The sequence below is a fragment of the Tachypleus tridentatus genome, chromosome 12 (assembly GCF_004210375.1).
Source record: "Tachypleus tridentatus isolate NWPU-2018 chromosome 12, ASM421037v1, whole genome shotgun sequence".
Lineage (NCBI taxonomy): Eukaryota > Metazoa > Arthropoda > Merostomata > Xiphosura > Limulidae > Tachypleus > Tachypleus tridentatus.
The window spans coordinates 27,715,255-27,767,255 of NC_134836.1; the positions used below are offsets into that span (position 1 = coordinate 27,715,255).

Consider the following 52,001-nt stretch of genomic DNA (forward strand, 5'->3'; position numbering starts at 1 on the left):
AGATAGTATCAGTTAATAGGTTCATTAAATAATATTCACAACATTTACACAGAGAAAAACAAAGGAATATCTTCGTTTAACACAACAGAACTCAAAGAGAAATTAAATAAACCTAAAATAAATGTAAATATACAAATATTGACTAAAATTAGTACATAATCCACATAAATAATACCAGATAAAATAATTCATTAAATAGTCTCGAAATCCCAGATATTTAATGAAAATGTGTAATTGTTTGAAAGTTCAAACGCATGTAATATAATTTAAAATAAAGGTATTACCTAAGTGACACACTGCACAAATTGTATATAAGTAGAGAACACAAGAAAAATGATTTAAATAATATAGCACAATTCGAAAGTAAGAAATTAATTAGGTTTTGTTTGAAGTTAAGCACAAAGCTACACGGTGGGCTATCTGTGCTTCGCCCACCACGGGATATCGAAATCTGCATTCTTGCTTTACAAGTAAACGTACATACTTCTGTGCCACCGGAAAGTGAAACTAACTAAGAAACAACATAAACTTGAAATATTATTAAATACAACATTTAATTAAAATGAACAAAGTATAAAACGAATAATACCTGCAAAAGATAAAATTGAACGTTAAGTTGAAATTTTAACACATATGGCTATTTATAAAAGTAACAAAGAGAAGAAATAGCCAACTAAAATTTTTATTCTAAAGTGTAAGTCAAGTTACTTACACTTGATATAGCACAAAAAATAAATTCAAACAAACACCATTGCATGATACATGGCATAATTTTAACCCAAAATAAGGGTTAAAAGTAATTACAAGGAAACTCAAAACAAGTACTCAAAATAACTAGGCAAAGCAAGAAATAAACATGGTTTCAAAATATCGTTTAAGTTATGATAATAGAGGATTAACTGAGAATGGAAGAGAACATAACAGATGAAAAAAAAATGAAACTGGTAAAGAAATGGTTATAAACAAGTTATTTTTCTCTAATTACTCAAGTATTTATCAAACGTATATATCTCATTATCTTGTTCGTTACGATACGTATACATTCACCCTTAAATCTATGCAACAAACCAACAACTGAGTAACATGAAAAAGTAATATCGCCATCTAACGACATCCTGATCGTTTTGCCAACCAATGCTGGAGTATAGTACTTTCCTGCATATTCAAACATACTTTGGGCTTTTAGGCGTCATTTGGGTGTCATAGTAGATCCAAATTGAACAATCTAACCAAAATTTATGTCAGCAGAAATGGTTATTCTTTCACAATTCATTACCAGTTCCAATTTTATGTTGTCAACTGCAAGACGTATGAATGTACTTATTAAGAATGTTAGAAATATTTCTGTGATAATTAACTAGCTCAGTTGTTTTGCTTTTTATGATAGTGCTGTCATTTAGCGATAAGAAAATGTAATATATCAAATACACACAAGAACTAATTTGAGTCCTCTGGTTGGACAACGGTAAGTCTACGGAATTACGATGCTTGAAATCAGAGGTTCAGTTACTGTCAGTGGATACAACAAATAGTCTGGTGTAGCTTTGTTATAAGAAAAAAACACAAACAAATTTGACAAAGAATCAAGTAGAATAATACACATTTTGCCTCGCTTCGTGCAGTCTTTTCTGGGAGAGCTTGGCTTGCCAAACCTACAAGTGTATGCTCACATTGCGATACAACCTAAAATCTTGTTAGTAACATGCAAACGTGCCTTGGATATTTATGCAGGCAAAAAACTGCCAAAACTCGCCATTGAATTTGACCTTGAGTTCAGAAAGCAAAAATTACAAATTTATTTCTACTGGCATATCAGCCATTATTAACAGACAAAATCAGTCAACAGTGTTCTAGGATTTTATCCGTTGACCTTCCATTGCTTATCTAGTGAGTATCATGCGATCTGCACATCAGCAATTCTGCTTCGCTCATTAAATAAATCAAATGCATGTTAAAGGCAGCGCATCAGTGTCTTACAATTAAACATAACTCGATGGCTCAGAAAGTGATGGTCAAACTTCTTTCAACTGTTGGTTTACTGGTCAAGCACTTGTCTGACATTATGGTGTGGCTACCTTATGATATCCTAGATACAGTCTATTGGGAACCAACTTGGAAAACAAAAACATTAGTTCCTTCCAGTCATTAATTTTCCCAACCAAATTAATATTATATAACTACTGGCCAAGCAGTTAACTCCAGTGATAACAACTAAAAACAACATATCTCGACTGACCAGTAGAGCAGTCAAACTGTATATCTACTGACACTACTTCGTATTATTTTTCACAGACTACTACATTTCATAATCACAAATGATGTGATAACACTGATGACAAGCTGCTCAACCACTTCTCAGGAGGCTTTTCACTGAAATAGAACGTCACCTTGTCGATGTAGTATACAATGGGCATCACATATCAACTACAATCCATGGTCCACTTCACTGAAGTGTCAAAATATGACCATTCTAGTCAAAACAGATTCTTTAAATAATGCAGTTACATAGTATAACCACACTCATTTACTAGGTGTAAGCTTTCATTGTGCTAATGTTTTACGTAAATCTCTTTTAATGGATACTTGATTTACCAAATAGTTGACAGGCGGATTCATGTGCATTAAGTACTGGGGAACACTGGTGCTTTATATATTTCTGTGAATACTGCAGTGCACGTGTACTTGGTAGAAGGCAGTGGTAGCTGTACTGCTTATCTGAACATCAGGAAATTCGGATAATAATCAGGTGATTCTTGCTTAAATGTGTTATATATGAGAGGTGCCAATCCTAGTCAATGCAATACCATTATATATATGGCAGATGCTAAACGTGGTCAGTATGACAACATAGTATAAATGAGAGATGCTCATCATGATCAGTGTAAAACGATGATATATGACAGGTGTTCATCCTGGTCAGCATAACATCATAATATATATATGTGTGTGTGTGACAAGTACTTATACTATTCAGTATGACACACACTCATCTTAGTCAAGGGTTAAGAAATGTAGCAAGACTCCATTTTACAGTGTGTGTCATCTGTTCAGACAAGCTACCAAAGCCTGCAGACAACTGAGTATCAAATTTCGCATCTTGATCTATATATGTTAAGATCATTCCAGGTGTCTGGAGTCCTTCCATTATGCCCCTCGAGGTAGATTTCTGTAAGTGGTGAGGGGAACTTCCAGAGAAGATTCTCTATTTACAGTTTACCTCCTCTGGGATCTGAACATCTACCCACATGTTTCCCATACGTGGCGACACGTGAAGGGGAGAGAGGATCCTCGTAGTTGAGGGTCCAACCCCAACATACCACTTTGACCTTGAATTACTCTGGATGGGCGACCTTGGTTCGTTCTCAACAGATGTTGTGAGCACTGTGTCTGATGCTGGTGTTTGTGTATAATACTCACGAAACCCTGGCATTGCTGTAGTGTCTTTGTTTGGCATTGCAGTGCGTCCCCTTGTAGAGCTCCATCGTGGGTGGGGACAGTGGGCACTGAAATGTATACCATTTACTATGGATACCCCTATCCATGAAAAAAAGTATAAAAAGCAGCTTATCGGAAAACGAAAATGCATGTACGACTCTATTGTACAGTTACCATCACAGTCAGATTATGTACCTTGATTTCTAATTATGTATTCCTTATCTAAGAAATACTTGGGACACATGTCTCCCTATTTTATTAAAAAGGATTAGAGGGTCGTGCTGGCTCCCCCAAATTCAGTTGAAAAGTTGCACTCTGAAGACATTTTGTTGAAAACATCAACCCCACAACATACCAAACTTCTCCTGAATTCAAAGACCACTGGGGATATACCAATCAAGGTTACTCCCTATGCCACTTTGAAATATTCTAGAGGAGTTATACTTGAGAGAGATTTAAAGAACATTCCCTAGTCGGAGATTCTTGCTTTTTGCTTTCATAAGGATCGGAAGGAGGAAGTTGTCCCGACTAGGCTACACATTGGACACAGTTTTTAACTCATCGTTTTCTTTTATTTGGGACTGATGTAACAACGTGTGGTCTGTGTCACACTTAACTCACAATAACCCACTTTTTACTGTCGTGTCGTCGTTACGACTGTGAGCGACGGCACCATTTTAGATATGCTTTTGCCATGAGAGCAGTCATGACGTTGTACAGTATCATTAGCGATGGTGGCACTGCTCACCTCATTTGTGTTTTAAAATTTTTAAGGGCTATTGGCCTTTTTAATTCTATTTAAGTTTTTAATTCGAAACTTGGCCTTTGTTTTAACGTGACTCTTTTTACATGTTTTAATAATTTTATTCGTATTTATTATTTTTTTGACAATTGTTTTGTGCAAAAAGCTTAATTACTTTGCGCCAATAAACATCATCCAACCAACCAACCTGTACCTCATGATACATTTACTGGTGAATCCATAGTTGTAGATAAATTATGTTTTTGTGTAACCTACAGTTGTCTTGTTTTTCATCAGTTTTGTAGTTAGGGAGTTTTACAAAGTACTTATGATTTCAAATATCAATTGCATATGAAATTACAGTGTGAGTCACTGAGGAGAAGCAAGTAATCAAAACATTTCATTACCAGATGAAATTACATTAATAAGATGTATATGCCCTCGCTTTTGTACATTGTGAGTGTAAACTTGAACTGAATCCAGATGAGGACATGCAAGTCAATCTGTTATATTCTGATACGTAAAATTGTTAGGAACCTCGATTCACAACCTTTGAATTGCAAATGAATTCCATCACCGAACATGCATAACCTAAGAGTTGATGGTGGAAGGTGTAAACTAGTTGCCTTGTCTCTATTTCGTCACGTCAAAATTAAGGACGGTTAGCGCATTTAGCCCTCAAGCAGCTTTGCACAAACTTTAGCAAACAAACATTTTTTAGAACTTTTAACACAAGTTACTTTCCGAAATAATAGATGTAAAAAGCAAGTAATCACGTGCTGTAACCCCTCCGTCACGTAAGACTGTTCAAAGCCACAACAGTTTTGCATTTGAAAGTTTGGCCTGGTAATATTACTCTATTCGGTCTTTAATCTGACTTTTGTTAATAATAATGGTTGGAAGGCTTAAAATTCGACCGAAAATATCATTAATAACAAAGTTTTTCAACTGGGAAAACTACAGGTGTTTACAAATAAGAATATAAAAAACATTATACTCCTCCCCCAGTAGCACAACAGTATGTTTGTGGACTCACACCACTAGAAACCCGGTTCAATACCCATGATGGGCAAAGCACAACTAGCCCAATGTGTACCCTTATACTCAACTTTAAAAACCGAGAAATAAGAGTTCATATAAATAACTATGCTCATTAGTAGGTGTATTTTTATTTTTGATTTCAGTGAGCAATTTGCTCTGATCAGAAGTTGATATTAATCTTAAACACTAATAACCTATATTAGTTACTTTATCTGATTAAGATTTCATTGTATAGCGTTAAATTTAAAATGAGCGTCATAAGGGCAAGATATAACAGAAATCTGCCGTGATTGATTGCGACAAGTTGTGTGGTTGTTTTGAACTGATTTAAACAAAAACTGCAAAAGCTCTCAATGATCCGTTTCCTTATACTTCAACAATTTTATTTTTTTATCTCTCTGTGAAACTCTTTACCAAAATTCCAAGTGTAGTGGAAACGTGTAATGTTAAGTAAAACATTTTTTTGATAAGAATGAAATAGTATTTTAAAACAAAAACACTAAAGAAAAACTAACGGTATTTACAAACATATTCAATACGTCATGCCGAGATTGCGCACTGTAACTTTAGCCCTTTGAATGCTGCTGCTTCAACAGAGCGCGGAATATTTGCGATCTGTACAGTGTATACAGCATATTCCCTTTTAGCTACTGTAGACGGGGCGTACCGAATATGGCGAATCAGTAGTTTTTGTTTCGAAGTTCGCGCAAAGGAATCAGTAGTCAATGGGTCAAAATATTTCTTGTGATATACTGTTTTGATGCGTATGTCGTGGGTTTAAATAAACGTAAGTTTGGGTAGAGCGTGATCTAGAGATTAGCGTGGATCAGACAATAGACTGTTCGCATCTTATTAATTTCAGAATAAATAACGCATTTTGTTTTTGGTGAGTTATAAATTCATTGTTCGATTTAAATAGTCTAACAGCTGACAGTGGGTATTGTTAACTAGCTACCATTATTAGTAGCCCGGCATGACCAAGTGTGTTAAGGCGTTCGACTCATAATCCGAGGGTCGCGGGTTCGAATCCCGGTCGCACCAAACATGCTCGCCCTTTCAGTCCTGGGGGCGTTATAATGTTACGGTCAATCCCACTATTCGTTGGTAAAAGAGTAGCCCAAGAGTTGACAGTGGGTGGTGATGACTAACTGCCTTCCCTTTAGTCTTACACATAGCACTCGAGTAGCTTTGCGCGAAATTCAAAAACAAACAAACCATTATTAGTTCAAAATTTAACAACATCAATACCCAAATACCCACACAGTCAAACTTGGAACTTGGAACTTCAAAATTAGGAACAGCTAGTACATATATAGCTGATATACTTTTAGTGAATAACCAAAACTAAATATCGTATCTCATCGTTTAAAAATAATTTTTTTATTCTTTGAAGATATAACTTCATAATAAACTGCAATTTTGCATCAGACATCTGTGCGCCTCGTGTGTTCTTACTCTTAGCAGGTGTGTATAAATATAAGCTGATGCTATTGGTCAAATTGCAACTATGTTCATAGATGCTGTTACATGGATTATTTACATGCTTCAAGCCAAACGTTACGTTGAGAACTGTTAGTTATTTAATATTGATTTGTATTTTTCATTTACTTTTGGGTGAGTTATTCTAACTTTCATAAGATAATAGCTGCAGGGTTGTTTTACTTCAAGTCTGGCTCACACAAGTTCTGGTAAACAGGTTGCTTGTTGTTTTTTTTTATAACATTAGTTTTAAGACATAACAAATTTGATTTATCAAAAACAGAGTACAAGATTATGACCACTTTTTTCTGCAAATATTTGTGTGTAAAATCAGAAGTAATAAAAATACTTTTTCTCTCTTTTTCTTCCCGTAGAAATGAACGCCAAAAGTACAATAACAGAGGTCGAACTACTGACTGCGAATGGCGAAAGTACGTGTACCACAGGTACTGAAGAACTCTGGAAAAAGTAATGTATTAATAATGTAAAGTTCTGTACAAAATGACGTAGGATTCGCTCATAAAGAGGTTGAAATTCCCTATACTATATTATCATTGCGTTGTAGTTATAAGAATTGTCTTAGTTTTACACAGCCAAAATTCTCGCCTCAAAAAGTTTGTTTTAAATCAAACTTGGAGATCAAGTTTAAAACGTTGCGTAATCATAATGATTTTTATTTATGAATTTAAAAAACTAAACTATCCTACCTTTTTCGTTAGTTATATTAACAGACATTCATTTATATATTAACTTAAAATTAATTAAACTAATAATTATATGTGTTATTATCATAAAAATTATATACGTAGTCAACGAATTTTCTGTTCATAAATTTATGTATAGTAACTAAGCTAATTCAATCTAATTATACAATTAAGTAAACGATTATGCTTACTATTTTAATAATAATTTCAAATTAATGTACAGTAATAATGTATGTTGCATTTATCACGAAAACAAGTTCATAATTTAATTCTCTATTAATCATTTTAAAGTGCATTCATTAGAAAAAAATAGGTAAGGAGCTAAAGAGCGTTCAGTATGCAACTTGCATATAGTGATGTACAATTGTAATAAGTTTTTGCATTAAACTCAAACGTAAAGTATATTTTAGAAAATAATTCAGACAGAAATCAGAATTTTTAAGTATTACCTAGGCTTAAATATATTTAAAATATTGAGTTAATTATCATGATTTAGATAACTTTTGCACTGTACACTGTGTAAAACTGTTCTATTTGTACATTAGTTTAACTTTTAAATTTGTTCCTATAATCATAGTTGATAATTAATATTTTTAATAGAGATTATATAAAAAAAAAAGATTAATTAAGATGCTGTCAAACAGTTTGCTAATACCAAGAGCATCTCGAATACTACTTGGTGTGATATATCTCAGCCAGCCTGAAGAATCTTGGTATTAGACAAAAAGCTGTGTTGGCACTGGATACAGCTGATATAGTGTGGCTGACATAGTATTATTCATTACAGTGTAATCTGAAGTCCTTGTTGATAATTACAAATGTACTTTTCTTCTGTTAATGTTGTGGTCACTTAACTCTCTCTGGGATCAAGAAAACTACCTTGCTGGTTTACCAGTTCTTCTGTATAATGAGCAGGTTAAATCAGGAAAATTATACTAAGTAACACAAAATGTCAAAATAAGTAAATAGTATAGTCCTTATCTTCATTTTTCTATGTTGTGACAAGTAAGGGAATTAATAAAATGTTAGACTTTAGTAACTCAGTAGGATTCATACCATAACAGTGTTTACCAAACAGTTTAAGATAAATAGCATGTTAACCACTGTTTTGTTTGTCATATCCCAACAATAGAGCTTTGGTAATGGAAAATAGGCCTTGTTATCACTGGATATACAGGATACATAATTATACATTCTTTCTACTTTTTCCCAGAAGTTATATTAATATATTTCTTTCTTTGAATGTTTCAGAAAAGAAAAAACGATTTGGATGGCTACTTTTATTGTTGGAAATCTTTGTTTGTATGCTGCTCGTTCAGTTTTACCAATTTCAGTAGTATCCATCTCTAAACAATATAATTGGAGTAAGACAGATACTGTAAGTATTATATTTAGAAGCTCAGGACTTTAGTTGAAAATTTTCAGTTGTCTGAAATTTTATGTATATATACTTCTTTTTTAAGGTTTGTCTATTGTTATGCACAAAGTCACCCAATAGGCTATTTGTGCTGTGTCCACCTAGTATGAAAACCTTGTTTTTAATGTTATAAATCTTCAAACTTACCACTAAAGAAGTGGAAGTATTGTTATAAACATGAAGACAATGGTTAGTTAGTGTAAAGAGTTTTCATTATTAAAATAAAACATAATGTAAAGAGTGCTTATATAAGGAAATATTTTGAAGGAAAACTTCTGGATGAACTGAATAACACCATTCCAAAATAAGAATGACAAGTGACTGATACAACATCTGGGAAGTGTAGAAAATTGTACATTTTAACTTTATTTACTTATTAATGTTTACCTTTAATTTATTTTAATTTTCACAATTCATTGTTCCTGTTGATTTTTTTTTTAATTTGTAAAAGCATTTAATATCTTGAACCATTTTTATGTCAGTTTTTGCTGCCTTTCTTTCAGTAGAAATGTAGCATAAGATTGAATTCAGCTATAGCACAACATAGTTCCAGTCCACATACCTAACATTAACTCATATAAAACATTATATTCTTACAAAAGAAACTTGTGTAACTTGATAATGAGGAATACACTTTTAAGCAAATAAAAATTTTGAAACAGCTTAACTGGGAAACAAAAAACTTTATTCTATCAAGATTTTGTCATTCTCAGGTGCAAGTAGTTTATGGAGATACATGAGTACAGAACAAAGGCTGAATATTGTTTCACAGTGTAATTTAGGTTTCTTGACACTGGGGTGTTGATCGAGGGTGGAGCTGTTGTATTCAATTAAGGTAGCTTCCTTTATTTTGCATTTATTGGTCTTAGGTTTTAATTCAAAATTACAGTGTTTTGTGAAGATATGCTGTTTTTTTTTTTAGTTGCAATGATGGTAAACCTTGTGTAAGTTTAATCCTTTTTATTGATCCAAAATTAGATAAGTTCAAAGTTAGGGACGGCTAGCACAGATATTCCTCATATATCTTTGAGAAACTTTCTTAAAAATAAAAGCATCCTTTTAGCAAAAATACTTATTTTACTACTTCAAAATCAGTAACAACTAGCACAGATATCTCTTGTGTCTTTGAGAAATATTCTAAAAAAAGCAAAAGCCATATTACTTATACAAATTACCAATTAATTTCTTTCTGTAAAGGAAAATAAATATTTATTGAATGTGTTACAGTGAGACAAACCAATCAACTTAAGTCTTCAATACTTTTCAAAAACTATATTTTTTGTCCAGTTCATTTCATAAGTTCTCTGTTTTAAACTGAAATCATAAATAAATTACTAAAACATATCTTTTTGGGTAAATACTTGTGTATAGTTTGTCATCAATAACATGGTTATCTTCAATGTAGATATTGGTTATTACAGTATAAATAAAATAAATCTGACAGCATAGCATGTCCACAGAAGTAATCTGACATATTTGTTTCATTTTACGTTAAGTAGCAGTCTATTATTTTAATACTTTGTACTTTGTCATTATTTTAAATAGGGTATTGTTCTCTCCAGTTTTTTCTGGGGTTATGTCCTGACACAGGTGCCTGGGGGATATTTGAGTGACCACTATGGAGGAGAGACTTTACTACTTTTGGGAACAACTGCTTGGTCACTTCTGACATTTTGTTTGCCAGAAACTATATGGTTTAGCCATCATGATTCCAGGGGACCTGGAATTTTTGTCATTTTCTCTCGAATAGCTACTGGGGCCTTTCAAGGTTATATTTAATGTTCAAGTGTTGAACATTCTTATTAACGTTTATAAGGTATTTTTGTGCCTAGTAATACTTAGATTAGGGTAAAATGTTATAATCAACACCATTTGTGTAGCATGTTAATATGAAGACATAATTAGGATAAAATCATATTGTCAACACATCACTTGGGTTGTATATTAATATACTGAGATGTAATTAGGGGAAAATGATATGGTTAATACATCACTGATGTAGTATATACTGATGAGCCTTGAACAGGTGAAACTACAGTATACAGTAGAGGATACAGCCAATCAAAGAAAGTATTAGGCCACTACATCTAGGATAAAATTGAAAATTTTATCTTTGAAAAAAAGTAGTCTGTAACACACACACACACACACACACAATATTTGGAAGCTGTTGAGAAGTATGCAAAGACTATGGAAATCTATGTTTTTGATAGACCCACACATTATTCACAAAATATTTTCATTTTCTGATCAGTGTGGCGCAGATAGCCTCGCTGCTTTGTGCCATAAAACACTAAATCAATCAATCAATCAACTGATCAGTGTTTGAAACAAACTGCCATATATCTAAATTGCTTCATTTATTGTTCAAAGACATGTTTAGGAAAAACTTTCTACATTTTTTGTGTTTAAACATGCAAAAATAAATTAGGCAATTATTCAATCTTCACTGGTCACCTGTTATTTGCTGTATTCCTTTTTTTGAAAAAAATGGTCCTTAGCAAGTTGAAGTAATATGTTTCTGAGAAATTAACAAAGCAGATTTGAAATCTTGTGAAATTTAGATGAAGGAAAGTTTTATACCAAAGGAATATTTCTTCCATCTACTTGTTAAAGTCTGTTCAAATGAATTATTGTTAAGAGCTTTTGAAGCAACCAATAAAAATAGAAGAAATGATTAAATATATAGTGTAATATCTTTCAGTATAACTGAAAACTGTGTATCCTAGTAAATATAATAATAACAATTAGCCTCAATGTACAGTTAAACCAAATTCTAATTATTCCTGTAACATTTAATAATGACTTAAAATTATTCTTACTTGATAAAATTTTCCTTTTCACTAGGTTTTCATTATCCTGCTGTGACCAGTATAACTGCCAAATACTTACCTACATCTGAAACTACTTTTTTCATTAGTGCAACTAGTTCTGGGGCTACACTTGGGTAAGAATATTGTTTTTCTGTGTGTTTTTCAACTAATAATCCTTCAGTGTACAGTTATTTTAGGTACTCAAAATAGTAACCACCAACACATCACTAGATGTCAGTAGTAAATTAATATCAAAATGTTGATAGTTTAAAATTATTACCAACACATCATTAGTATAGAATGTTAACAAGGATGCATAATCAGGGTAAAATTTAACTGCCAACACATTATTGTGGTAATATATTAATACTAAAATATAATAATAATAAAATGTTCTGCTCAACAAGATTGTAAGGTCATTAAACATGTGCCGAAAACTATTATCAACTATATAGTAATGATGAATTATATGTTTAATAAGTAAATGGACTAGTTAAACTAAATGTGCTATAACTATGATCATATCAGCTGACTTAAGTGAGATAAATTGCATTGAAGTATTATCATACGAGGAAGAACAACGTGAAATAAATAGGGTAAAATGTGATGGTTAACATCTCATTAGGGTATTATAGTAATATCAAGACATAATCCCTATTCATAAAGGTTTTAAATTTTTTATGCTCTAATCTCAAACATTCTAAATCCATTTGAAGTTACATGCTGAATGAAACCTGAGGTTTTTTTCTGTACATTTTCTGATCAAGAAACATATATACTGTTTCTTAAGATAGATACAGTGTATTCTGCCTGGTCTTGTGCAGAGTATTATCTTGTATCTGTCACATAGATAGTTCTGCATTTTATAAAGTGCATATTGTGCTTTTAATTTTTGTTTTTAAAAGAAAGATTTTACTTCCTTTGAAAACAACATTTTGTTTTTGATATTTAAAGCACTAAGACTTGCTAACAATATTATGCCCTTATTTATCTACTAATTGCTACATGTTTATTTCATATTACTTTTACTTACTCTCCACTATTCTGATCAGCCACTCCTCTTTTTCTGCTGTTTCTTTTAAGGAGAGTGTTTTATATTTATTCACACTTCAAACGATATCTTGTCACTTTCACTTCATTTGTTACAAATCACCACACTTCTTTAAATGTATTAGATTTTCAAACCACTAATTATCGTGAAAATTAACTGCCTTGTTAACTATTGTATTTTGTTAGTTAAATATGTGAAAGGATTAATTGTCAACAAAATATTAGTGTTAAATTTGAATATAAAATTATAAATAACATTTAAAGTACTTCTTGTTTGTATTGGCTTATAATTATTAGAGCTGTTTCCTTCATATAAAATTTCATATTACTGGTGTTACAACATACACAGATATGTTATTTTAAGTAATACATTAACTTATATCAGATACATCAGGTTTTTCAAAATAGTTTCAATATGTATTGCCATATTTCATAAAGGTTACTAAAAATATATGAAATTCAGTTTATATTTCTGACATATTAATTCTGAACCTATAGAATAATAAGCTGAAAGTTAATGTGAAATGCAAGCAGAGTGAATAGTACATATGAGAGAGAGAAGGAAAGAGGTCAACTTATGTTATTTTCATAACTTTTCCAATAGATGCCTGCTAGTCGGAAGTCTTGGTTCTGTCATTATTGAACATTATGGTTGGGTGTATGTATTCAGGTTTTTTGGTATGTATATCTTAGATAATGTTTGGCCTTCTGAATAGAAGAGTGGAATATATATATATATATATATATATATATATATATATATATATATAAACTTGTTTTAGAGTAATTTCAAGTTGATCTTGTCATCATAAAAGTTTCTTTTTCAGAAAAGTAAAATATTGTGATTAACATGTTAATATGGTCATTGGATTTGAACATCTCAATCATATATCCTCTAACTCTCCTTTTTTCAAGAGAAAACAAGTTCAAAGATCTAAAACTATTGTTGTGTGAACCTCTTGATTCATCAATGCCCTTTCTATTATAAAAAAGCTCAAGACTGAACACAATACTCCAGATATGACCAAAAAATGACATTATAACCTTTTCAGACATGTATTAATTATTCCTCTAGACACAACCTAAGATTCTATTATCTTGTAACTAGCAACACCACGCTGCTTTGTTGACTTAAGAGACTAATCAACCATAAATTTAAGATATTTTGCTTCCATAACATTAAGCTATTACCATCAAAATTATGTCAATAATTCCAATTGTGATATCCAACATACATTACATTTTATTTGTTATAATTAAATCATTTGACATTTATTCGTCAAACTTGCCAAATAACTTTGATCCTTTTGTAAAGTAGCAGCGGGCTTCTCATGGCCAGCAACACCAAAGACCTTCATCATCAACACATTTCAAGTAATTTATTGACCATTCCTTTATCTATATTGTCCATGTATTTTCAATGAAAGAATTTGCAAACTATAAATATTGAACAGAGAAAATGTCATTAGTAGGTTATATGTGTTATTCAAGTCAGTTCCAGACTGTTTATACACGCACACACTCGCGCTCAACCACATGTTTAAATTTATTTAAATTCACTATATATATATAATCTTGACAAAATCCTTATTCCTGTAATTATACAATCCCACAAAAAATTTTTGTCTATAGTGATATTTATAATTCTGCCCAAGATGTAGAATAAACAAAAGGACACAACTTTCAAATAATATCATGTTCTTCATTGTATATGAGGGCAGATACTCTGAAACAACACCATTAGACAGTCTGAAGCATCATCCTCAACTGTAAATTGAAAGCAGTGCTTACATAAAGAGAATCCTCCAAGTTAAAAACCCTTTGCAAAAGTCAAAAAATGATGAGATACTGAACAAAGGTTTTAAGTTAAAGGTAAGGGACAGAGGTTTACAAGCATCCAGCAATACCTTGAAAACAACAGCCATCATCAGGAGACAGATGGTCAAAGAAAATTCTAGAATCACAACAATTCCATTTTATCACGTACCAATGAAGTACTTGATTAAGTTTCAATGGACTTTTGTCAACCGCTGGTACAGTGGTAAGTCTGTTGACTTACACTGCTAAAATCAGGGGTTCGATTCCCCTCAGCGGACTCAGCAGATGGCCCAACGTGGCTTTGCTATAAGAAGTCAAGCCAAACCAATGGACTGTCATGCCTGCTTAAATGTGGTTTTGGATATAGTGGAGGATCTATGGAATGTCTATCAAGATATGGAGTTTAAAAGTGATTTACAGTCACATGCAGATGTATTTTAGAACAAATATTATAGTGTCAGGCAGTAGTGATGCATAACTATTACAATATGATTGGTCACAATTAACAATAAAGAAAATGTTTCCAAGGACAACACAGGATTTGCAGTATAATTCTTATAAATGGTAATTAACTTCTACTTCAGATTTAAACTTTGCTTCAAGAACCTGAAGTATTTTATACATTTTGACCCTAATAAAGATTTTTAAAGACTTAATAGGTATAAGATTTTGGCCAGATATAATATTGAAGGTTTGATAAATTTGTTAATAATCACAGAAAATTTACCATTAATCAAGAATTTGAAAATTTGCTAGATATAATATCTTAAGTCTGAAGAATCATATGTGTAGTGTTGTGGGACTTGTTAGAAGTTCAAAAATAAAAACTTAGCATTTGGGGTATTAAAAATAGAACTATGAGTCAACTTTAGTATGTCTAGGTTTTATTGATTAGATGAGATTACACGTTAAAGTATTCATTACTGTAAAATGGATGGCTTCTGATATATTTCTTTTAAGGATCAAAGAACATAATAAGATTAGAAAAATAAAATTTATTTAGACTTATTTGTTGATTGCAGTACTTGGAATTATCATTTACTTTCACTAAATGTGTTTTAGGTATTTTAGGAATCACATGGGTTATCTTCTTAAGATACTTGTCAACAACAAAAATTTCAGATAAGTCAAGTTTTGTTAATCAGCAGTTGCAAAAAACTGTCATGTCTACTAATCTACCCTGGACTACTTTGTTAAAAAGTAAAGCATTTTGGTAAGTTTTTTGTGAGCTACATGATTTCTTTTTAGAAAGTAAACTTCTAACATATGTTTATAATATGTCTGACTGAATAGTTCATTTTCTTAATTATATAAAATTATTAAATGTGTTTTCAAGGCCCAGTTTTTTTTTACTTTCAGAGTGTTTTTTTCTTTAGGAGTACAGCTCCTGAGAAAACATTGAACCAGTAAAATAAGTTTAAATCTATCAGGACTTATTGGAAACTTTGTTTATGTAAAACAAAGCAATGTGTACATTGAAATACACTACAGTAGATGTACTCTTCTGAGTTACAGTATGCTGGAAAGCAACTTTTATATATTTTTATTTAGCATAATAAAGTTAAAGGGAAATGTTACAACTGTGCACTAGTAAGATCACGGAATAATGTCAATTGTGTTAAATTTATTCTCATTTGGAAATGGTGGAAGTTTTATGATTCAGTAGTGTAAAACACTAGTTTAACTGCTAGTTGTAAAAGAAGCCTATATATTGAAAAATCATATTCAAAATCAAATCAGAATCAATTAAATAAAACACTAATGGTATTTCAGACTTGTTAACTGAAACCTAAAAAAACATAATGAACTGAAATAAATTGAAATTTACAAATGTAGAATGTCTCGCTGAATATCACACACAACTACTGATCTGCAAGTTCCTGATCCTACATTTCGTGGTTATGGTTGTATTGTAAGGTTGATAGTCAAATCCCATAGTTTAGTCAGACAAGGGTATCCAAAGAGTTTGTTGTGGGTGTTGTTGACTAGCTGCAAAATCCTTTATATTGTCAGTTAAAAATTAAAGATGGCTAGTAGAAGAACAACTGTAGGTGTTTCTTTAGAAAAATAACTTTAAATACTAATGTGGAATACATACTTATTTTAACCATAATAAAGATATTTTAGTATCTTTCATAACATATAGAATTCTCTAATGTACATATGACGTGTTTACATACATACATACATACACATATATAAACGTTAAGAAGGTTTGCTCCTGCTGGTACAGCAGTAAGTCTATGGATTTACAATGCTAAAATCAGGGGTTCGGTTCCCCTCAGTGGGCTCAGCAGATAGCCCAATGTGGCTTTGCTATAAGAAAAACACACATTAAGGAGGTTTTTTTGCAAAATCCATTGCAAATCCCTTGAAGTCATAACGTGTAATATCTGTTGTAATAGTTTGCAAATGTGATGGGGATACACTATCTACCAGAAAACTCCAAAGATTCGTGTTAAGCTAGCCCGTAATCATGTAAAATCAGTTAAGGGTATGGAGTTAAGTGCTTACACCTACAAGGTCTCAACTCACACTGCATTCACCATCTACAGCCAGTTGTGGGAAAGCAAACCCTTAAAATGTATTCTAATTCCTAAAGTAGAAATGAAATGAAACCACCTTAATATTTCTACCATATATATGTTACTCCCAACCTTACAAAGAAAATGAAATAACAAAAAGATCTTAAATTGACTTGCAAGCTATACCTAAACATTTCTTATGTAGTTCATGCTTCCAACTCTGTTTCTTTCTCTTGAAAATTTGTTCAAGTATAATGTGGGAAAACTTAGACAAGCTCAGCTACTTGAAGTTAGTCTTGCTATCCTGGTATACTAAATAAACTTATTTTAACCTTAGCTACTTAAAAGTAGCTTACGTATGTTTAGTTATTTTTTTTACATATTAAAGTGCAGAATTTTTGTACTTTCACTAATTGAAATGCAGTATATATTATTTCATATCTGTAAGATACTTCTCTGAAAATGTAACTATGTTTGTTAAGCAGTCCTCAAACTTATTTTATGTTGATAATCTCTAGGAGAAGCTAATTAAGTTATTGGAGTCAACACTTTCATCACAGTAATTTATTCTGTTATTACCATATTATTAGGGCTATGTTGATTGCACAGATAACAGAAGACAACTGTTTTTATATCCTAATCTCATGGTTGCCAGTCTACTTTAGTGAAAATTTTCCACAAGGCAAGGTATTCAGTTAATTTTAACCTGGTTTCTTAATTCTCGCAATATTGGTGAAGTTATGTAAATATAATACTGTCTTTTGTCTGTTCGTGTAACTACTTTACAGGCTGTGGATGAATCTTTGCCAAACCTGGTATGGAGATTCAATAGGTCTGTGCAGAGGTATTTACAAATTTTAAATTTTGTGGGTTTTATAGGCACTTTTTACCACAACTTTGTCCCCTATTGTTGGATCCATGGGGATATATATATATATATGTGTGTGTGTGTGTGTGTGTGTGTGTGTACACACAATTTTTTAGTTTTTGTTTTGCATTTTTTACTGGTGTTTTTGCATTTTTACCATTACTTTGCCCCTGGTTGATGTATCTTTACCAAATTGTGAAAGGTCTGTGCAGAGATACAAACAAATTTGTAGTTGCACATCTCATGATTTGGAGTTTTTATGGGCATTTTTTACAATTGCATATAGAGGAAACAAGTTTTCATGCATCAGATAACCTTTCATTTAATCATAAATTTACATGTTTGTCCAGGGAATGGATACTCCAGGTAGTAAAGAAATAACTTATTTTACACAGTTCATGTTTAACTGTTAGTAACCATTACTTTTGTCGATGTTGTTTAATTTGTTCTACACACTAAGCTTCTGACTGCTAATCTGGATGTAGAAGAAATTTTGTCCTAACTACTTGGACAAGTATTTTTAATAACTTCTGGATACAGTAGATCTAATATGTCTTTAGGCATGCATTACTGTTTTGTTTTTAATTACAATATCATGGGGATCTAGCCTTACCTTTACAACAAAAGCTTTCTTGTAGAACTGTTACAGCCCCCAATACACCCGAGTCCTAATACAGAGTTGTGCTCTAAAAAAATTAAATTTCATTTACTTGACTATCACACATCATAATGAAATCTTTGCATTACTGTTGCTTAAGTCCAGTTACTCTTGGTATGAAACACACACACACACACACACACACACGACAGAAAGTGTTCATACCCCTGTGTTGTGAGTAGTTTTTTCCTCATAACTTAAAAAGTATCATGATTAGAATAATGAAAGTATAGTATATTATAAATATTATACTAACACACATCTACATAAATTTTTATATAAATTGAATGACAAATAAACTGTTTGTAAACAAATAACCAAACGTAGGAGGGGCAGAAAGTATTCGTGTATCTACTTTAATGGTCAGTTGTGTAGCCTTTTAGGTGAATTACTTGGTGCAATCTCTCCTCATAGCCCTCCATGATCGTTTGACAGTACTTGACCGGTATTTTCTTCCATTATTCTTTACAGAAAGCCTCTAACTCTTGCAAGTTTTTTTTGGATGATGCTGATGAACCATGATCTTTAACTCATGCCCAACATTTTCAATTGGGTTGAGATCGGATGACTGCGATGGCCAATCCAGAATGCTTATATGGTTCCTCTGCAATCAGGATTGCATATATTTTGATGTGTGCTTAGGGTCATTGTCGTGCTGAAAGATTCAACAACACCCAGACCTCAAGTTCCAAGCATCATTCTTGATATAAGTGCCTAATATATCAACATACTCTTCTTTTTTCATGATTCCGTTGATGTGGTGAAGGCTGCCTGCACCAGAAGAGCTACAGGAACCCCATAGCATGATCAAGTCACCTCCATGTTAAACTGTAGGGGCAGTGTTCTTTAGAAGATTTTGTTTCCCCTTGTACGGAAAATGTAGCGAACATCATTGGGGCCGAAAAGCTCAATTTTAGTCTCATCTGACCAAAGAATACTCTTCCAATAGGTAAAGGGTTTATCTACATGCTTTCTTGCATACCTCAATCATGCTTTTAAATGAACAGGTTTTAAATATCGAGTTCTACGAAGACGGCTTGCTTTGAACCCAGAAGAGCATAACATGTTTGTAACTGTAGAGGTGTTTACTTCAACCCCAGTTTCCCTTATCAGTTTTTGTATGTCATTACGTGTTAAACAAGGGTTTCTACTAACTTCTCTGAAAACCTTCCTCTTGGTTCTCTCTGGAATTTTGGTGGGGCGTCCAGAACGAGGGAGGTTAGCAGTTGATCCTGTAAGCTTAAACTTGGCAATTGTGCTTTGAACAGTAGATTTCGGCACATTAAGTTGTGTAGCAATACCGGAAAGAGACAAATGAGACTTTATTTTACAGTAATTTGGTTTTTTAAATCACTGGACAGTTGTTTTCTGTTTGCCATGATGACCAAGCAGATAATGACAGAGACTGTGCTAAATTGCCAAAAGTACATTTTTTGCTGGCTAAATTCCAATAATTATGAATCCAGTGTCTTGTTCTGGTATGGTATAATGTAGTTTATTTGCCAAACTAAACAAAAGTTTTAAGGGAATATCAGTTTTTTCACACGTTCTGAACTGTATGAACACTTTCTGCTCCTCCTATTTTTGGTTATTTGTTTATAAACAGTTTATTTATCGTTTAATTTACATAAAAATTTATGTAGATATGTGTTAGTATAATATTTATAATATGTTATACTTCTATTAGCCTAATCATGATACTTCTTAAGTTATGAGCAAAAAACCACTCAAGATGCAGTGGTACGAACGCTTTCTGTCGCAACTGTAGGTCTCTTAAGTTGAAATTGTCTTGTCTTTGTGAGTAGGCCTTGGATTTTTCAAGATCGTTTACTTGTATTATTGATTTTACTATTAAAAAAAAACAAAATTGTTAAGATATGTGATTTTAAATTGGCCTCCACTTACCTTGCCATTGTGTCTGTGACATATCTTGCATATATTTTGTTATACTGTAATGTATTTATATAATTATATTGCACAATATTATTTAAAATTGTTTCCTGTATTAGTCTGGTTGTTTTTCTATCATTTCTGCTAGTCGTATTTGTTTAATTTGGTGTTAATTCTTTTTCTATTATAGGGTTGGGAATTCAACTTTATACCATATATCATCACTCCTATATCATCTATCTTAATTGGCTGGTATATAGAGAGATTGATTCAGAAAGGTATTACACTTTTTTAAGGCTGAAAAGTCATTCATGTTTAATTATAATTATCATCCTTTATTCAACAGTATTTCTGATGAAACACAATTCTTTATAGAATAAACAAATTGGCATTCCAGACCCAGAACAAAATGTAGTTGTAAAATTAGAGTTCTGTTTTCTAGCTACTAAGCCATATTATGCATAATCCTCTTTCTTTTTTTTTTACATTTAACAATATATCTTATTAACACAATTTGTGCTAATATTAATAAGAACCACTGCAACTCATTTGCAAAATATTTTATTCTTCTAATTTACTTGTAGATTAGCTACAACAAGCAAAGGTACCCATCCCTAGTGATGGGAAAAGTTTCAGTTAATCTATCACTAAATTATTTCATGGATTTGAAAAAGTTAATTGTGTTGCACTCTTGATTTCACTTGGAGACAAAGTTCTGAACTACTTATACCACTGACCACAAAAAGTAATTGTTGAGAATTTCAGTTATGCTGTGAGTCACTCAACAATAACACAGAATAAGGCTACTTTTTTGTTATTTACATTACTTCACATTTCAAAATGTGAATTATATGGTTAATTCCTAAAAATTTAGTGTATAATATCCTGCTTGCAAATTAAAATTTGGGATTGGCATTACTCTTGGCTTTTCTCTCGTCATTTCATAATTGAATGTTGAGTTTATGGGCATGTGCACAAAAATGTATGAACAGACACCACAGTTCACAACATGTATAAGATAATTCTCTTTTAACTTAATATAGTATACTATTTCTTGATAAAACTTCATCATAGGTTTCTGTGTTTTCAAACATTAGATAGCAAAGTCAGTCCTTCACTACAGGATTTTACCAAAGGACCTTTCTAGAACTAGCACTATGCAAATTTTCAAAATTTTTATACTTCCTTCCTTGAGGTGGATTCCTGTACAAGGTTTGGGGACCTCCCAGAGAAGATTCTACCTTTTCAATTTATCTCCTCTGGGGTCTAAACATCCACCAATGTGTTTTCTGTGTGTGGCAACCTATGAAGGGGAGGAGAGGATTCTGGTGGTTGAGGGATCCAAGTCCAACACACCACTTTGGTCTTGAATTCCTGTAGATGGGCGACCTTGGGGTGCCCTCCCCAAGGTAAATTGGCTGGTCCACTTGAACTAAGGTCAACAGAGTACCAGTGTTGGATGTTCTGAGTGGGTGTTGTGGACATTATATCTGATACTGGTGTTCAGGTATAGTGCTCACAAAACTAGCATTGCTGCAGTGCCCTTGTTTGGCATTGTAGTGCGTCCTCTCATAGGACTCCATGGTGGGTGAGATTAGTGGGCACTGACATGTAGCATCTTTATTATGGGTACCGTCATTTATGAAAAAAACAAAAATGAAAGAAAAGCAATAGATTTATAGGAAAATGACCACGCATGGGTGACTGCTGCACAGTCAACATCACAGTCAGATTCTGTACTTTGATTTCTAATTATCTATTTCTTATCTGAGAAATCCCTAAGGCAGATAACCCCCTTTTTTATTCACAAGGGATTAGGGGGGCTTGCTGGATCCATTAAGTCAGCAAAGAAGTTGCGCTCTTGAGACATTTTAGTGGAAACATCTTCACCACAACATACCAAACCCCTCTTGAAGTCAAAGGACATTGGGGATATACTTATTAAAGTTACTTCCCATGCAACTTTAAATTCTTCCAGAGGAGTTATAGTTGAACAGGATTTAAAAAATAATCCTGAGTCAGAAATCCTTGCAGGTTTTTCCAACCAGGTGTTTCTTCAGTGCTCCAAATCTCCACTCGCAAAGACAGAATTATAGTGCCTACTAATGTTATGATATTAATGTTTATATCACCATGTCCTCCTGCCAAAGTCAAAGCAGGTTATCTAAGCTGTAAAGTACAGCCATACATTCCCAATCTCCTCAGATGTTTTTAGTGTCAACGGTTCAGTGACTCAAAAACAATGTGGTTCTTTAACATCTGCTTGTTGTGGTGGTGATCATGACACATGTGAGTGCATACTAGAACCACTCTGTGTTAACTGTAGTGGTCCACTCACCTCTTACTCTATTTCTTGCCCTAAATGGGTGGAGGAGAAAGAGTTGCAATGCTTGAAGACTATAGATAATATCTCCTACCTAGAGGCTTTGCAGTTATTGTCTCCAACTCCATCTTGAACATATACTGCTGCACTCCATTCCACTGCCACTGTGGGAGTGCAGACAGATTTTTCCATGCTTTCAGCAGAGTCACTTGCTAAACATCTGAAAAATTTTTTGTTCTTCATTATTAAAAGAGTTGACAAATCTACGTCTACTTTCATCTCTGTCCCTGCCACTCCTTCCAGTGACTGTCCGATTCCACCTCTCTTGGCTTCAGGTTCGGGTGTTTCCTCCAGTTCATTCTCTTCTGCAGCCCCAAGAAGTAAAATGACCATTCGTTCATGCCCTCAGTTGCTAGAATCTTTGTCTACAGACAGAGACCTCCCTACTCAACCCAGAGCAGCATCAAAGCAGCAAAGGTCTATCAAAGGTTGATAGACCTTTGTCCAATAAAGAAAAATATGTTTAAAACAGAAGGGCTCCCCATCACGTTTGCTCCATATAAATAAAAATGGCCATTCTAATCCAGTGGAACTGTTAGAGCTTTTGTTCAAATCTGGATGACTCTGAGGATTTGATTGATTTTTACCATACCATATTAAACCTGGCAATACAAAAAGCCTTTGGCAATTTTCTTTTTACAGAAATGACAGGTTGTGCAGTGGTTGAGTGCATGGTGGGGTGAAACTGCTGGTTGGTCAGCATGTGCCCATTCTTGTTTCCTTGAGTCATACCACCACTGTTTATTCTCTCTACCTGGCTCCTGATGAGACCTTGATGCTGTCATTGAGCATTGTTACCATCTTCCTTTTTAATCCTGGGGGATTTTAATGGGCATAATTCCCTTGGGGGTGGTGCTGATATTGATGGGAGGGCTCATTACATAGAGCATATGTTCTTGGATCACAACCTATTTCTCTTCAATACTGGTTCTTATACTTATTTTCATGCACCTAGTCAGTCTTTTACTGGTATTAATCTTTCTATCTGCTCCCCTTCACTTTTCTCTTACTTTTCTTAGAGGGGCTGACAGTAATCCATAAGACAGTGATCATTTATCTATCATTTTGAGAGAGATTGGACATAATGAATGCCACCTGACCTGCATGCTTTGATGGAAGTTGGACCAGGCCAACTTCCATCTTTCACTGCTCTTTCACAACTTGATCTTGCCATTGTCTGTAAACCATTGATGGACAACTGAGTGGCAGCAGTGACTGAATGTATTGTACAGGCAGCTAACTGCTCAGTGTATTCCTAAAACTTTGACACGTTTCCCACAGTTTCCTTGTCTTTGGTGGAATCCTGCCTGCCACATGGTTAGGAATCCTCAAAAAACAGGCTTGGGATAACTTTTAGTAATTATCCCATACTTTTAAACTATACTGCATTTCAGTGGGCCAATGAACATATTCAGCAAATCAGATGTAAAAGTCAGAAGGAATCTTGAATTAAATACACCTCTAGCATCTCTTCTGCCACTAGTTCCAAAGCTATATGGGAGAAGATTTGAAAGGTTTGTGAACAGTATACTTCTGCCTTCCTATCAATCTTGCTCTCTGATGACCATGAAGTTGCTCATGATCAGAACATTGCCAATACTCTCAGCAAAAGTTTTTCTTATGCATCTAGCACGACTGCTTCATCCCCTACCTTCTTAGCCATCAAGACATGGGCAGAGCGACCTCCTTTCTCCTTTTGGGCTGATTGTCTCTATTACTGTAATTGTCCCTTTTCACTGGTGGAATTCAAGCTTGCTCTTCATCAGTCTGGCAGTACATCCGTTAGATCCAATTATATTCATTACCAGATTCTTTCTATTCTTCTAGTTGTATTTAACCATATCTGGCAGGAGAATGTTTATCCTGATGCTTGGCACCATGAAATTGTACTCCTTTTTCCTAAGCCTGAGGAGGATCCCACGATTCCTTTGAACAACCATTCAATTGCTTTGACAAGCCATCTCTGCAAGGTCTTAGAGAAGATGGTTAATGTTCATCTTGTTTGCTTTCTCAAATCAGACAACCTCTTCTCACCACGTATTCTCAGGAATCCACACCAAGGGGCTGAGTGGGTGATAGGAGGTTGTCTGATTTGAACCTCTCAACCACCAGGATCCTCTCATCCCCTTCACAGGTCACCATGTACGGCAAACGTGGGTGGATGTTTAGATCTCAGGGTAGATTCTGTTTTTTCAGTTTACCTCCTCTGGGATCTAAACATCCAATGTGTTTGTCGTGCATGGTGACCTGTGTAGGTGAGGAGAGGATCCTGGTGGTTGAGGGGTCCAACCCTAACACACCACTTTGGCCTTGAATTCCTGTAGATGGGGCGGTCTTGGGGTGGTCCCCCTTGGGTCAGTCGGCTGGTCCACATGGGCTAGGGTCAACCAAGTACCAGTGATGGATGTTCTCATCAGGTGTTGTGGACATTGTATCTGATGCTGGTGTTTGGGTGTAGTGCTCGCGAAACCCTGGCATTGTTGCAGTGTCCTTATTTGGCACTGTAGTGCATCTCCTCATAGTGCTCCATGGTGGGTGGGGTCAGTGGGCACCAAAATTTCCTTTTCTATTATGGATCCTCCAAAAAAACTTTAAATAAAATAGTAGAAAAACAGTCCATAGGTAAACAACCACATGTTGAAGATTCTGAGCAGCAATCTTAAACATCTGTAACACCTGTACCTCATTTTCTTATACTACATTCTCCTTTAGACAAACCTTTAGGGCAAATGTCTCCCTTTTCCATTCAGAATGGACTAGAGGGACTTGCTGGCTTCTAAAGTCAGGAAAGAAGCTTCAATCTGGTGACATTTTGGTGAAAACATCTATATCTCAACATAGTGAACTCCTCTTGCATTCAAAGGCAATTGGGAATATACCTATTGAGGTTACATCTCATGCTACTTTGAATTCATCACGAGGAGTTATTGTTGAGAGGGATTTGAAAAACATCCCCGACTCGGAGATTCTCACTGGTTTCTCCAGCCATGAAATTTCTGCAGTTAGGCATATCTCCACTTGCAAAGATGGAATTACGATGCTGACCAGTGTCCTCATTCTGACATTTATATCACCATGTCTACCTACCACTGTCAAAGCAGGTTATCTTAATTGCAGGGTACAGCTATACATTCCAAACCCTCTCTGATGTTTGCAATGTCAGTGGTTTGGTCACTCGAAGATGTCATTGTAGTCATTGTGGTCCTTGCTACTGCAACAAGTACACGTCAAGGAATCACAAGTGGGAAATGGACCCTTGTTGCATCAATTGCAATGGCTCTCAACAGTCCTACTTTCGTTCTTGCCCTAAATGGTTGGAAGAAAAAGAGGTGCAGCATTTGAAAATGATGTAGAGAAATCTTTTGTGAGATATTAAGTTTTACTTGACTGGTGGACAGAAAAATTCGTAGGTTAGTTGTGTGTTTTGTGGGTGTTTGATCAAATTATAAATTTCACATTAGAAATGCAACAGATTATTAAAGTTAATTCCTAAGTATCTTTTGTGGAAATTGTATGTTTAGTTAAAAAGATCATAATAATTTTATCAAATAATGAAACATGAAAACATTATAAAGCACATAAGCATAATTTTATTGTATGTAACTGCTTCAATTATGGAAGAGACATCTAATATCTAAATCTGTTAGTTTTTTGTTTTTTTCCTATGTGTCTAAATTCTTTCATTCATCACTTTAACAGTATTTTTTTATTAACAGGCTATAATTTATTGCTAATCAGGAAGTTTGCAGAGGTAAGATATTTTTCTCTACAGTCTAAGAGATTTTTATTTCAACTTAAAGCTTTACATACAAATTGCAGTTTTGTGTATAGTTGCATTTAATTGCTGGATGGAGACAAATCATGGTCAAATATTCAAGCTAGTAACATAATTGAAATCTATATCTGAATATCTTTTGAGTTGGAGAAGATAGACTATAGAAGCTACAGACACTGGTAAAACAATTATCCATTCTTCATGAACTTGCACAAAAGTCGAGGATTAAAGAACAGTGTTCCCTCTTTTCATGTTTAATTTTTAATACATTGGATTTGTGCAGCAATATTTTAGAGTATGGTGGTAATACATTAACTATCTACACCAGTGGCTTTCAAATTGTTTGTGTATTAGTTTTTATACAATTAATATATTAGGTTTTTGCAATATGATTAATGCATTAGTTTGGTATGACAGTATCTTTCAACTTGATTCATTCAGTAGTTTTGTAGGACAGTATCTTAATGCAATAGTTTGAAGGAAAATATCACAATCTTAGAATCCGGTTAAAGCATTCATTTTGCATTACAGTATCTTATCATATACACTTAAATTATGTTTCTATGACAGTGGTTTTTATGTTGATACTGATTTAATTATTTTCCATTAAAACCATGACTCAGCTACTGTTTCTAGAAAATTTCTGAAGAAAATCCATTATAAATCCCTAAAGAGCACGTGTACTTGATTAATCTCATTCATTTTCTCATTAATATAAAAAAACTGATTCCATCAATATAATCAACCCTTTTTTTTATAGGTTCTTATAAATGCCACATGTAAGTCACACAATAACTCTATGTAACTATCAGTGCCTCACATACCTTATTTTCTAGATATAAGAATGTCTGACTGAATTTTTAATTTTCCATAACAGGCAGGTTCACAATATGTCCGAGTAGTTATTTTAACACTGATTGCCAACTTGCATAACTATGAGGGAGTATTGTTTTGTGTTGTTTTGTGCTTTGGAGTTGGACCATTCCACACAGCTGGTGTTCATATGAATCCAATGGACATTGCCCCTCGGTATGCTGGAACTGTTTTTGGTCAGTGGACATTTTATTGATTATTTGTTATTGAAGTTTTTACAAAGGCACCTGCTTTGCTTTTTTATAAAACTGTTGTTATGTACTTGCAAACTTTGTTCAAAAGTGTAAGGAACTGCAATATGTATGAACTAATTTGTAATTATTAGTTTCACGAAGTAAGTCCAGAAGAAACTACAGATAATTAGATTCAACCTTGCTTTTTCAAATGGTACAGGGCACCTTGTGTAACACTAGCATGTAAAATATGTTCAATGCAAGATTTCCTATCACAGCTACTATCTAAACAGCTGAGATTAAATTTTGTTCTTTCGGTTAATTTATTAAAAAAATAAAACTTGAATTTCAAAACACACTTACCTCATCTCACACTTATAGTTATTATTTAACTGCAAGGGTTTCTTCCATTGTTCATCTAAGCATTAATCTGATTTTTTCTCACTTGCTCCAGTCTTTTATACCCCATTCATTTGCTCTTGGCAATATTTATCTTGTGATACTCTCCATCTGTTTCAATGCTTCTTCTGTTGTGGTACTGAAAATAAGCATCTCGTTCAGGTGTGACCACTTTTTCTCAACAAAGCATTCAGGAAAGTGTTTCTCTAAAAAATGTATGGCAACTATTTAAGACATTGAGTGTGAATTTTGCATCACTTAGTAAATTTTCATTTTAAAAATAATTTTGATATGACATGCCATTTTCAGGCATGAATACCTGGGTTACTCTTTCCAGCACAGAAACTAAACAGATCTCTCCTACTCCACCTCTAATATCTAGCATCGCTCAAAAGTCAGAGGTGAAAATTTACTCTTAGTAGAGGCTGTTCATCACTTTTGTTCAATAGGTCTCCTTCTCCTGAGGCCAATGTGGATCAGCTAGTCCCACATTCTTTTCTACATTTATTTAAGCAGGTGTATGGTGTTCTGGGTTTTTACCCAGTTGCCTTTGAATCTGTACCTTTCTTGGTGACATAAAGGTCTGAGGGCATATACTTAGTTCTTCCTCCATCACCTCTTAAGGCTGTTCATGCAGGGAGGTTTATCACTCAGTTACGTGAATGGATAGCTGTGCCCTGTATGCTATATTTGTAGGAACATACTTTAGCTTAGCATTGATAGAAGGATGCAAATTTAGATTCCCAAAGACAAGATTCACGTTTGAAAATGTAGGTTTCAGAATGGAGCCTGTGATCAACGTGTAGATCACAGTTTTCTGGGATTTGTGTGATCTTTGCTGCAATTCTGAGATATTTATCATCCCTCCAGATTTTGTTGGAAGCCTCTCATTGATCATTACATCAATTTGATAATGAATTGGGATCTTTGTTGACATCTGCTTTAGTGTGCTTGTCAGCATCTGCTCTTCTGTTGTATATTTTGTTGGGACTTGTTTGGTAGAAACGCCTTGTTGAAGGGTGTTCAACTACTGGTTGTTGCCCTCTGTGAGTCATGTGAAGCCCCTTTTCTTCATCTCTTCATATTTGTGGTCATTGGAATTGCATATTAATGTAACCCACTTGCCTTCTGCACTAGCTTCTTGACTTTGTTTGGCCCCTATGAGGAGTCATGACTCTACCTCTCTTCATGTGTCCTGACACCCTTGGTCCATTGTTATTCTCTCCAACCTGTAGTGTTTACTCCTTTAACAGATCCTTGGATTGTGGACCTTGATTCCAGGGCTGTCAGAATATTGTAAGTCAGTGAGAGTTTACCCATTTTTTTAGGGATTTTATTCCCATCTCTTTATTGTGTCCTACACCAGTGCAAGAGATTGAGATCCTATCATCGATCTTTCTCATTTCAACAATTCTTAGATCATACCTGTTCATGATGGAGTCATTCCTCACTCTACATTGACATTTTTCGCAATGAGAGTGGATTACCAAGTTTGATGTTGCAGACACCTAGATGGGTGGCCTACCCAGGGTCAGTTGGCTGATTCACTTGGGCTACGGTCAGTGAAGAACCAGTGTAATACGTTCTTAGCAGGTATTGTGAACACTGTATCTGATGCTGATGTTTGGGTATAATGATTATGAAACTCTGGCATTGCTGCACTGTCCTTGTTTGGCATTGCATTTTAATGGACATAATCCTCTCTGGGTTGGTGCTGTTATTGATGGGAGGGGTCTTGTTCCGGATAGCATATGTTCTCAGATCGCAATCCTTCTCTCTTCAATACAAGTTCCTATACTTATTTACATGCACCTAGTTAGCATTTTCTGCTGTTGATCTCTCTATCTGCTCCCATTCACTTCTCTCTCATCTGTTTTGGGGATTGACAGTGACCCATAGGGCAGTGGTCATTTTCTCTCACCTTGAAGGAGATAGGCTGTGGTCAATGCCACTTCACCCACCTGCCTTGGTGGAAGCTGGACCAGGCCAAGTGGCTCTCTTTCACTGCTCTCTCAGAACTTGATCCAGCCATTGTTTGCAAACCACCAATAGACAAATGTGTAGCAGCATCAACTGACTGTATTATCCAGGCAGTTGCTTAGTGTATTCCTAAAACTTTAATATGTTTCCCAGTTTTCCTTGTCCCTGGTGGAATCCTGCCTGCCACATGGCATGAAAGGTTCAAACACAGGCCTGGGATACTTTTAATAGATATCCCAAGCTTTAAAACCTCATTGCTTTTTAATAGGCATGTGCACATGTTTGGCAGGTAAGACATCAAAGCCAGAGGAAATCTTGGATTAAGTTCACAACCATCATCTCTTCTACCACCATTTCAAAGGTCATATGGTACAAGATTTGGAAGATCAGTGAGTAATATACTTCTGCTCCTCTTTCAATCTTGCTCTCTGATGGCCAAGAAGTTGCTGATGCCCAGAGCATTGCCGATACTATTGGTGAAAGCTTTTCTCATGCATCTAGCACTCTTATCTCATCCCCCACCTTCTTAGCCATCAAGAGTTGGACAAAGCAATTACTTCTTTCCCTTTGGATTGATCGTCTCTAAGACTATATTGACCTCTTTACACTGATCGAACTCAATCTTGCTTTTCGTCAGTCTGGAAGTACACCTGTTGGATCTGATAATATTTACTATGAGATGCTGCTCCATCTCTCTCGTGCATCTCCTGTTATTCTTCTTGTTGGTTTTAACTGACTCTACCAGAAGAATGCTCTTTCTGATACTTGGTATATGGCTATTGTCCTCCCTTTTTCCAAGCCTGGGAAGGTTCCCAATATTCCTTTAAATTACCATCCAATTGCATTGATGAGCTGTCTCTGTAAGGTCTTAGAGAGGATGGTTAATGCTCATCTTGTTTGGTTCCTCAAATCAAGCAACCTCCTCTCACTCACCCAGTGTGGGTTTCTATGACAATGCTCCACCATGGATCACATAATTTGACTTGAAACATCAATCATGGAACTCTTCCTTAGGAGACAACATCTTGTGTCAGTATTTCTTTACCTTAAGAAGGGTTACAATACTGTGTGGAGGTATGGCATTTTGCAAGACCTCCACTCATAAGGGTTGTGTGGCCATTTGCCTATTTTTATCAAAAAATTTTAATAGACCGGCAATTACAAGTTCGTGTGGGTTCAACACTTTCCCATTCATTCCCACAAGAACTTGGAGTCTCTCAGGGCTGTCTTAAGTGTCACACTTTTTAATATATATATTTTTAACTTGTTGTTTCATTTTTTCTTTTATCTGGAACTGATGCACTAATATGACACTCAAGTCACAATAGCCCACATTTTACTGTAATGCTGTCATTATGACCATGAGCAACAGCACCATCTTAGACATGTTTTTATTATGGGTTCATCCTTGACATTGGACAGTATCATTGGTGATAGTGACTCTGGCCACCTTATAAATGTTTTAAATTTTTTAAGGGCCATTGGCCTTTAAATTCTACTTACTTTTTTTTACAGATTGTTTGGTTCAACCATGAAAAGCCATTCAAAGTTATGAATAAGGTCATCATTTAACATGCAGATTTACACCTTGCCATATATAAAGCTTTGTTTAGAGCATTATAGCCACAGTAGACTTAATAAATGGGTGGTGGTTGGGTGTTATGTTAGTTTATTTAGAAAACTGGATGGGACTCTTCATGCTTGTATAATTTGTTTACTGTGCTATGAATACCTTTCTACCATAGTGGGCCTGGAATGTTAACTTCAAGAGGTGTTTTTCCACATTCACCTCGAAAACCTAAGGTACATTTTTATATCCCACATTATATCATGTACCCTGGGAACTTTTTAATTAGTACAGCATATTTTGTTTATTATTTTTTAATTTATTTTTGTTTTGACTTGTTTTTAGTTTATAATAATCCAATGTTATTAGTCAAAGGATTGGATTTGATGTTTTTAATGCAGTCCTTCCTTTTGGTTTGGTGGATTCCTGCATGTGGTAAGGGGACCTTTCAGAGAAGGTTTTGATCTGTCAGGTTACCTTCTCTGGGATTTAAACATTCACCCACATGTTTGCTGTGCATGGTAACCCGTGAAGGGGAGGAGAGGATCCTGGTGGTTGAGGGGTCCAACCTGAACTCACCATTTTGGCCTTGCATTTTTCTAGACTGTCAGCCTTGGAGTGCCCCCCTCCAGGGTCAATTGGCTGGCCCATTTGGGTTAGGGTCAACTAAGTACCAGTGTCAGACATTCTTAGTTGGTGTTACAAACATTGTTTCTGATGCTAGTGTTTGGATATAGTGCTCATGAAACCCTGGCATTGCTGCAGTGTCCTTGTTTGGCATTGTAGCGTGCCCCCTTGTAGGGCTTCATAGTGGATGGGGTCAGTTGGTATCAAAAAATTCTCTTTTCATTATGGATCCACATTGCACAGAAGGCTTAAAAATAGGCCTAGGATACTTTTCACAGGTATCCCACACTCTCGCACTGCATCACTTTCCAGCAGGCCCGTGCACATGCTTGGTGGATAAGATGAGAAAGCCAGAAGGAATCTTTGATTAAGTACACAACCAGCATATCTTCTACCACAAGTTCCAAAGTCATATGGGACAAGATTCAAAAAGGTCAGTGGGCAATATAATTGTCCCCCTCTCGATTTTACTCTCTGATGACCAATAAGTAGCTGATACTTGGAGCATCGCCGATACTCTAGATGAAAGCTTTTGCTAGGTATCTAGCACTTCTGCTTCATTCTCCATCTTCTAAGCCATCAATACTCGAGCAGAGTGATCACCCCTTTCCTTTCCAGCTGATTCTCTCTATGACTGTAATTGTCCCTTTGCACTGATGGAGCTCATACTAGCAGTACATTGGTCAGACCTGATGATGTACACCAAAACATGCTGCACCATCTCTCTCCTGCTTCTCTTGCTATTCTTCTGATTATTTTTAACTGGATCTGGTAGGAGAATGTTTTTCCTGATGCCTGGCATCAGGCTATTTTCCCACTTTTCTCTAAGCCTGAGAAGGATCCCAAGATTCCTTTAAACCTCTGTCAAGTTGCTTTGACAAACTGTCTCTGTAAAACCTTAGAGAGGATGGTTAATGCTCATCTTGTTTGGCTCCTCAAATCATACAACTTTCTCTCACCAACCCAGTGTGGGTTCTGACGACAGTGCTCCACCCTGGACCACCTGATTTGACTTGAAACTTCAATCAAAGAAGCCTTTCTCAAACAATAACATCTTGTATCGATATTCTCTGACATTGAGAAGACTTATGATACAACATGGAGGTATGGCATTTTGTGAGACCTCCATATATATGGGTTACGTGACCATTTGCTCATTTTTATTAAAAAGTTTTTAATGGACAGGCAATTCCAAGATCTTGTGGGTTCAACACTTTCCTGTTGTTTTTTTACAGGAACTTGTAATCTCTCAGGGCAGTGTTTTGACTGTCACACTTTTCGGTATAAAGATTAATGCCATCACTGAACAACTCCTTCTTACTGTTGCAAACAGGCTTTATGTTGACGATTTCCACATCCCATGTCAGTTGTGGAGCATGAGGTTTATTGAGCAGCAGCTATAGACTGCCCTCAATTGTTTACTGAAGTGGACCACAGCAAACGGTTTTAACTTCTCAGTTCACCTCCTCTGCCATTTGCAATTGTCTTTACTGTATGCTATGAAACTTTGTTCCTCACCAAAACATCCCACCTGGGGTTGTTTTCCTTCCTCGGTGGGCCATGCTTTTTCAGAACAGATGATCTACCATTGCTCCTTTTTGCCTGCATATCCATGCACAGTTGGGTGAATTGGGGCTGTCCTTTGATAATGTTGCTGTATCCATTGGTCAGCCCATCTCACCATGGCTTCTTACAGTCCCCAAATGTGACCTATCTTTAAGTCATTTGTGAAAAGTAGACATTACTGATTGAAAATACTGTTTGTAAAACATCTTTTGAACCATCCTTCCATTCCTATTTATACAGATGGTTCAAAATCAAGTGACTGTTTAGGCTCTGCCATGGTTTGTTATGGTTTGGTGGTTGCATGCAGAATCCCCTCTACAGCTTCTGTGTTCACTGTTGAACTGTATGCCATTTCTCTTGCCCTGGATCACATGGAAGCTAATCAGTACTCAAACTGCACGATTTATACTGACTCACTTAGTTCTCTACTGACCCTGGAATTGCTTCACATTAGTTCACATCCTGTTCTTGCCGATATTCAAAACCGACTGGCCCATTTCTCTTTAACATCTACTTCTTTCCAGTTTTACTGGATACTGGGCCACACTGGTATTTGTGGAAAGGAGCTTGCAAACACTACAGCTAAATCTATCAACTCTGGCACTATCACTGCTGTTCCTGTTCCATACATAGACCATGGTCCTGTATTCAAGACTCGGCTCCGTGCCAGTTGTGAGTCGACTTGGAATGAGCATCATGAAAACAAGCTTTTCCAAATAAAACCCTATATTGGATTTTGGCAGTCTTGCTTCTGTAAGGATCAGAAAGAGGAAGTTGTCCTAACTAAACTATGCATTGGTCAGTTTTTTAACTCATAATTTACTTTTATCTGGGACTGACACACCAATGTGTTGTCTATGTAACACTCAGGTCACATGAAGCCACATTTTACTGTCTTGCTGTCATTACAACTATCAACAATGGCAACATTTTAAACATGTTTTGTTCCAAGGTTTAGGTGTAACATTAGACTGTATTATTGGCAATGGTGACACTGTCCACCATGTATTTAGTTTTTCATAGGCCATTAATCTTTTTAATGTCATTTATGTTTTTTTAAATGTACATTAGACTTTTTTTAATGGGATTCCCTTTTAAGAACCAAAGTACATCTCATTCAATTTGAAATTAGAAAATAGCTGTAACATTAAATAACTAGAAAGAATGACTGGAAAGGCCACCTTCAGGGGTCTAACGCTGCTGTTTTGAACTACCCATTAGTCATCCTGTTGAGTTATAATAATTAAAATTTTGCTACAAGTCTTTTAAAACTTGTATTACCTTACTTTCTGAAAACAGCCATAATGTTAAATAACTCAACCAGGACTGGAAAGGCCAACTTCAGGTGACTAATGCTAATTTTTTATCTTACCTGTTAGGCATCCTGGCAAATTTTAATAATTACAGTTGTGCTACAGAAAGTCCTTTGCAACTTGTATTACTGTAGGTTTTCTCTTACTGCTGTAGACTAGATATAAAAATTGAATTTAATGTTATTTATGTTTTTAATTCAAAAATTAAACTTTGTTTTGTTTTATCTTAATTTCATTTTATGAATTTTAATAATTTTACTTTAATTTTAACCTTTTATCAGATGTTTGGTGCAGATAGCATAGTTTTTTGTGCCATAAAATGCCAAACCAACCGACCAACCTTTTGATTTTGTTTACTAAACTTTATCAGCATTAATTTTCTCTAATAAATATATATTTGTAGTTTGTAGTCCAGTTGCTTTAGCCACCAACATGGGATATGGGGACCATGATCCTTTAATTATGACCCTAAGGAAAGGAACCTTGAATATTTGGTTAGAACCTTTCATATAATGATGATAAATCATGTAAAATGTCATTTACAATACAGACATTAAGTTTCAAATGAAGAACATATCTGTTCTGGATGTCGTATGGTTCCCTTGCTGGGGTGCCAAGTTTCTGTTCAAACACCCATAACCTGTGCAGACTTGTTTCTGTACAATTCATCTCTCACTGGCAAATTCACCTTTCAGTTTTTCAGTGTGGAATTTTAGCTGTAAGTGGAAGAGCAGCTGTGTACATTTTGGAAGTTAACATTTTCCTGAATTAAAAATGAATTTCCAATATTACTGATCTCTATTAACACTCTCCCATCCCCTCTTCCACTTTAACACCCAATATTAGTGTCTGGGATTAAGTCACTGTTGAAAAAGTCTTATAAACAGAAACACAATAAATTGCATGTTGATGTACAGGAAGAGTTTCATGAGATAAACATTTCCAAAGACAGTTGCATGGGGTGTAAAAGACTGGTGTAAGTGAGAAAAAATTGGACTCATGCTTAGATGAGCAAAGGAAGAAACCCTAGCAGTTGAGTAATAGCTATGAGTGTGATGGGAGATAAGTATTATTGGAAATACATTTTCATTTTAGGAAAATGTTAATGTTGTTTTAGATCGACTGTTCTGTTGTTTTATAATTTTATATATTTTTTTAATAAAACAAGAATATTTTGTGGATGGTATATATATTCCTCAGACTACTGAATCTGTATAAATATAATAGTACTGTCTCTTGTTTTTCACAAAGGGTGTAGATGGATCTGAACCAAAACTGGTATGGAGAATCATGAGGTCCATTTGGGGTACATACAAATTTTAAATTTTACATTTTTGGGTCTTACAGGCACATTTACCTTTTATAACACTATTTTGACCCCGCTTGATAGATCTTTGCTAAATTTGGTATGAAGGTTTGTTGGATCCATAATAAGATACATATGAGTTTGCAGTTTTTATGGGAAATTTTTACAGTTAACTATAAGTGATGCAACTTTTCATGCCCTAAGATAATCCTTCATTAATCACAAACTTGCATAACTTTCATTGAAGGGATTGTACTCAAGCTAGTCCAAAAACTAATTTCATTTTTAATTTCAGTGTAAAGAGGCATATTTTGGAATAATTAGTAAGAAAATCTGTTCAATGATTTCATAAATCAGTGACAAGTTAGCTCTCAAAATAGCAAATTAAGTACTATGCAATCAAGAAATGCAACTGAATCATAGGGTATATTTTATTACCAAAGAAAAGGGAGAAATCTAGTGATTTAGCTATTGCCTAATTATAAGTCTTCATTTTTTATTTTAGAATATCAGTGAAATAACATTGTGTTTGAAGAAATGTAATATATTAAGCTTATTTGGAGAGTTCTGATGTTATTTGTTAATTTCATGCATTTCAGTGAACTCTTATATTTTCTAATTTACAGAGTATTATTTTTGTTTATAATAGTACTTAATCTTTTTCACTCTTAGGTTTTATGAATTCTATTGGAGCTCTTCCAGGTAAGTTATAGCCACAATACGAAAGGACATTTTTTGTAGTTTGTTTTTGAATATTTATTATTATCAAAAAAAGAGAAGTCTAAGAAATATACTGATAATTTAAGGAATCTTGCATTTTAGATCTGAAGTATCAGTTTTAGTGTAATCTAATGTAATATAAAGATGGTTGAGAATGTTATATTGAAAAGAGTTTGAATATACTATTCAGTAAGTCACATGAAAACCACAAAAAATATTAATTCAGGATGGCACAGCATGCATCAGAAATACATTTTTACATTATTTAGCATTTTGTAGGTAGTGTGATGCTATGAAAAAATTTCTCCCTTTTCGTGCAATGGACATGCAACACTTTTTCAAATGTAAAATATCTATATGTTGATTATCAAAAAAATGTTTAACTTGATGATTTAGAATATCCATGATAGGGGTATCTTTTGTACTTAATGGCATGGAAAATGGAATATGTATACAAGAACCATCCAGAAAGAGACCTACAAGAATTCACACTCCAGCTATGGTAAGCAAAATGCACTTGCTTGTAACAGGTCAGGATCCATGGAAAAACAGTTAGTGGCAAAGATTGTCCACATATTCCAGTATGCAACATAATCAAGAAGGATCAATGTTTGTAAAAGTAACACAAGTTGTGTGTGTGTCCACGCATGCACACAGATATATTTTGTCAATCATTGTATATCTCAAGCAGCTGGAGAATGAAACTGGTCTTAATGCTATTCCATATGCATTAATGTACTGATCAAGTCTCTCTTCAAGCACAGTACATATGGATATCTGTTCAATCAGACTGTTGAAATGGATACTGTCAAATCATTGCCCTTGTGCACTAGATTAATTATGGAAATCTTAAATGGAGGAGGAAATTTCTTTGTACATGAGAACCTTATGGCAGAGTATCTTGCAATGGAAACTTTATATATTGTCAGAATGCATGGCTGTGGGATATAGCATGACTGGCCATGGTGACATATCCTGTGATAAAGTGGTTAGGCTTCAAAATTCTTTTTAATATAACATTTTCATTCTTTGTATAATATAATACAAATGAAAGATGTATTATTGATAGTTTTAGTCACTTTATAAAGAAATAATATCTTAGTTGAGCACGTGTTACCCATGAAAAATTAACTAATATCAAGAGGGAAAGAGTTAAAAATGTATCATTTCACAAGTGAAGATAGGGAAGATTTCTATCCATGTTTGTTGTTATACAAATTATACATGACAGTGAATATTGCCAGAAATAAATAAGGAACTAAACTAAAAACTTTTACTGCATTTTTATTATTATCTTAAAGTAGAAAAAAATACTTATTCTGTCATATTGTATGTAGCCCACACACAGGTGACAGGAAAACTAATTATACTTAGTTTATCCTAACTTTTTTTGCCTAGTAGATATGTTATAACAATGCATATTAAATGAACACCATGATACTGTTATAGATAAATTTAGTTTTTGACATTTTAAAGCTGATAGACAGATAAATTATTTAGAAATTATTATTTCTGTAAAATGTAAAAAGCGAGCATTTCTTTGTGTATTAAACAATCACTTAAACAAGGAATATTGGTGTTTGTTTTCAGGCATCTTTTCTGTATATACCACTGGATACATACTAGATACCACCAACAGCTGGAAACTAGTCTTCTATATAACAGCATTCCTCAACTTCATAGGCTGCTCTCTATTTTTATTGTGGGGAAGTGTTTCACCAATCATATCTTCCTCTACGATAAATTCTGCAGGCCCTGAACTGTAATATATGGGTTCTTCAGCAAAGTATTTACAAAATGAATTATGTTAATTTGCTTGTTCTTCCCAGGGAAAGCTGTTCATATCACCACTTGAAAACAAAGTCTTCCAACATCAACAACTGGCATTAGCCCTTTCACAATGAGTCAGTTTAACTATGCATGTCATGTTTTTTAGGAAGTTGTTTTCAAAATGTAATTAAAATATTTTATAGTTACATTGTACTAATTACTACAGCATAAAATTATACTTAATATTTCCTATTTTAATAAAACTAGCCAATTTCTCGTGGCACCAGTGCATTAACTCCACACGTGATGTATTCATGATATCATATCTGCACCCTGAGAATATAGAAAAATAAAGTTTTCTGTGAGGGAAAGTGCAGAGATGTCAACCATTACGATTTGAACATAATCATTAAGATTTTGGTGTATACATTACAACTATATGCTCATACAGACAAATATTATGACTTGTTGCAACTCCCAAATTATTATGTATTATATAAACCTATACAATAAAGTGATAAATTGTTCCCCCAGGGCTTAAAAGGGGTGTAAAAATATTTCTAGTGAGATACAAATAAATTTTGATAATAAATAAAAGACATAGTCCAAATGGCTACACTGGGTATGTGGGGGAATCCATAGTTACGTCATCAGTGCTTCTCAGCCAATCAGTGCTCGCGTAGATGGGTTTTCTATGTGGCATAGAAACACCAATGCGATTGTTCTCAAGATGGGAAAAAAAGGCCTTGTTTACCAGATTGTCTTGTTTCTGGCAAATCTAAAAGGACTAAAACTATGAAAGGGCTCTGTCTACAATCATTATGCTCAATCATTTGAAATAGTTGGCATCTCTGGAAGTGGAGGCAAAACAGGAAAATCATTACTGCTATTGCAAATCTATATGCACATGAGATAAACATTTCATAGAAGTTGAGGATTACACATTGCATAATAAAAAGTTTTTCCAGTATTATATAAGCAAGAGTTCCATTATTATGTGTTTAGAATGTAGAAAAATAAAGTTCTCTATGACAGGAAATGGGAAAATCTTAACCCTTATTGCAAATCTATATACACACAGGATAAAAATTTCATGAAGTTGGGGGTTACACGTTGTGTAATAAAGTTTTTCCAGTATAATATAAGTAAGAGTTCCATTATTGTATGGTAGTGGTAGCTGCATGTGTAGCTAAGTGTGCAATGGTAAGAACAAGTTAAGCTGCATAATGAAAATGGAAACAGCTTTTAATTTTTATATTATTTTAATGGTATAATACTCTAAATAGTTTGCTTTGTTGTGGTGTCAGCAGATTTTAAGTTGTATCTTGGAACTTCTTAAAACAAATTGAGCCACAGAAATCCATGGGTGAATTAACTACATTTTCTTTCCAGTGGTTAAGCACAAAGCTACATAGTAACCATAAGCATGTGTCATATAAGCAAAAGTTCCATTCTGGTATGATATGTTTTAAGTTCTTTATTTTATGAGACAATGTTTTAAAAAATCCTGAATTTCCCCTAATGTGACATTTTTTTTAGGTATCAGTTCTGTATTTGATTCACCAGTAAGCAACAAATTTAATGTAAATTCCTCATTACAAACTTGTTATTGCTCAGATAAACAATGATTTTTATAGCCTTCAATATAGTTTGATTACAGAGCCATCAAATATACAATCACACCTTTCTTGTCCATCAAATATACAATCACACCTTTCTTGTCCATCAAATATACAATCACACCTTTCTTGTCCATCAAATATACAATCACACCTTTCTTGTCCATCAAATATACAATCACACCTTTCTTGTCCATCAAATATACAATCACACCTTTCTTGTCCATCAAATATACAATCACACCTTTCTTGTCCATCAAATATACAATCACACCTTTCTTGTCCATCAAATATACAATCACACCTTTCTTGTCCATCAAATATACAATCACACCTTTCTTGTCCATCAAATATACAATCACACCTTTCTTGTCCATCAAATATACAATCACACCTTTCTTGTCCATCAAATATACAATCACACCTTTCTTGTCCATCAAATATACAATCACACCTTTCTTGTCCATCAAATACAATCACACCTTTCTTGTCCATCAAATATACAATCACACCTTTCTTGTCCATCAAATACAATCACACCTTTTTGTTACACCTACCTGTCACATCCTTTCTTTCAGAATTTGTTAATAGTTTTCTCATATATTTAATTCTATATTAAGTAGGACCAATAGAGAGGTGAGGTTTTCTTCTATTAAATGGTGTATTATTATTATGTTTTCTGAATGGAGAATTGGAATTTTTTCAGTTAGTATGAGTTTCATTCCCATGGGAAAAATAGCAACAAGCTCTGATGAATTTGTAATGGTTTTGTTGCATAATTAAAAAGCCAGAAAAATTTTGATAGATAAGGAAAATAGTTTTTTGCATATTACCATTCTGTTCTTTGGTGCATTATTTAGTTAAATAAAAATTATTTGATGTATTACTACCATTAGAACAAAAAGAGTAGGGCTAAGTGTTATTGATAGTTTACAGCAAAAAAAAAATTTCACAGGACACAGAATTTAAGAGCAAGTTAAATAATTACAAAAGACATTGATAGAGGTTGGTTAAGAACACATTAAAAGATTCAACATGACATAGATAGATTGATTAAGAACATATTAAAAGATCTTGCATGACACAACTTAATTAGGAGTCAGACATATTGATTTAGAAACAATAAAATATTCCACATGATAAACTGGTTTAGAACCAGTTAAGTGATTACAGATGGCAGAGATAGAGAGTATTTTAGAGCAAATCAAAAGAGTTCACATAACATAGACAGAGGTTAATTAAGAACAAATTAAAAGACTCCACGTGACACAGACAGGGGTTGAGTGAAAGAAAATTAAAAGATTTCACATAAAATTGGTTAAGCAATAAGTTGAATGTTTTCACAAAACAGAACAAGATTGATTAAAACTTTTTCCCCCAGTAATCTAGAGTAAAACTTTAAAATATTTAGTTGAAAAACATATCTTCAATTTTTGTCCATTAAAAGTTAAAATCACATTATGAAATAAAATATCCATAATGTATAGTAAAAAATATTCTGAGTTTATGAACTGGAAATTACCTCTGTGCATTAAAAATTGTAATTTTCTTTTGTTTATCTTGTTAAGGATTACCAATTAAGATATTAATGAGTAATACTCTTGGAAATATCTTTGTATAGATATATTTTAATATTACATACAAATGTACATGGGTGCTGTACATGAAGAATATGTTTGTTACACTAAACTTGTTTACAACAATATGCTAATTCTAATACAGTACTGTAAGATATAACGTGTTAAGTACTTATAAAAATGAAGATAACCATTAGGACTAAAACATTTGGTATTAATAAAAGATGGAGATGTTTCACAATACATTTATTTCACCTTCAGGGTAGGCTAGGCGGTTAAGGCACTCAACTCGTATTCCGAGGGTCATGGGTTCAAGTTCCCATCACACCAAACATGCTCTTTCTTTCAGTCAAAAGGGCATTAGAAAATAATGGTGAATCCCACTATTCATTGATAAGGGTAGCTCAAGAGTTGGCAGTGAGTGGTGATGAGTAGCTGCCTTCCCTCTAGTCTTACACTATAAAATTAGCTAGCACTGATAGCCTTCATGTAGCTTTGCACGAAATTCAAAACAAACCAAATCTTCAGGGTAATCTGAAAATTGCATTATAATTATATTTAATATAATTAATTGTTTTAATAACATTGTAAGGTTATTAAGTATCTAAATCAGTGTATTCTAAGTAAAATTTTAGTTGAATGTTATGTTTGATTTGATGTTTCTAATAAGATACAATTTTCATACCTTGCTAGATTTATAAAGTGATTAATTCCAGGTGTATTAAAAAGTACTTATTTGGTTGTGTTTATGGTAAAAGTGAACACCTACTATGATTGTGTGTGTTTATGTGTAAAGTAATCACACCTGGTGTTTATTTTCATAAACACACAAGTTAAACAAAAATATTTTTATAAATGTCATAATATTTGTGAAAATATGAAATTGTACACAAATTTATTTTAATTTTAGGATATCAAAGTTGATATAAGCCATTGTTTCACATTCTAATGCCCTGGTAAATAAAAACATTTGTTTACCTTTGTAAGAACTAAGTGTATATTTTTAGAAGGTGGTGTATGTTTTGTTTAATTACTGGAAATTTCAGTTTAAAAAAGAAATAGTCAAATGTTTCACCTCACCATCTAAATGATCAGTACATACTTAATGAATTGATTATTTCTCAGAAGAGGAATAATATAGACAGTTTACTCTTTCTCCATCTAAACTGTGATGATCCTTTTCTTGTGTGACAACTTTCCTCATCCTACAGTACAATGACCTTGACCAGCTCAACAAATAAATCAAACTGTGGTATTCAGGAACTGTTTATTGATACATAAAACACATAGTAAATACAGTACATGTAGACTGCAGAATTGATGTTTATGTGCTGAGCAGCAAAAACAATAATATTACTAGACACATGTTAACTCAACCTAGCCTAGCTTGGCAAGTTGTTCCGTACGATTCTCCAGTTTCCCAGAGTTTATAGAAATTCTCTTAAGTGTGAACCAACAGTTCCAAAATAATTTCTAACCTGCAACAGAACACCTCCTCAACTTTGATCTAAGTAAGATTATTATTTCTCTTCAATCGGTGTAGTTTAAGTTGGTACCTATAATTTGGCTGAGTATCGTGTATATATATATATATATATATATATATATGAACACATTATTGGTGATGGTCAGTTTAAAGGTTTGAATATTAAAGAATTAACTGTTTGTTACATAAAAAGTATATGTCATTGTAAGAATTTAAATAAAATTAATTCATTTTGTTTAGTCTCAGTCTCAGAATTGTTTTTTCAGGTTGTTCATAAGTTTGCTCGAGTTAGTGACTCGTAAGGCCCAATCTCCACTGTGTTCCATAATTAAATAAATTTGATGTAATTACCATTAAAGTTGAAGCTTAAATAACTAGCCTAAGGGCCTGCCTGTTACATGTCAATGAATATTTCTATAGCTTTCAAACAGATATAATTTAACAACAAAACATTAATAGGAATGAGAGTTAAATGATGTAACCTATAAACATCTGTGTAGTTTGTTTAATGTGTAATAAACTTTAAATTGCATAACAAATACAAAAGTTAAAAGCAATAAGAAACCTATTGATTAATCTTTTTCACTTATTCTCAGCTGTCCCATCCACTACACTAAACTATAAAACCACAGCACAGAGTCATCTCTTTTTATTTTAACATTCACCAAAACAGCCCTTTATTTAATGCATTTTCTACAGCTGAATGTTACCTGCTCCTAAAGTTAGCAGCTTTATTAAAAAAAACTCTAACTATTTTAACTGAAGGTAACTCCATCCTGCCAAAAATTTGTGTCCTGTAGTCCTAACACTTTCTCCATTACATATGAAAAAAACTATTGCAATGAAACTATAAATTCCCATAATTTAAACATTTCAATAAGATACCTCTTGACTATTCTACTTTCAAAAGAAAATTTCAAAACACCTAAACCATCCTTGTATGAATTATATAGATATATGTATCATAAGTTTATTCATTCTAATGATAGTTGACCCTATTTTTCTTGATATGTGTTAATTCACACAATACATGGTGAAGAAAAGCACTGAGTGACTTTCATGCTAATTTTGTGCCTTTTTCATTTTCAAAGTTAGGTGTATTGTGCCACTACCTGCTGAGAATACTGCTATATAAGATTGTTTTAGGATGTCCTTCACTAATTGCACAGGTAATATCTAGAAATCATGGCCCCTCTAAAGTGAAATGAGAATCACAAGTAACATAAGAGCACATTAATGCTAGGTAAATACGAAATTTAATTTTAATCTTTTCATTTAGTTTGTCTGATTCCTATTCTATTCATAACTTGACCTTATATGACTCTGAGAAGAAGAAATAGCTCAGTGTGGCAAGGTTGTTACATACTTGACTCATAATCTGAGGGTTGCAGGTTCTATCCCTGTCACACTAAACATGCTTGCCCTTTCAGCTGTGGGAGCATTATAATGTTATGGTCATTCCCACTATTCAAAAGTTGGCAGTGGGTGGTTATGACGAGTTGCCTTCCCACCAGTCTTACACTTCAAAATTATGGATAGTGCAGATAGCCCTCATGTAGCTTTGCATGAAATTAAAAATGAAACCAAAATCATATTCATCATAAGCAAATAAACAAACTGTTTTTCTTCTGAATTATTTAAGATTGTCTTTTATGACAGATATCTATACAACTAATTAAGGACATTGTCCTCAATAGCCTTTAATTCATTAGTTGAAGCTGTTCTGTGATACTATATCTTGTTTGAATCTTATCTTAAGCAAACCTATTGAGTAAATCTCAAGTGTGTTCAGTTTCCTTGAACCACAACAAGATATGCTACAAAAATTTTAGGTTCCATGACAAAAATTCTAATCTGGGTTATTATGGACTTTGTTGCTGCTTAAGAAACCAACGTTGTTGCAAATCTCATGATCAAGTAATGGACAAGAGGTTGGTAACTCTTGGATCAAACCCATTGGTCCTCATGAGTGAGATTAAACTAATTATCACCCCTTCAATGTTCAACAGCTCAGAAAAGGAAAGCCTAGACCAGCTTTGAAACATTTCAGGTAGGTGAATGCTAAGAATGGAACAGCTTCTGAGAAGGCAATTCAATGTCTTGTGCTTAGTCAAAACAGTCCTCTTCAAGACTCACTTCCACTCTTAAACAAGGAGCAGCTGCAAGACAGTCATCAGTAAGTTGCACAAAGGCATAGAGTAGTCTTTAGGGATGAGCCTAAGGCTTGTAAAGTAGGAAGCTCGACCACTTATGTAGGTGATATGTACCATGTGTATGGTGATGCTAACTTTGGTTGGCCACTACAAGTCATGAAGATATGCTTATTGGAATGTTCATGTAATAGTTGCCTTCTCTTGGTAATGGAGGCAGTTACTGTCATGATGAGATTCAAAGTTGTAAATTTGAATTACATGGAATGAAAGAAGCCTTTAATAACAACTGTAGTGACTTCCACATATACAGAATGTTTTTTTTCCAAGGCTCTTAAATCATATCAGGTCGAAACCATCTATGGATCAACCAAAAACTCATGCATACTGGAGTTGCAGTGCAGTCACATTAGCTTCCAGTGAATAGTTAGAGCTATTCTGTTAATTTTATAATATTTATGCTGCCATGTCCAGTAGTTTCTCCACCTGAGTATCATCCCATTCCAGAGGGGCAAAGCATATGCTTTGTTTCTGGAGAGTTGGGTCACATTTAGGTAGACTGTCCTGACCTTGCTGAGGAGCAAGTCAGAAATTTGTACCTGTTTTGACTGATGAGGTCATTAGTACTGCAGCTATAACTTTTGGAAACTTGAGAAGCCCAAAACAGATCTGACCACCAACTTAAGATAATGCAATCAAATACTTTTTCATAAAAATATGGTCAGCCCAGATATTTTAATGAAAAGTTGATCTTGGTACATTCCTTTTTGTAGACACAGAATTAGCTGGAATACTATTGGATTTTGTGGTATTACAGGCACTTCAAACAAAAACTACATTTTGGTCTGTTGACACAAACTTTGTTCTGACAAATTCACATTTAGCTTCTGTTCATGGAAAAGTAGTGATCTATATCTAGGAGGATATAACGTCATAACTTCAAGAAGATATCTTGAATGCAAATACGTTTGTAAAACATTTATATTTTGTGTACAACACACTTGCATATTTTACTTAAAGCTTGCAACACTTCGTACATTTACGCGTTGAAAATTCGGAATTATAGTTAAAATTCTTTCTCTCTACAGTGTTTATACTTTAGACCAACGCTATGCACATTCAATTAAGCGTATTTTTGCATTTCGTTCGTTTGTTTGTTTTTTAATTTCACACAAAGCTACTCGAGGGCTATCTGCGCTAGGCGTCCCTAATTTAGCAGTGTAAGATTACGAGTCGCACGCCTAAACACGCTTGGCCAGGCCGGGCCCTTGCATTTCGTTGTTTAAAGGTTATAATGTATGTGAAATAATATAAATTTTTAAAAACCACAAAATGTCAACGTAATTCCTGACTGGCGTGAGGACAAATATTACTGATTTTAAAATGAATGTTATTTATTGGCTTGGAACAAACATGAAGTAAGGAAAACAATAAATGTAATATGGAAATAACCATAACTTTCTTCTTTTTGTAATAGCAATATTCAGACGAAAAATCATTCTTCGTTCTTAATATGTTCAGGTTTTACACACAAAATTCTCAAGAAAACTATTAACTTAATTTTGTTTCAAGATGCCTTTGTTCCTTTGTCATTCTCAAAATTTTGTGGTTTCTGTTCGTGAAGAACATTGCGACATGTGATCTTGTTCCATTATGTTAAGTTAGTTAATTAATCTGATTCCTAGTCTCGTCAAATTCTGACCTGATATTGACTCTTCAAAGAAAAGACAATTCATTGTAAGCAAGTATACACGTATTTTCCTTTTCAATTAATAAATATCATGGTTATAGTATATTACATGTTGCGTTCAATTCATTTTCTTTAATTTTCCATTAAACAACCTATCAGGTAAACCCCATGTTGTGGTTGTTTTTTAATTAAGCGCCAAAGCTACACAATGGGCTATCTGTATTCTGCCTACCACGGGTATCGAAACCTGGGTTTCAATGATGTAAGTCCACAAACATATAGGTGTACCATTGGATGGCTTATAATCAATTCACCTGGATACACCATGTGACAATCTGTCCTAGTAGCCCTCCTCTGGATGATTTCCAACATTTCAATGTTCTCTCTAAAATATGTAGACTAAGCCTGTACAATGTGTACATAATATCCCAATTTGCAGATGAGGGCTAACTAATGACTTGTACAATGGAATTATAATTAGATATATTTGCTCAACTTTACGTATATATTTAATAGCTAATATGTCAACAAACTACAAAATACTGCACAAAACACTTTATTTACTAATTATTGACGTGTTCATTTGTTTTAGTACGAAGGTGGTAAAATATATTGTGTGAAATGCTTCATCGTGGGATCCAATCCTCAGATTTTAGCGTTGTAAATCAATAAACGTACCTCTGATCCACTGGGTAATAAAGTTAAAGACTTCATTTTCTCATAAATATCGTAATTACGTTTTCTAATTTCAAATGCATAAAATATGTTGGCAGGTATTTAATATTATAAAACATAATATAGTAATTTTTATTTCTTCTTATTAAAAGGCGAAATTTAAAAAAACGACAACATTTTTTCCCGGAGTTCCACTGCATGTCGCGTATGTCTACACTGCGAAGACTAAATTCATTTTAGGGATAGTATTCCGGTGAAAAACATATGTAATTATAAAGTCTGATTAAGGTTTTACTATAGAATATTTATTGTAAGATATGTAACTTTTGGAAAGTATAGAAAATGTATTGTTTACAGTGGCTTATACCTGTTTTGTTGATTCCTAAGCCAGTTAATCCAACACTTTTGCAAAACCATATGATGTTTATGGTTCTTTACCTAACCGGTTTTTTTTCTGGAGAGAAAACCATGCACCATATGTAGCCTTGTATTTTTCGCTGCTGTTTTCCTTATTTGTTACAGTGGAATGGAAAATTGCATTTTTTCTTTTTTCACAGATTGTGACACTGTCTACTGCGGAAATGAAAGATAGCTTGAATGACTCCCTAATACTGGTACTACTACCAACATTAATGGTATACTATAACTAATATAAGTATTATAGTATAATACTAATATTAATAATAATATTAATAGAATCAGTATAAAATTAAAAGAAAAACTGCGTTTTTGTTGTGTGTTTTTTGCAAAATAAGTAATAAATTGTTTTTTTTTATTGTAGGCTTAACCTTGCTTATCAATATCATTCAGAAATAAGTAGATTTTATAATATTACTTTAAGTTTAAACTTACCATTTGACTTTGAGTGTGATACACATTTGAGAAGGTGAAAAGAATGTCCACAACTTGTCATCAGTTGCACTGTTTGCATTACAGGCAACATTACTTGTGCCAAATAATGGTTTGAATTTTCATTAAACAAAAGCAATAAAACAGCAGCTGGTTATTATGGGTGAAATTATCCAGCTAACCTGATGTGAAGAATAATGCAGTATCATCATTAAATATGTGAGACAGAAGATCTACAAAGCTACTACTAATAGTAGACTTCTTTAATTTTGTTTGCTTTACAGGTATGTAAAACAGCTTCCCAAGGAAAAAGATTGAAGTATTAGGAAATTTCACAACTTTTAGTTGAGCAAAAAAACAAAGAAGTCTGAAGAAGATATTCATTTCAGTATAGAAATATTTACAATCAATAAATTATTCATATGTGAAAGATTATTAAATGCATATTGTATAATGTTACTGGAAGACTTCTTTACAAACATTACTTTGGTTAAATGCAAGAATAATCAACAAAGTTTTGTACCATGTCATTATGTTTATTTCTTGTATTCTTTAAGTGTAATACCGTAAACATAAATTATTTCTTGTATTCTTTAAGTGTAATACTGTAAACATAAATGTTGATGCTTAACAGTAGTTAGTGTTAACTGCCAATCAAAGTGAAAGCATTGCATGTAAGATTTTGTGTACAGGCTGTGAAACAACCAAATGAAGTGAATTCAAAATGTGTGTACATATAAAACTTTGATAGAATTGGTAAAATATTTACTTCTTTCCATTTCTGAATAAACTCCACCATTATTTGAAAAGTGTTTTGTATTAGTTATGTGATTATAAAATCAAAAGTACTTATATTACCAATGAAACTTGACTAGTGTAAGAAACGAGGTAGAAATAAAACATGCAGTAATTGTCATGCATACTTTTATAGAAACAGTATAACTGGGAGGATTGACTTGATTTATCAAAATTTTAATTGAAGAATTCTGTATATGTTCAATCAGCTTTCAAGTTATTGTGATTCTGCATCTGATTATTTTGAAAGGTAAAATTCTGTACTGGTTAGTTATATATATGTACTATACTTATATAGACTGGATGCAGAGAAAAATGCCATTTAAATACAAGTTTTGGTCAATTTTGTGAATACTGGAAGTTAATATAATAATTTGTCTAAACATCATATATGTATGTATGTTTGTAGTAAAGGTGTGAAATAAATGTATAATTACTGTTTACATTTAGCTATTTACATTCAAAGGTTTATAAGTTAAAACAGCAATAGAATTTCAAGCAGTTCTGACGTTTGCTACGCAGAATAGAAATTTTATGGATGTATGCAGAAAGTAAAACAAGCTGATTTGTATAATTTTTAACTGTTTTTTTAGTTTTAGATTATAGTAAATTCAATGCAAATGTTTATATATATATATATGTGTACGTATGTATATATATAAACAAATTTCATAACCTCATTGTTGCACTTAGGCTTTATTCTTATTGATAAAAATGGATCTTTAAATAAATAACCAGGAGGAATTATCATTTTGTTGTATTATTATAATATTTTCAAGGGATAATGATGGGTCATTTGGCTCAGGTAGGCTATCCATTTTTCTACTGGTAACCTATTGTAAACTGTGTATATAGTAACTCCTTTTCTTTTTACGTTTTTTTTATTTATATAAGATTATGCAGTAAATAATGTATTTGTAACTATTTTTCAAGCTGTTGGTGTGGTCAGTGAAGTTTATTGAACATTTTCAGTAATGTACTAGACTGTGATTGGAAAATGTTGAAATATCTAGTTCAGAAAATGCTAATTGTGTAAAGTTTCCATATTAATGTAGTTTAAGCACAATAATGTGAAAAAATGATTTGAAACAGTATTGTAATTTATGATTGGGGATTTTGAGGAGTTGAATGTTTCACCAGATTTCTTTAATATTTATAGTTACCTTTTTACTGAATTTCTTGTGCTAATAAAATTAAGGTATCTTCAGTACTATGTAATTAAAATGTGTGTATTTTGTAAATATTTGAACAGATTAGAAAAGGCAAAGTAACAGAAGGCTATGTCTTTTAAGTTCACCAATACACAAGCTAAGTTTAAACATATAAAACTGAAACCAAGCTAAATGTGCACTTTTACTTCTGTGCATAAAAAAAAAGTTAAAATAATTTCATGTAACAGGAGAAACAGCTAAACCACTTCATGAGTGTACAACTCTAATTGATAAATAATTTTAGAAGTAAACATAAATTTCTGAACTTGGATTTTCAGCCTTCCTAACGTTCTTTTCCAAACCCAAAATGTATTAACGGTCTGTTCAAATCTGTAATAGTTCCCATCATCTGAATTAAGCCATGTTAATCAAACGTACCCAGGCTTGGTCTGTTGAACTGAACCTCTATTAAAGAAAGACTGACTGTTGACTATAACTCTGAATTTACCATGTGCAATTACAAACTGTGGCAAGCTTTTAGTAAAGCACGCAAGTCTGTAGTACACAAGATATTAGATGTTTTACAAAGGTGTTTGTACACAAGATGTGCCGATGTACAAGATGATGCTTATTTGAAGAATAAAAAATCTTGATTTATTTAAAGAATATATATTGAGGATTGTGTTAGGCTCTAGAAGGGATAAGTGATCCTACAGCTTTACAAATTTGTTCTGATCAAAGAGGAAGAAAATATAGTTAAATCATACATTTTAGGCCCAAAATGTGGAGAAAGTATAGGTATGTATTTGCACATATTTAGGTCTTGAAACTGTGTGTTTCAGGTTTTCCAACAACAATGAAAATGCTAAAAAAAAAAATTTAGGGTTGGCAGCAAAAGATGGGAGGGTTTAGAAGTCAGAACCACACATTTATATTTTAGTTTTTATTATGGTGCTAGACCTGTTATTAAGAATGCATATATATGTGTATGGTATTGTACAGTTGTTGAGAAATGAAATGTGGTAATGTTTACTAATATATTTGATATTTCACTCCAGTTTGATGTTTGTTTGTTTCATATGATTAATAGATTTTTTGTGTTAATGATGTGAATTAT

The 52,001-nt window shown here is 33.6% G+C and overlaps 1 protein-coding gene and 1 long non-coding RNA gene across 10 annotated transcripts in view; both read left to right on the forward strand.

Annotated features, from left to right (window-relative positions):
• Positions 1 to 5,883: 5,883 nt before the first annotated feature.
• On the forward strand, positions 5,884 to 40,869 carry LOC143235413 (voltage-gated purine nucleotide uniporter SLC17A9-like). 9 transcript variants are annotated; one of them, XM_076473554.1, is made up of 13 exons: positions 5,884 to 6,104; positions 7,072 to 7,165; positions 8,653 to 8,779; positions 10,364 to 10,586; positions 11,666 to 11,765; positions 13,286 to 13,359; positions 15,562 to 15,712; positions 17,615 to 17,711; positions 20,631 to 20,718; positions 26,540 to 26,574; positions 27,476 to 27,647; positions 37,075 to 37,104; positions 38,713 to 40,869. In XM_076473554.1, the coding sequence occupies exons 2-13, from the start codon at positions 7,074 to 7,076 to the stop codon at positions 38,886 to 38,888; spliced, it is 1,365 nt and encodes a 454-aa protein (XP_076329669.1). In that variant the 5' UTR covers positions 5,884 to 6,104; positions 7,072 to 7,073; the 3' UTR covers positions 38,889 to 40,869. The 9 variants fall into 9 exon arrangements, with proteins under 9 accessions (XP_076329669.1, XP_076329665.1, XP_076329673.1 ...); XM_076473550.1 differs by lacking the exon at positions 5,884 to 6,104 and adding an exon at positions 6,683 to 6,832; XM_076473552.1 differs by lacking the exon at positions 5,884 to 6,104 and adding an exon at positions 6,706 to 6,914.
• A 7,404-nt stretch (positions 40,870 to 48,273) lies between these two features.
• LOC143235419 (uncharacterized) overlaps positions 48,274 to 52,001 on the forward strand; it is a 3,816-nt gene continuing 88 nt past the window's right edge. The window contains exons 1-3 of the long non-coding RNA XR_013019182.1: positions 48,274 to 48,355; positions 48,647 to 48,724; positions 49,223 to 52,001. The exon at positions 49,223 to 52,001 is cut by the window's right edge and continues 88 nt beyond it. This is a non-coding gene — a long non-coding RNA (uncharacterized LOC143235419). The remainder of the gene's footprint in view (positions 48,356 to 48,646; positions 48,725 to 49,222) is intronic.

Bases quoted from the DNA above. Each gene is read 5' to 3' on its own strand.
- LOC143235413 (XM_076473550.1), top strand. From the start codon at position 6,736: ATGCTGTTACATGGATTATTTACATGCTTCAAGCCAAACGTTACGTTG. The intron at 15,713-17,614 runs GTAAGTTTTTTG...CCATATTATTAG, and splicing joins TTAAAAAGTAAAGCATTTTG to GGCTATGTTGATTGCACAGA. The intron at 37,105-38,712 runs GTAAGTTATAGC...GTTTGTTTTCAG, and splicing joins TTCTATTGGAGCTCTTCCAG to GCATCTTTTCTGTATATACC.